Source organism: Silurus meridionalis, chromosome 24 (genome assembly GCF_014805685.1).
Source record: "Silurus meridionalis isolate SWU-2019-XX chromosome 24, ASM1480568v1, whole genome shotgun sequence".
Taxonomy (NCBI): domain Eukaryota; kingdom Metazoa; phylum Chordata; class Actinopteri; order Siluriformes; family Siluridae; genus Silurus; species Silurus meridionalis.
In genome coordinates this window covers 15,613,893-15,685,981 of record NC_060907.1, presented here as the reverse complement: position 1 = coordinate 15,685,981, position 72,089 = coordinate 15,613,893, and the positions used below count along the sequence as shown (strand labels likewise).

At 40.1% G+C, this 72,089-nt stretch overlaps 1 protein-coding gene across 1 annotated transcript; it reads right to left on the bottom strand.

The window, feature by feature from the left end:
* Positions 1-53,878: 53,878 nt before the first annotated feature.
* On the bottom strand, positions 53,879-55,306 carry LOC124378683 (cilia- and flagella-associated protein 251-like). The gene is made up of 3 exons (XM_046838440.1): positions 54,781-55,306; positions 54,378-54,660; positions 53,879-54,241 (listed from the first exon to the last, which is right to left on the bottom strand). Exons 1-2 carry the CDS (start codon positions 55,158-55,160, stop codon positions 54,477-54,479), a joined length of 564 nt encoding a protein of 187 aa, XP_046694396.1. The 5' UTR covers positions 55,161-55,306; the 3' UTR covers positions 53,879-54,241; positions 54,378-54,476.
* Positions 55,307-72,089: the final 16,783 nt, after the last annotated feature.

Genomic DNA, 72,089 nt, shown 5'->3' with positions numbered 1-72,089 from the left:
TATACTCCATTTTGGATATAGTAAAAAAAAGCAGATCAATACAAGTATCTATAAAGATCAAATTAAATAAATGCTGTATATACCGGATAATAACTATAAATATTATGTATTTACCAATATTTATTATTTCTATTATAATTACTAAAATGCAACTGAACTATTAACTATTGACTGTATGCTTTGGATAACAATACATGTGAGCCTCCTATCTGAATTGTTCCTTTATTTGACCTTTTTGGCACCAATGGAAGCTTCAACACTCCAGAGAATTATTTCACGAGCACTCCCTTTATTTTTATAGCCTGGCATACTAATGATTTCTTCCGATTGTTCCTGACAGCATTTGACTCGATTGCTTTTCCACTAGCCTTGCCTCCAAAGGCCATGATCACACAGTGGGGAATGGAAAAAATATTCCACCCTTCAATGGATAGCACTAAAATAAAAGAGGACAAAAAGGGTATTAAATTGGGCATAGAAAATAAAAATATGTGTAAAAACTCACAGAAAGTGTATAAATGATGCTATGGCTGTGTAATGTATATGGTTTACTGGAGACTTTACAAAAATGTCTTATAATTATGGTTTAAACTAAAATGTTCCTTTAATTTGCAATGAACTTTATTATTAAGTGATAGTCATCACTTAGTGCCTACTGTATGCCCCTCTACTGCTCTCCTATGCAGAAGGCCTACATGGAGTTGTTTAACTAAAAGTGTTGAAAATTGGCACACACAGCAAGGTCCTCTGAAATATTTTGAAATAATGGCATTTAGATAATTTGTGCATAAAAACATTTGACATAAAGCAATCTACAGTACAATGACTGTACTGAGGGATTGTAGCATATCACATAGCATGGATTATGAATGGTTAATGGGAATTCCACCAATTTCTCACAATTTTAGCATATTTTATTTGATTGGTTCAAAGAAAATGTCTTTCATGTGAAAACAGTCACTGATATCTCTTTTCCAACCTCCTCTTTTGGCATTTGGTATTCAGGTCACTGAGGACAACACAGTTAAATGTGTTGTCAGGTCCCTTTTAACAATTCACTTCTGATCACTGGTTCTGCGTTCCAGGCATGGCATATCAGCTAATTAAGCTGGACAGGGGGTCAAAAATGAAGGCACATTTCTTGATGCATGCTATATTTTTACAGTATATTATCAGTAAGCTGTAATGATCTGGTTATTGCTTTTGGTTCTTAGCTGGTTATGGCTAAACACACTGAAATAAGTACCTAAACACTTGCTCAACCCCCCTAGCCCCATCAGTAGCTGGTTTACCCATCAGTAACTGAGGAACAGCAGTCTGACTGCACTTCCTGTTCTGAGTGGGTGTGGTTTTTCCACCTTAGACTGTTTTTTACATTATGTTACTCGTTTATTCTACTACAGCAAAACTTTTATTCGTCACCTTTGGTCACCTGGTAATTCTGAAGTGTTCTTGATGAGGCCTGTGCAAATTCATGATATACTGTATGTTTGCTGTGACTTTATAATCTAGTCTCATTTGTAATGCCTAAGATTATCAGGTTTGTATGTTATTCCAGATCCACTTCTTTGTTATTGTACATTATGCATGTGTTTACTTACTATACTGAAGATGTCATTGCTTTTGATCATTTTTTTTCTGAGGTTTAGGCTTTATATCTTTCTTTTCCTTTCTTTCTTTCTTTCTTTCTTTCTTTCTTTCTTTCTTTCTTTCTTTCTTTCTTTCTTTCTTTCTTTCTTTCTTTCTTTCTATCTATCTATCTATCTATCTATCTATCTATCTATCTATCTATCTATCTATCTATCTATCTATCTATCAAACTCAAGGTAAACAACTCTTTCAATTTAGCTTCTGACATTTAAATGCTGTCAGTGGTGAGTTCTGCACTCAATAGGTGAGAAAAACATAAACACACAGGCTGGAAAACAAATAAAATGCATGAGCCAAAAAAAATCATTATAACCTTAGAAAGTCTCAAACAGGCAAATAAAGGGGTATAAAGATGTACCAGGTAATCAATCTTCAGGTAATTGTAGCAAAATTAAAAAAAAAAAAAAGTTTGAGAACAGCATGTGAAAATAAATGGTAAAAAAAACATGTTCCTCAGTTGATGTATCCTTTCCAGTAACAACAGAATGAGATCATAATAGCGAAATACACATTACTTATTTCATTAGTTCTATATGAAACACTGGCACTATGTAGATATAATTTAATGAATTTGAAATCAAATAATATATAACTTATACACACACAAACAAACACACTCATATATACAGTATATACAAATAGAAGAAGACACACACAAAAAAACCCCAGAAAAAGAGTCATAGATTCCACAGTATATGAAGTTGATCAATCTATAGGAGACAGTAAAAGAGAGACAGGGCAGGGAAAAGGCAGACAAAAACATAAACATAAACGTAAAATAAAATAAAATATAGTCTACTTTGTGGCACATGAAGAGATAATGCGCATATTTTGCGCTAGAAAATATAAAGCTAATAATGTAAAAGTTAATAAAATATATGATTTTTCTCCTTACCACGGTACTCTAATGACATTTTAAGTACCATTTGGTGATTAGATTTCAGCATATTTCACAATATAACAATATAAGTAACAACAAAGTAACAATGTAAGCTCATTAAAGTACTTTACATTTCATTCTAGATTATGCATAATGCATATTAAGCAAAACTAGTCATCGACTAAACATTATTACTTACAATGATTGTGTAATGAAAACCTTTGATTGTGTAATTGCACAGTTTCAGCAGTCAGCTTATAAGGCTTGAGGTCCTAAAAATGAGTAAAAAAAAAAATTCTCTAGAAGCCCTACAATGCACATGTGGAGCCTATTCAAACATTTTCCACGTTCATTTTGCCTCCTGGTGGCTGCTTGCACTCTGAAGGTTTCTGGAGTTTTAAACAATGAAATTATCAGACAGTATCTACATTGACCTACAGGGGGCAGTATGTGCTTAACAATAATCACAATTATTTACATTTTGTTTTCAGACGTCTAGACTACAGGTGGCACTGTGGCTTGCAAATATTGTAAAGCTTCAAACAGTAAGTACTTAATTTTTAAATATGTATTTATGGCCCTAAAATTGGTTATATATAGTGAAAGTATTCACACACTTTAGTTTTTTGCTAAATGTACTGTATTTTTTGGTTTTGTTTAAAATGTATAACATTTTAAACAAATAAATTACATAAATATAATCTAATATGAAAAGGATTGACTAAGACACTCTGACTGAAGTTTACAATTCTTCTTCTTCGTTCGGATTCTCCAATTAGGGGTCGCAACAGCGGATCATCCGTCGCCATACCCCCTGTACTCTACATTTGCCTCTTTCAACCCAACTACCTGCATGTAATCCCTCACCACATCCATAAACCGCCACTTTGGCCTTCCTCTTTTCCTCCTTCCTGGTCGCTCCATCCTCAGTATTGTCTTACCGATATACCTCATGTCCCTCAACATCTTTAGCTCTGCTATCCCCAGCTCCACCCCCTGTCTTTTACACAATGCTACTGTCTCTAAAACATATATTGCAGGTCTCACCACAGTCCTATAAACTTTCCCTTTCACTCTTGCAGACACTCTTCTATCACAAATCATTCCTACCACTCTTCTTCATCCACTCCACCCTGCCTGCACTCTTTCTTCACTTCTCTAACACACTCTCCATTACTTTGCACTGTTGACCCCAGGTACCCGAGCTCCTCCAACTTCTCCACCTCTTCTCCCTGCAACCGCACCACTCCACTACCCTCCCTCTCATTCACACACATGTACTCTGTCTTACTCCTACTGACTTTCATTCCCCTTCTCTCCAGCATGTATGTCCACCTCTCCAGGCTCATCACAACCTGCTCCCTACTCTCACCACAAATCACAATATCATCTGCAAACATCATAGTCCATGGAGATCCATGGAGATCATGGACTATGGTCTGACATGTCCATCACCACTGCAAACAGGAAAGGGCTCAGAACCAATCCTTGATGCAGTCCAACCTCCACCTTGAACCAGTCTATCGTTCCTAATGCACACTTTACTGCTGTCACACTGCCCTCATACATGTTCTGCACCACCCTCACATACTTCTCTGACACACCTGACTTTCTCATTATCACAATACCACAACTCCTCTCTCTCCACCCTGTCGTACACTTTCTCTAAATCCACAAACACACAATGCAACTCCTTCTGACCTTCTCTATACTTCTCCATTAACATTCTCTATACTTCTCCATTCTCCATCAACCATGCTCACAGATGGTCACCTCTTGTCTCAGCCTGGCTTCCAGTACTCTTTCCCATAACTTCATGCTGTGACTGATCAATTCATTCCGCTGTGGTTACTGCAGGTCTGCACATCTCCCTTAATCTTAAAGATCGGTACCAGCACACCCCTTCTCCATTCCTCAGGCATCCTCTCACCTTCCAAAATTCTGTTAAACAATCTTGATAAAAACTCCACTGCCATCTCTCCTAAACATCCCCATGCTTCTACCGGTATGTTTCTCCTTACTAATCCTATCCACTTCCTGCTTCACCATCTCCACACCATCCAACCTTCTCTCTCTCATTTTCCTCATTCATCAGCTGCTCAAAATACTCCCTTCATCTTCTCAACACACTCTCCTTACTAGTCAACACATTTCCATCTCCATCCTTTAATAATCTAAGTTGCACATCCTACAAATTCTTTTCTCCCTCCTTAGTGTCCAACTTCTCATACAGCTCCTCATATGCCTTTTCCTTGGCTTTAGCAAAATAGAACATAGTCCACCTGTGTGCACCTTCCTCCACTCTTATACATCACCCTATGATTCTCCTTCTTCTTCTCCAATCTACCACCATCTGCCCTTCCACATTCCTCTCCTTAAAGCCATAGATACCCATCACCTGCTCATCCCCAATCACAAATCTTTCATTCCTAGGTACATCTTCTACCACTTCATCTAACTCACTGCAGAATTTTTTACTTCTCCTCCATCTCACAACCCACTTGTGGAGCATTCCAGCTTCACGTTTGTCACCCTATCCGAAACTCTCTTCACCGCCACTACACTCTTACTGTACTCTTCCTTCAGAATCACCCCTTCACAATTTTTCTTTCTATCCACACCATGAAAGAACAGTTTGAACCACCTCCAATGTTCCTGGCCTTACTCCTTTTCTCCTGAACACACAACATATCTACCTTTCTCCTCGTCATCATGTCAGCTAACTTTCTCCCTTTACCAGTCATAGTACCAACATTTAAAGTACCAATCCTAACCTCCACTCTCCTCCACTTCTTCTTTTCCTGCTGTATCTGTAGACATCTTCCTCCTATCCTTCTCCTCCTTCGACCAACAGTAGCCCAATTTCCACCGGTACCCTGTTGGCTAACGATACCTGTGGCTGCCCTTCCTAATGCAACCCTCTTTATTTATCCAGGCTTGGGACCAGCACTAAAAGTGCACTGGCTTGTGCAACTCTAATGGCTGGGTTTACTGAAGTTTACAATTAAATATCCAAACATCAAGCTGTAAAGTCCAAGAATCTTTCTGTATTCATGTTGACATTATGCTAACACAAAGATCTAGGCAAGGTTATAAAGCTTTTTCTAAAGGTCTTAAGGATTGCTCCCACACACAATAGGCTTATGGAAAAATGCAAGAATTTGGGGAACAACTAGACAATTCCTGGTGCTGGCCGTTTAACCGAACACAATAACTAGGTGGGAAGGGCCTTGGTCTTTGAGGTGGCCAGGAACCCAGGGTATTAACAGACATTCAGATGTTTGCCAAAGAAAGAAGTTGCTGAAAGAACAACCATATCATAAATGCTCTACCAATCAGGCCTTTATGGTAAACTGTCTAGACTAAAAGCACTCATGAGTAAAAGGTATATGACAAACACTTGACTTAAGCAGGGGCCATCTATCTCAGATTTGACCTCAGATTGAGGTAATGGTTCACCTTTCAGCACAACAATCATCCAAGGCATAAAACCAAGACAAAATTTGAGTGGCTTTGGGACATTTCTCTGAATGTCCTTAAGTGGACCAGCAAATGCCAGAACTCAAACACCACAGAACAACTTTGTAAATTAAAGATTTAAAGATCTTGTAGGTCCACAGATGCTCCCCATCCAGTCTGAGTAAGAAAGTGCCATGTTTCCTATATTTCTAATTGCCATCATAAGGAATGTCAAGCATTGTGTGTTTAATTCCCCATAAAAAAATGCAAAAGAAATGCAAAAAAAAAAAAAAAATAAAATATATATATATATATATATATATATATATATATATATATATATATATATATATTTATTTATTTATTTATTTATTTATTTATTTAGTCAGCCACCAATTGTGCAAGTTCTCCCCTTAAAAAGACGAGGGAAGCCTGTAATTTTCATCATAGGTACACTTCAACTATGAGAGACAAAATGAGAAAATCACATTTTTTGATTTTTAAATAATTTGCAAATTATGGTGAAAAATAAGTATTTGCTCACCTACAAAAAAGCAAGATTTCTGGCTCTCACAGACCTGTAACTTCTTTAAGAGGCTCCTCTGTGCTCCACTTACCTGTATTAATGGCACCTGTTTGAAATCGTTATCAGTATAAAAGACATCTGTCCACACCCTCAAACAGTCAGACTCCAAACTTCACTATGGCCAAGACCAAAGAGCTGTCAAAGGGCACCAGAAACAAAATTGTAGGCCTGCACCAGGCTGGGAAGACTGAATCTGCAATAGCAGCTTGGTGTAAAGAAATTAACTGCGGGAGCAATTATTAAAAAAATGAAAGACATACAAGACCACTGATAATCTCCCTCGATCTGGGGCTCCACGCAAGATCTCACCCCGTGGGGTCAAAATAATTGGGGCCCGTCTGAAGTTTTCTAGAGAGCATTTGGATGATCCAGAAGAGGATTGGGAAAATGTCATATGGTCAGATGATAAAAATTCTTGGTTTCGTAAGAAGTATTTCAAGGTCCTGGAGTGGCCTAGCCAGTCTACAGATCTCAACCCCATATATATATTATTTTAGGTGGAAGCTTAGTGTTCAAGGAACTGAAATTAAGATCCAAATGTTCATGCCCCACCAACAACAAGCTGCCGTTCCTAGGTCCCTGAACAAGGCCCTTAACCCCATAGCTTAAGTTGTATGAATAATGTGGATAAGGAACTGTTTTTGCAACTGTAGCTCCATCTGAATGTAAATTGCTTGTTCTATTTTTTACAACGTTTTTTAAAAGCTAATTTCTAACAGTGTATTTACTGTTTTGTGATATGCATTTGAATTTATAATAATCATAGTTATTATTGTAGAGCTGCCAAAAAAAAATATGTCAGCTCAGAAACGTTACTGAACAATTACTGAAGGTTCCATTTGGGCATTATAATAATATGCATATTGTGGTTGTGGTTGTCTTTGTCCTTGCATACTGTTTGCCTGGTAATGAGTTCTGAGTAGGACAAAGCTCCTAATTGTACCTCTGTGTCTGTGAGTGTGTCAGTGTGTACTACCCTGGGTTCCCTTAGACTAAAACATGTTCATATTTTTATTTTTTTTTCTCCATATGGTATGGTCTGGATTGTTTATATATTCCAACAACAGAGGAAAGAAACTGCTGGAAATGAAAGGCCTCAATTGTGAAGTTTAGACGCTTCCTGGGATTTCAACAGTTTTGTTTAGCTTAGTTGTAATGTTTGTATGATATGTCTGTGTGAGATGGAACATAAGAGTATTTTATTTTGCGTATATGTCATTTCTAGATTTGTTTAAACAAGTCAAACAATTGATGCAGTGACTAAAGTAGTCAAAGTAGATTTAAATAAGGATGGAAATTAGTTTATTCAGGAGCAGTTTCGTAACATATAGCGAGTAGGAGGTGTCAAGTGATGGGAAATTAGTAATGTGTTTAAAGAATGGATGCATCCTTGCTCATTTTTCTGGAAGAACTGTGTAATGCACTGTGTTTCTCAGTCCATGACTCTCTTGTACAAGTCATACAAGGACATCTTGGCCGTGCCTCATACTTCAAAACAGGAAACACTGCAGTTAATACGGGCTTTTACTGTTAAATGTTTAACTGAGGTCATTCCTATTCAGCCCAGTCTGAGCCTTCTTTAAGGTGATATGGATATTGTTCTACGGAAAAATAGGCTTTGCATTGGAACTGAGATATAGCATGTGCTGATAGAAGATAAGATAAAAAACATTATTTGTGATATAATCCTGGCAAAAGTCTCTGGTTCAAGAATTGAAAAGACATTATTTTCATATAAAGTTACAAAAGTTTAAGTCATGTTTCAAATTAGTTTGCAATTGTCCAATAGCAATAACAATGCACTATTTGTATACAGATTTGAGCAGAGAGTATGAAAATGTACAGCACAAACTACAAAAGCATGGATGTAGAATGAGCTATAGATTATATTGAAGAGTTGTGTTGAATGACTTCCTCCCACAGAGGGTTGTTTATTGTGTCCCATTGATGGCACCTTAGTCTCAAATCAACAGGACTCATTTCAGAAAAAATGTACCTTCTTGTGTACATTATATCAAGTCTGACAATCATTGTTTATACACACATAAAAATTAAAGACCTGGCAAAGATGATTAGAGTGAACTTTATATTTAATCTCCAACACAGTTTAACTATTCTACTGTCAACCAATACTGTATATAATGCAGTCCGTAACACATGCATAGAAGCAATGGAAAAATACAAGGAAATCTATTACTTACATCCAGTATATTAAACGTCCAAAACCAGCTTTTATACACACCATTTTTTCTCATTGAAACAGCCAGGTACAGTACTTGTGTTAGATATTCAGGCCAGAAAGCTGACATGTTGAGTACTGCCCATTAGACCGGTTTTCCGGTCTATAGGGTTCAAGCGATGGAAACCATAAATCTGTCTGGCCAATATCCCTAATGTGTTTTTAAGGTCATAAAAAGGTTGTATGTGTTAGATGCACAGGACGTCAGACACATTTCTGTACAGTTGCTACTCTTTTTGTTGCCTTTTGTTAGGAATAGCTGTCATTCCATGTGCTGCTTTTTGTTCAGATGTCTGCCACATGTGCAAGGAGGAAATACATCTGTAGGAGGAGCTCTACACAGCACTTCAATTTATCCTGATCATAGTTTCTGGTTGTTGTTTTCTAGTAGATATGATAGAATAAGAAAGGACCTGTAAATCTGTGAAACGCATATGAATCCTATTTCTGGTTGTTTAGACTGGTTTGTTTGGAGTGAAAAATAAAAATAAGAGTGAAAAGAGAAAACCTCTTTTAAAGTAATAATGCAAAGTTTAAAAAAATCAAAGATAATGCTGAACATCAATATGAAATGTTTTAAAATGTTGTATGTATCACCATGAAAGAACCTGAGATAGTTGTTGTTTGAGCAAGAGGTTGACAACTCGACATTCCTTTACTTTGCTTACACTTTAATGTAAAATAAAAAATAGTATGATCATTTATGTAACCTTTACATGATAGATTGTCTTATACATTATATTACACTTTACAAGAATCTAGCCAATTAGCTGTGTTACATCAGCAAACTGCCAATTCCACACTTTTGTCTTATTTGCAGTGTAGCAATAGCAATATCCACAACATTTAGCATTTAAAAATGACTTCTATTATTGGGAATAAAGACACTGATGCAGAGATACTGAACTATAACTCCTAATGCATTAGATCCTAATTTAAGAATATCAATTCAGCTAACATTGTGCAGGATTGGAACGACTGCTATGCAGGTCTGAATCCACCTGAAATAATGTGGATATGGCAAAAATCAGAACTGGTCAAGAAAGAAAACAAGGAATCTTCTGCAGGTTTATAGGTTTATAGTGATCCTAGAGTGTACACATACACATTACAGTGCTAGATATAGGATACAGTGTAACACAAAAACCTAATAGCAACTATGACATGACAGAGCATTGACTGTCCTAAAGAATTGAAAAAAGTATTTCCAAACAAAAAAAATAAATTCATTAAATTTCACATGGATATTTATAATCTTTGTGTGGAAAAACCTCTTGGAGCCTGGAATTTCTTGTATTAATTTGTCTGTAGCGCCTGCCAGAGGGTTGGAGTCTGAACAGAACTGGGTGTGAGGGGTCCCTTCTGATTCTCCCAGCCCTGTTCCTAGTTCTGGAGAGAGGGAAGGTTGGTCCCAGTGATGCGCTCTGCCGACCTTACAACTCTTTGAAATCTGCACTTGTCCAGTTGGGAGGAAGAGATGAACAAGATCATTTGAGAGCACAGTATGGACTTAATAGTAGCCCTGTAGTGCAGTAGCTCATTGAAATAAATAAGTGTAAGCCTTTTCCCAGGTTGCATCAGGTGTGACATGTAATGTGAACCCAGACTTAAGATAGGAAACTCTCACCATCCAGCCCCCCCAACCCCCATCCCATCCACACACAAACACACACACACACACACACACACACATCACAAACAATCTTATAACATACTCAAGCTCACTTACAGATATCCCCTCTTTCACACACATAAACCCTTGGACAGCACACAAGAAAAAAGTCATGTATGTGATGAGTGCCATCTGGCACAGCACTGAAACATCTGGGCATATAGGCAGCTGTGATGTCAGGCCACAGGGGATTGACTGGAGTGTGTGGGAGTTAAGATCTATGATGAGGGACAGAATGGATTTTTGATCTGAGAACATGCAAGATTACATAAACAAACAAAGCAGCACGTAAGCTGTTGCATGTCATCATCACTAAATTAAAACTAATAGAAATAGAAGGATGTGCTTTTTCCACAATGTTTTTGCAATTAATCATGTATTACGCTTTATTTACATCCATGTAATGATTAGATAATTAAGGCAAACATGTGGCAGCAATTTTCAATATATAGAAATAGTATTCTTACAGCTCAGTTGGTTGTGAGCACTTTAAGTTCCACCTTTTTTTTGATGAAGAAATAGAAGAAGAATTTCTGAGTTATAGTATAGTAATATAGAATGAATAGTGTAATTGCAGGAACTAGGGTGTTGGGAAAGCAAAGATGGAAGAATGTTGTCATGCAATGAACCCTCAGGACTGCTGTGTAGGATTTGGCTCATGGTCAGCTGTTAAACACTGCAGGTGCAGAGTTGAATTCCCTCCTTTAGCCCTTTCTTTTACCTCTTAAACCACAGAGGAAAAAATGGTACAAGAAAAACAGCACCTCAGAAGGCTGTCTTGCTGAGAGCGCCAGCTGTAGCTAGACATACCTGCCAATAAACCCTGAATCAAAAACAGAAGAGATGTATGAAGTGAAAAGAGCAGAAAATATGGCTAGGTAAATGTACTTTAATAGTCAGAATTGCCTTTTCTTTTTATTCTTTTGCACTACCTTCTTTTTTTTTTTTGCTTTTTTATAGAGCAATGTGAAGCACAGGGAACATATTTCAGTTCTGAAGGGCAACAGTACTGCAATGTATAATGCACCTAATATAACTCATCCTCTAATTAGCAAGTTGCATTAGAATTAAAAAGGGTTTCTACAAACGAAGCTGCTATAAAGCCTTATTTAAATTCAACACTTTCAGAATGATAAACTATATCTGGAATATTTGGTTTCTCATCTTTAAGTCAACATATTTACAAATGCAAACCAATTTGCAAATTTGCATCAGTAACAGCAGGAAGTGGGGAGGCCATGACATAGTGGTCTGGAGCCACTCCTGGGACCCTAACCAAGGTCCTTTCCCCATAGCTCAGTTGTATAAATGATATAAATAGAATAGCCTTTACAGCAAATTGAAATTATTTATTCGCATATCCCAGCTTGTTCGAAAGCTGGGGTCCAAGCACAGGGTCAGCCATGATACGGCATCCCTGGACGCTGGACAAAGGCCCTTGCTTAAGAGCCCAAGAGAGGCAGCTTGGCAATAATGGGGCTTGAACACCTAATCCTCCAGTCAGTAACCCAACACTGAAAAATAACATACAAAACAATGCCTTGATAATATAAAAAGTTAAAGGATTTAGTGCAATTCAGCTCGAAAATCCAGACAAGAGACTAATCAAGCTGAAGTGGTTACCAATGGCAATTCAAGTTAGTAAAAAGTGACCTTTACTAAGTGTTATTGTGGTTAGTTAGTCAGACTTTTGTCTGCATGAATTCCAGGAACCATAAAAGCTGTTTAAGGCAAAAGGACATTAATGTGAAAAGAGTGACCAATGTTTTCACTCAGTGAATTGGAGTTCCATGGTAAAAAGAAGTATGACGTCCTCTATATACATAAAACAGGGTAGTGCATGTCATTAGAGAAATAAAAGAGTAACTGGAAATGAAAAGTAAGGTTTGTTGTAAAGGATGCTGATTACCGGAAAAGGTTTCCTGTGTTTACACAGAGACTTTTAGAAGATATTTTTGATATAGTGCCTGGTGTATAAGATCTTTATATTACCATATGTTTATGGTATTTCACTTTTTTAAATGCTTACACTAGCACTGAGTGTGGAATTAAAAATGTTAAGGTGACTTTATGCACAAAACATTATATTTTATTGTAATACCCTTTTTTATACTGTTTTAAAAATCTGATCTAAAAAATGAAAATGTGTGTGTGTGTGTGTGTGTGTGTGTGTGTGTGTGTGTGTGTGTGCGTGCGTGCGTGTGTCCTTTTTAGTTCATCGTAGGTCACAAATGCGAACATTGGCTCAATCCATATGGAAGACTTTCTCACCTCTCAGCCTAAGAGGCACTTTACAACCAGGGTAATTTTTTAGTTTAATCTGTCACCATACAGGATAAAAATGAATTGTTATAGCAGTTTACCCTGGGTACGTTGTCTCTGGCTGTAATTACCTATCACAAAATGCAATAAATACAAAAATGGCTGCAACCTACCCGTGTTTCCAATGTCAGTGTGTGGGACCGGTTGCAAAGTATCATAGTGTTATGTCTTATATCTCAGACTTCTTGGTGGACACTGCTTATCAGCTATATCCTAAGGATTTGATTGCTACTGAAAAATGGATTCCATAAATGAAAGTGAAAGCTATTAGTAGTTCTTTACTACCTTGCAAAAAAGATGGCTGCCTGGGATAAACTTTCTCAGTCTGCAGAAAGCAACAAAAATTGCTATTACAACGTGACACCTTCTAAATAAACACAGTGGGAACAAAAGTCATACAAGGGATCCTCCTTAATAAAATTGAAGCTGGAATATCACAAAAAACATACAAACCTGGTGATTTCTTAAACTGTTGACTTTTGTTTAAAACTTTTAAAACTTAAAAAATGTTTACAAATTACACTTACCACATGAAAGTGGAAAACAACATTATATGGCCAAAACATTGCATTTCAGATTTTGCCCCTTTGCCTGCTATTATAATAAAATTCTGCTTATTTAAATCTGCTGTTATAATAATATTTTGGGAAGCCTTTACACTACAATTTGTATTTGTAAATATAGTTTTGGGGATTTAGCCATTCAGCCACAAGAGCAATAGTGACATTGACATAATTGACATTGGGTGAGGAGTCATGGGTTTTCCAGTTCATCCCAAGGATGTTTAGTGGAGCTGAGCTCTAAACTCTGTGCAAGACATTCAAGATCTCTCACACCAACTTTGGCAAACTGAATCCTTAACTTATTGGACCTTGTATTGTGCAGAAGAGCACTGTAATGATAAACATGTCCAGGTTACATATGTAACCATTGTTCCCGTAGGAACGAGATGCTGCGTCAAAAACGCTTTGGGAACGCTTCCGCGTAGTCCATGCTCTGAATCACGTGTATAATCAGTCAAATAGAAAGCGTGGCATCACTGGCGGGGTGACATCACGACCAAGAAGCATAAAAACACATGGAGTGAAACCAGCACTAACATCTGAAAAGGGAAGGAAGCGCTGCAGGGATGCAGGCAGTGTGGCATGGAGACACAGCATCTCACATTTTAGAACGAGAGTTTGATCAAGCCAGGCTAACCAATCTCTGCCTAGTGTGGATGGGCACAGCTAGGGTAAAGAACAGAGGGACCAGGAGTGACAATAAGGTTGAGGCTATAGAATCTGACAAAGGACAGCGGGTTGGAGCAACACGTGATGTAGCAAATGTCTTTGAGGGAAACTACAGAGGACAAAGCCTTAGTGGCAGACACACTTAGATTAAATTGCACCCTGGCCCCGAAAGGAGAGGGGAGACCAGAGGACTCAGAAGAGGAAGAAATAGCATCCACAATCCATCTGCGGAGCGTTTGCCTATTCGCATTGAAACCTCTCCCAGGGAGAATAAAGCCTCAGCGGGTCCATTGCTACTTCCACACACTTTTTGAAGGTGCGGTGTGAGAGGGCAAGACCAAAGGGAAGGACCCAATATTGGTAAGTTTTAGGACCCAAAACCAAACCAACTTCCTGTGAGCTGGAATGATGGATACATAAAAGTATGCATCTTTCAGATCTATGGTCAAAAAACAGTCTTTGGATCTGATTTGGGACATAACCTGCTTCAAGGTCAGCATCTCAAACCTAAGTCTTGAGATCGGGTAAAGCAAGCGCATCGGGTAAAGCAAGCAGTTCAGCTGATGCAGATCCAGTATAGGAAGCAACCCACTGTCCTTTTTGGGAACTATGAAGTTCCCACTGTAGATCCTGACATGTCTGATGAAGGGACCACCTTCATGGCCACCTTCCTCAAGAGACTGTCCACTTCCTGTTTCATGACCAGAGCCTGCTTGGGCCCCACCAGGGTGGGGGATACCCTGTTAAACCTGGGTGGGCGAGACCTGAACTGAATCATATAACCTCTGTCTACAGTGTGCAGGACTCACTGAGACACGTCTGGCAGAGCCTGCCAGGCTGCTAGATAGTCTCTTAAGGGAATCAGACTGACCTTTGGTAAACCTAGAGCTGGAGCAATGCCCTGGTGCAGCTCTCTAGGGGCCTCTTGAGAGGCAGTGAACTCCCCATGTCCGTTATGTTGCCGGGCAGAGAGCGAAAAGGGTGTTGAGAGAGAGTTGCAGAGTTGCAGGGTTAACAAACCAGCTCCCTGAGGGTGCCAGGGCGCGGTGGCCAGCGTATAGTGGAGTACACAACACCCCTTCCTCAGGACCTTTTGGCCTTGAGTGTCACACCGGATTCCTTTGGGGAAGCACGATTTGCGATGTTCTGTCTCTGCACCTCATGATGCAGGGAGATGCTGGGTTGTATTGGGGGCTGCGCCTGTCGAGCAGCCCCATGGGGGTGACATGGAAGGAATCGTTGGAATGCTGCCGACTGCTTTTTTGGCCTCCTGAAACCTGTTGACGACCGGATTAACAGCATCGCTGAACAGGCCGGTCGGCACCAGGCAAAATCACAGCTCTATCTCTTTCGGAAAGATCCAAATAAACCAAATGTGTCTCTTAGTGGAAACGAGGGTGGCCATGGACCGGCCAATCGCCTTAGCATTTTTTTACAACTTTGGAAGGGCTAGGTCTGTAGCACAGTGCAGCTCATGGACTGCTGACCACCCAAGACAGCTCCCATGTCTAGCTTCCGCAGCACAGCCATGGGGTGCAGACAGTCTGCAGCCTGACCCATTAAGGTGGTTCTCAGTGGCTTGGTGGGCAGCACTGGGGCTTTGAGAGATGACGCATCTCCTGGGGAGAGATAGCTAGACAGCGTCTCTTCGATCTGTGGCATTGCCTCATAAACACACGCTCTCATTTGAACTATATTTGAATATAGTGATACCCTAGGACTAAAGAGGCCGGAGCAATAAGGTAAATCTGTTCACGTCTTGAGAGACTTCGCACTGTCCCCTCTGGTTACCCCTTTCTTAATGTTCCAGGCCAGCTGGGGCTGGACGCCATGGCTCAGACGTGGCCGAGGCTGCGTCTGTACGTCTTTCCCCTGTAGCACTGCTTCCGTCTTCTCCTGGTAGCTCCAAGGTGGCGGTGTAAACCATGATTAGCAGACCTGGTAGCTCTTCTCGAGCACCCTCCATGGTAGATTCCTCTGAGAAGGGATCTCCTTTTTCAGTTTGGAGGTGCCATATTTCACCCCCGTCCGGAGCTGTGGAGGCTATGGCTGTGGCCCCTGAGGGTCTCTTCACCGAGGTGGTAGAGACCATTCTCCACTTCAGAGCTCCCTCCACGAGGAGGTTGTATGCTGCCAGGTGGCGTCTGTTATGCTCGTGGTGTGAGCACCACCAGCTGAATCCAGTCCACTGCTCACTTGGTTCAGTGCTGGATTTCCTTTAGGGACAGTTCACCAAGGGGTTTGCTCCATCCATCCTAAAAGTCTACGCGTCCGCCACTTAGGCTTATCACACCCTCTTGGCCGAGCAATCTCTGCACAGAGACCCTATGGTAACGCGAGACCCTGGTATGACCAAGAGTGCCTAGGTGGCTCTGGCTGTTGTTTTGGGGGCTCAGTCTGAGCCCCCCTTCGAGCCTCTAGCCAAAGCATCTTGGAGGCACCTTTTCATCAATACTGTGTTTTTGTTGGCCATCTGCCCTATCAAGAGATTAGGGGACTTGCAGGCCCTTTCTGTGGCCCCCTCCTTGCTGGAATTTACCCCAGGTATGGCTAGTGAATTCCTGTACCCCATACGGGTTACATTCCCAAGGTGATTCCCAAGATTACAGTCATTCTATCCTCCTCCGTTCCAGGCCACAGACCAGGAAAAAATTAACTGGCTCTGTACGGTGCACACACTGGACACCTACATTCACAGGACCTTGGAGTCCTTGGAGAAAGCCCAATCAGCTGCTTGTCTGCTACGGCCCTCCCAAGAGAGGCCTCCTTGCTAATAAGCAGACTCTGAGCAGGTGGATTGTTGATGCTATCACATTATCTTATGAGTCCTCTGGTCCCCCTGCTTCCTTCGGGGTCAGACCTCACTCCACCCGGAGTGCGGCTGCCTCAAAATCTTGGTCCTCTCGAGTTCCCCTCCAAGACATATGTAACGCTGCAGGTTGGTCCACCCCACTGACCTTTGTGCGGTTCTATAACCTGTACCGCAGTGCTACTCCTACCCCCTCAGTCCTCCTCTAGCTGTGTTTGACAGACACACTAGGCAGGGACTGGTCAGTCTGGCGTGATTGGACACTCGTTCCGAAAGCATTTCGACCCAGCTCGAGTTCCTGTAGGGGAACTATTCTAGATTACATATGTAACCTTAGGTCCCTGAGGGAATGAGACGATGTCACACCTATGCCACAACTCCGGCATCCCTGCAGCGCTTCATTCTCCCTTACACAAACTGGTGCTGCCTCACTCCATATGTTTTATATTTTGTGGTCGTGACGTCACCCTGCTGGTGACGGCCAGCGTCCAATTTTCGACTGATTACACACATTATTTCAGAGCGTGAACACTTAGGCGCATTCCCAAACCGTTTCAACACAGCGTCTCATTCCCTCAGGGAACTAGGGTTACATATGTAGAAACGTTCCTGCAGGGTAAAAACGTTTACAGCTCTGAGTTCAACTAATGGGAATCTGTAATGCAATTGTGTGCATCTAACACTTGGGAAAGAACCAGTTAACAAATCGGGGTGTGATGATCAGGTGTACACAAATCTTGGCCAAGTACTGTATGCTGTTGGTGATTGATTCATGTGTTTTTTCAAGAAAACAAATGGATACACATAGACTGTTTAAATGCCAAAAATTCACGGTTTGTCTGCCTTGCGATTTAAAAGAACATTATGAACATTTCGCTACCTTTTAGTCCTAATTACACATGGATCTATGAATTTGCATGGAACTGGTTAGCACAATTTGTAGACAGTGCATAAAAATAAATAACCTTTTAGATGATGTGACTTGATGACTTAGCTGTTAAAAGGAATGAAACCGTCCACATATCCAGTTAGACAGGCCAAAAACAAGGTCATTTTAACTCATCTGGATTTGATCTTTGATTTAATACCTGATTAAATTAGCTTGAAGGAGAAAAAAGACAGTGTTGGTTTTGTTTTGTACAGGTTGGGAAAACTGTGGTATTTTCCACAGCAAGCTCTCCACAATGAATAACTAGTGTTCACAGATCTGGCTTTATATAAATTACATTTAACAAATAAGAACACTAGCACAATTATAGTGAAAATTTTATAAAGTTTGATATTTGAAATTATTATTATCATAATATTAAAATAATGTTAATGTATTTAATGGAATGATGAGTTGTATAAATCTTTTCTTACAGAACAACTGAAAGACTTAAAAAATGCTGCAAAATCACCATGAAAAGAAAATGTACATACAAACTAAAATTTTCAGCAGAACAAAAATGATAAGATAACTATCGTTCACATTTTGCATTTCCTTAATTCTATACACAGTCCAAGGATATGTATATGGCAGTGGTCAGCAAGGCCTTCTCTGTTAGCCTAACACTAATCAGTAGCACTGACCTACATTTACAACCTAAATTCTAATATTTGTTCCATGAAAATGTATTAATTTATTTCCAACAGTCTATTCTTTTCATTTCGTCACGTTTCTCTTGACTGCACTGCTTCGAGTACGTGAATGTGGATGTTAGATTTATTGTCTAATCAGATTTCATCTGATTTCTATGTGTTGCCGTGTCAATCTAATCTGGCTAGGGCCTGCACACTCAGTAGTGCTGGCCCTTGTACCTTAGATTATATTAGCAATGGGCCTGTTTCTTTAAGCCAAGTTAAGTCAAGTCAAGATTATAAGTAATATACTTTTTACAGTCTTATATAGTCATTTCAGATTAAGGAATCAGGAGCTACTAAGCAACTCATAAAAAAAAGACTGTTGACATTAACTACAGTTCAAATCCATCCTCAAAACTTCCGTTCTTACTCCAGAATTTTATGGAACCACCCAAGGTGTTGATGAGAAACCATCCCCAACTGCACAAAGTGGCCTCCAATCGAAGAGGATACTATACAGAGGCAGGCCTGGATGAAGTGGGAAGATCTACGGAGGTAAGAGAGTCAGGAACAGTGGTCACTGGAACCCCTCAGGAGCACGTATAATGAGAGAGAGAGAGAGAGAGAGAGAGAGAGAGAGAGAGAGAGAGAGAAGTGACAAGAAGAGAAGGATATGGATTATTATGTGTCCTTATTGTTGTATTATAGTTAAGGACACTGTGTTTTTGGGGACTCCGCCAAGACTCGCTATAGCAGCATTACTAAAAGGGAGAACCAGAAGGTAACATAGACATGAGGGATCTCTGATCTCATGCCACAAATTCATGAGTAATATTTCTGTACTTGGTGTAAATAAAAACTAGAAAAATTTATTTACTTCACACACTTTTATGTATCCTGCAGTATCTTTCAGTTGATATAATATGTATAATTATAAGGTCTATATTGATGTATTGATAGAGGAAACTTTTACTTAAAAATTTTAAATGGTGGCTAGGTGCCTAGGAATGATGAAAGAACTGAGACCTGTAAGAAAGCTTATAGGTAACATAATTAGTTTTTTTGAGAATCTTATACAGGCCTTGTACTAAGGGCTTAACTCACTGCAGGCAATTGTCCAAGGTTACAGGTGGAAAGCCAGACTTCCGAGGTGGAGAGCAAAGTCCCCAGTTTATATTGGGTGTGTGCATGTTGTTGCTGATTTGAACTTTACTTGTAGACTTAGGCAGTCTGTTCCAAATTCTGTTGTGTGTTCTCCCAGCCCTGCTTGCTTTGTGAAGGAGCTTCAGCCTTGAGCGATAGAGCCTGGGCAATGAGCACTTCCAGTGATGTGCAGTTGTGCCAGGTAAATAGCTTGTGCAAGGAAAGATTATACACTTATTTCTGAGACATCAACCTCCACTATGATGAGCATGTATGAGTGCATGAGAATGGAGGGATGAAGAATGGTAAAGATGATCTTGATCTTACTTCACACAGGAGAAGGTGTCCTGCAGGTCAGGGAACTCGGTGTGGATGGTACGTTCAGCTGAATGCACCACCCTCTGGAGGGCTCACCTGTCCTGCATGGTGCTGTTCCCGAACCAGGAAGTGATGCTACCCGTCAGAACGCTCTCAATGGTGCATGTGTAAAAAGTCTTTAGCACCTGAGGGTTTAAAGTTCCTTAAGCGTCTCAGAGGGTACAGACACTGCCAGGCCTTCTTCACCAGGGTGTTGGTGTGAGAGGACCAAGACAGGTCCTGTGTGATGTGAACACCTAAGTACTGGAAATTGTCCACTCTCTCCACTGGGGTCCCGTTGATGTTTAGCGGTTGGTATGACCGCTCCTGCTTCGTGCTAAAGTCCACTATCAATTCCTTAGTCTTGCTGACGTTCAGGAGAAGTTTGTTCTCCTGGCACCATCTCTCCAAGTTTTTAACCTCCTGTAGGTAGGCCGTCTCGTCGTTGTTGGAGATTAGGCCCACCACAACAGTGTCGTCAGCAAACTTGATGATGGTTGTGGAATTGAAAGTGGCCACACAGTCATATGTGTACAGTGAGTACAGCAGGGGGCTCAAAACACAACCCTGGGGAGCTCCAGTGCTGAGGGTGAAGGTGGATAAGGTGTGTTTTCCCACCCATACGGCTTGTGGTCTGTCTTTCAGGAAGTTGGATAGCACGCTGAGTCTCAGGACCTCCAAATTAGAGGTGAGTGTGGAGGGAATTATTGTTTTAAATGCTGAAATGTAGTCCACAAACAGCATCTTGTATAATTCCCATTTCTGTAGTCCAGGTGGCTCATCATAGTGTGGAGGAGATGAGCAATGGCGTCCTCAGTAAAATGGTTCTGCCAGTACGCGAACTGTAGAGGGTCCAGTGTGTCTGGTAGTGAGGCAGTGATGAAGTCTCTGACCAGTCTCTCAAAGTACTTCATCACTAATGAGGTCAGGGCTACAGGATGGTAGTCATTGAGGCAGGCAGGTTGGGGTTTCTTTGGGACAGGAACAATGGTGGAATGTTTGAAGCACGAGGGGACAACAGACTGTTCCAGTGGGAGGTTGAATATCTTAGTGAACACCTGTGCTAGCTGGTCAGCGCAGGCTTTCAGAACTCGACCTGTGATGCCATCTGGTTCTGCTGCCTTCTTGGTATTCACTCTCTTGAATGCCCTCCTCACGTCATGCTCCGAGATGGTGAACGTGTTTACCTCTCTGTCTCTCTCGGCATGCATGCTGTTTGTGCTGCTAGCACCGCTAGTGTGGTTAGTTGCAGCCTCAAAGCGAGCGTAAAAGATGTTTAGCTCATCTGCCAGAGAAGCAAACGCATTCCCCATTCTAGAAGATGGTGTTCTGTAGTCCGTGATTAGTCCCTGCCACAGGCTCCTAGAGCCACCATGTTGGAACTAGTTTCTTCCCGTAGCGCCGCTTTTCATCCTTCACCGCTCTGCGAACACTGTAAAAAGCAGTCTTGTACTCGTCCATGTCCCCGGTGGCGAACCCCGTGTTGTAGGCAGCGGAGCGGGATCTCGGAGCATCGCGGATGGTTTTTTCCACCAACGGCTTCTGGTTGGGAAACATTCTGATAGCAGATAATTTTCTGCACCGTATCATCCGCTAGTTTCCCGATGAATCCCACAACCGCTTCTGTAAACATGTTGACATCTTCATTTCTGCACCGGAACATGTCCCAGTCTGCATCATCCAAAGCGTCCTGCAGAGCAGCCACTGATTGGTCAGTCCAGCGCACGACCTCCCTCTGAACCGGAGCTTCCTGTTTCAGCCTTTGTTTGTAAACGGGCATGAGGAAGATGGCGGCATGGTCCGATTTTCCTAATAGTGGACGTGATTGTGCCTTGTTGCCGTTCCTTAAATGGTGTGTAACAGTGGTCCAGTGTCCATTCGCCCCTGGTGGGGCAAGTGATGTGCTGTTGAAAGTTCGGTAGTGCGCGTTTGAGGTTGGCACTGTTAAAATCTCCCACCACAATGAGCGCAGTTTCCCGATGCTGTTTGGTGTAGCGTTAGTGTCTCGTGTAAAACCCATACTGCAGTGTCCGTGTCCGCTTGAAGTGAAATATAAACGGCACTGACTGTGACCAAGCTGAATTCCCATGGTAGATAAAAGGGCCAACATTTGATGGTCAGTAGTTCCAGATTTGGTGTTGTTCCAGTTGTTCACCACACTCCACCTCCTCTTGACTTCCCCGTCTCCAGTGTTCTGTCCATGCGATAAACCGAGAAAAACTCAGCCAGCTGGATGGCGTGGTCCGGTACCGCTGGGTTCAGCCATGTCTTGGTGAAGCAGAGAAGGTTGCAGTAATGTCCCGAATGTCCCTCTGGAACTTGACCCTTGCCCTGAGGTCGTCGAGCTTGTTTTCCAGTGACTGGACGTTGGCTAACAGGATACTAGGTAAGGGAGCACGGTGTGCGCCTGACGCCGGCTCGTTTCCCTCTCGGACACCAGTACGGGTCGTGTCATTTGTTCTTCCTCAGGATCTCGTTTGGCCAGCATGGGCCAGGGTTAAAAAATGGCGAAAGGTAAGTGCATTGTACACCAATAGATATGAGTGCCTCTGTCATATCTAATGATGTCCATTTTGTGTAGATGGAACAGAACTAAGTAAATTAAAATATTAAATAAACAAAAAATGAGAAAACGTAGCCGGAGCAGTCATGATGGCAGCCGACCTCACCGGCGCCATATTAAAATATGAGATGCGGAGGACTGGTTGCAGTCTTCATAAAACACCTCCTGAATTTACTTTCTGTGGCTTTTTGTTTAACCACTGATAATGAAACCTGTAAACCTGGCTGTGAGGGGAGATTGTCCTAAGAAGAATTTTAAGTGCACAATCACTTAAATGATGTGGGGGCAGACCACTGCTTAATATAATGTTCAGGTATTGGTACTTGTGAGGGATAGATACCAGCACCTGCTTACTAGTGCTATCAACAGACACAGTAGGCAAGGGATTTTTGTGGGAGGCAGAGACAATGACTGTGATAATATAGATACTTATGCAGGAGCTGTTTTTCTGGTCAGAATTTGAGTGGATTATAATGCTCCAACCATTGGAGACCTAAAAACAGAAATGTGAGATGCTCATAATGAAACATGCTTGTTTAGAAGGAAAGAAACTGTGTGATGTGGTTGATGACTCCATTTTCTGTAACCCTTTTCAACATGTGCACAGGAGGGCCAGGAGTGGCGGATGGTGTGTGGGCTTGTGTGGTTGTGGTGACGGCTCAGGAGAGAAGGTTCATCTTGGCATCAAGCTCAGCCACATGCCAAAGCTGCTCGCCCATGATGTGTTCATGAGCCTTGAGCAGTGCTTGCCACTCCATTTCACCTACTGCATCCATCATTTATCAAAGTATTCCATTGGGAATAAGGCAAAGGCTGATGAATATTCAAGTAACATGGGTTTAATGGAAACCATTTACACAAATCTCAACCAAGAGATAAAGTCAAGTCAGGCGATGTACAAACAGGATAAACAGGGCTAGGTTTAGAGCAAAACACAGAAACAGAACATGAGCCAGAACATGTCAAACCTGGGGCAGCACTGACTTAAAGCAGGTTTGGTATAGACAGATGTCCATTATTGTAGGTTGCTGTCTCTGCTAGGAATTGGAGTTTGTGGTTTGCTGTGACATAGCAGCTTATTACCCTGTAGGGTACAAATAAATATGTAGTTCTTAGAATTTCACTTAACCGGAAATGTCCAAATTGGACATACAGTGAGAAGATTTTAACCTACAAAAAAGGAATGAAGGGTTTCAAATAGTATCATATAGGCCTCATGAGATCATCTTTTGTGTGCGCAATGTACTAAAGAATGTAGGCTATAAAGGAGTGGTAAAGTGGGTCCCTTTACTGTTATTTTCACAAAGATATCTATAAACAGTCTACTCAAAATGTTTTCACTTTAAAAGCATTTCATATTCTTTGTTATATCTCTAAATTGTATTTAATAGAAAGTTTAATTTTGATAGTTATCCTGGTCCTTTTTCTCGTGCACCAACTTGAACCTATTCACTCAATACCTTGCACTTCCTGTTGGCAAAACTGATGAAAACCTCAAGAAGTCCTGGTGGTCTAGCGGAATTAGATGCTGCCACCAAACCCGGTCAAGGGTACCAGCCAAACCTCAGCAATCATCCAAGTCACCAGCCAAGAGTAAGAGTAGAAGAAACCTGAAAGTAAATGGAGAAAAAAAAGAGAGAAAGCCCATCTATGAAATGTGTACTTTTTATATTTTACCAAAATAGGTTTTAATTAATCTCTCAGGAAATGTCTTTATTAATGTTATTGTGATTTTGCTTTTTTTAATAATGTATTGCATTACAGTATTACATTGCATAAAATCGAAAATAACTAAGTCAGTACAAGAAAAAAGAAAATATGTCACTGTCTGATGAGTGTAACACTGCTCATTGCCAAAAACTTTCTGATTCTGGTTTTCTTTCTCCTTTCAATATGTGTGTACATGACTAACTGAGGTTCATATTTTACAGACAGGATCTTGGCAGGGCAGAGAGAAATTTAATGACTGTACAAGATTTTGTGTGTCTTTGTGTGTGTGTGCGTGTCTTGGGTATTGGTGTTTAATCTTTGCTTGTATTCACAAGGAGGTGTTATAAAGTGCCCTCTAGCCTGGACATACATGTAATAAAGATTTGATGCTGTTTCTGTGCTTGTTCCTATGTGTGTGTGTGTGTGTGTGTGTGTGTGTGTGTGTGTGTGTGTGTGTGTGTGTGTGTGTGTGTTTGTGTGTGCACGTGGCTGTGTTTACACATATCCTTCTCTTCCCCAGAGAACTGGTTGCCAAGGTAGTAAGAAAATACACAAAGTGGCACTAGTGCAGGCAATGTAGCTCAGCATTTTGCACACAGGGCAAATGTGTTTTAATTAGAAACTGACGTAACCTGTAGGTAGCTATAGGAAACATTTACAGATGAGTCTCCTACGTACCCAGAGACAGCAACATGCCCTGATATGTACCTTTTTATCCCAAGAGAATGCAGTATGAGAGAATGAACAGACACAAACCGAAACGAGCTTTCTTGTAGACACGCAATACTGACAAAGCGGTTTTTCATTGCTGTTGAAAATTAATTGCTTTTCTTCTTTAAAAAAAAATAATAATAATGTCTCAACATTACACTTTAAACCATGATGTTGCACTGATGATGCAGTTTAGGAAGTAATAAAAAAAAAAAAATCAAAAGTCAAGAAATTATTCAAACAAGTAAAATATGCACAAGTATTGTACCTATGTTATGTCTGGGTGAGTAGAATAGACACAGTCCTGTAGCAGCACTCCAAGTTCATTAATTAACTAGCAATCCTAGTATTTTAAATTGAATGCTCACACCCACAAAAAAGCATTTATGGCTGACACCATTGAAATATCGAAATGAAGAGAAAAAAAATGGCTAGCACAAAAGCAGGACTTAGACATAGTGCCTGTGGAATCCTGCTAAATGTCCAAAGACTCTAAGAGAGATTATCATCAGTCAGTCTCTGTTTGTCCTGCCAATCAACTTGCCGTTCCTGCCATGTAAGTTACGCATTTCCAACAGCATGCTTAGCTCACCACAAAGCTGAAAGAGGAGTGGAAAGGAATAGTCTTTTTTCACTTCATATGAAGAAAGGAAGGGGAAAAAACAAAGAGGAGAAGCAAAGGGAGGAAAGCACCTGATGGCTGAGTCAGGACTATGGGAGAGTGCAGCTGTAATAACATGAAGTAACAATGTCTGGACTAGACACACACACACTGAAGTACGTATTCAATTAAATTCTATTTAATTATTATTTTTATAGCACTTTTAACAATTGGCAATGTCTCAGAGCAGCTTTACAGAGATAGTTGTAGAAGTTAGAATGTATAAGTTTAATACCTATAAGTTTGTTCCTAATAATTTTAAATTTATCCCTAATGAAAAATGAAAACCCTGTGGCAAAGAAACACTCTCTGAGATGGCATTAGGAAAAAACCTTGTGAGGAGCCAAACCAAAAAGGGAACCATCCTCATCAGGGTATACATATGTTTAAGTTTAGTAGGGTCCAAGAGTTAAATTTTTCCATCAGATGCTTTGTTTTAAGGTTCTTGTTCTATGAATTGAAAGTGTATCTGAATCTAGTTGCCTTTCTACTTTGTTTATTTAAAATTGTTTTCATCCCATAGTTAGTTTCATTAAATGCATATTGTTAAGTACTATTAGCTAAAAGCTAAACATACTTCGGAGGTACCAGCGACCAGTGGTCCTGTCTCTTTCCTCTCCTCAGATACCTATACGATTAATAGGATGAGACATAATATTGTAATGGGACGGTGTTGGGGAAAGAATGGTCTGGATCAATGTATATACCATGGTGTTTAACATTTCCTTCTAGGTTTTAAAAGCAGAGAAACAAAAGCAGCCTTTAGCAGTGAAACTTTTGACCCTACTGTTTATACAGAGGGCAAACCAAAAACAACATTCAACTTATTTAGATGCTTTCAGAATGCTGATATATGGTTGCACTGAAAAATTAAAGTAGGACAGAAAATCAACTCCACACACCCGCACATATACAAAGACAGCGAGAGCGAGAGAGAGAGAGAGAGAGAGAGAGAGAGAGAGAGAGAGAGAGAGAGAACGGTCCTGGTTCTTATTTAGCTGACAGTGGTTGTCTGAACCATCCTTCAATCTATGGTGAATGTGGTCAAAATGGCTCTGCAAAAACTGGAGCCTTAAGCCACGTCTCAGTCCTCAGACATCTTCTGTCTACTGTCTCACACCTACACATTTGCACACATACACACACACACACTCACATTTCACACAATCATACAGTGCGTTTAACTGGTTAATGTAAAATCTCTGCAAACGAAAAGAGGTTTGACTACTCCAACACATTTTCAATATACAACAATGAACTCTGTACATGCACATGCTTATCTGTGGACCTCAGGCAGTCATGGCATAGCTGCTTTAATTTTTCAAAGGCTGCCTATTTTCTCAGAACATCTTTGGCAAGCACATGTCCTGCCATATGTAAAATATCAGCGTCTAAGGTCTAAATAAACAGCATTTCTGTTGATTAAAAAATAAATGCTTGCAAAATCCTACTCAAATGTATTGCACTGCTGTCTATACCAAAATTGTTAGAATAATATTTAAAACAATGACATCATATTTTTTCTTGTTGTTTTCAGTTATATACCACCCAACAGAAAAAATCTGTCTCTCCATACCAGCTGTAGAGGAAATATGATAATTTTTTAATTAGCTAGTCTAGAGAAAGACAAAATATACTCACAATCATTGCAGAGACAGTTAGTTGGAGCACCATTTAGAAAACCCCTTGAAGATGTACATACCCTTTATGGGTATGGAATTGTCTTGAATTCAAAGAAGAAACCTTAACCCAATATATATATATATAATTTTTATCATAGGTACACCACAACTATGAAAGACAAAATGAGAAAAATAATAAATAACAATAAAAAATTATAAAATCCAGAAAGTCACATTGTCTGGTAATAAGTAGAGGACAGAGGAGCCTCTTTACAGGTCTGTGAGAGTCTGTGACTTATTTTCCACCATAATTTGCTAATAAATTCTTAAATCAGACAATGTGATTTTCTGGGGTTTTTTTCTTATTTTGTCTCTCATAGTTGAAGTGTACCTATGATGAAAATTACAAGCCTATGGTGGCTGAGTAAATACTTTTTTACCCCGCTGTATATATATATTTATTAATTCTACATTTATAGGAAACAAAAAAAGAACACAAATGGAATTATGTAGCAAACAAAGCAATATATATATATATTTATTAATTCTACATTTATAGGAAACAACAAAAGAACACAATTGGAATTATGTAGCAAACAAAGCAACAAACAAAGCAACAACCCATAGTTAATAGTTGTTGAATCAAGAGTTAGTTTGTGAAATTTCTTGCCTTTTTAATGTGCTTTAGGCCCTCAGTTTTCTTGTGCAGTGGAAAGGTTTGGTACAAAGTCAATAGCCCTGTTAGTACAAATCGATATTATGACAAGAAACACTCAGCTATGTAAAGGGAAAAGATATCATTAGTTTATTTAATTAAAGTCAGACAATCTAAAAAATCTCAATAACTTTCAGTCTTCAAAAACATCAAACACTATTATAAAAGAGGCTTCCAAGAGCTACCTTTGCTGCAGTCGATATGTTTATTAGAATGTCCAGCCTTAGAAAGTACTGATTTGCAGAAATGATATAAGAGTTTAAGTGAAAGGCATTTTTCAACATTCACTGTTCAGAAGACACTATGTGAGTCAGGCCTTCAAGGTTAAATTGTGGCAAATAAATGATTACTTCAGATGAACAAAAGATGGAAGAGACTTGCTTGGGCCAATTAGAATGGACATTATATCAGTGGAAACTGTCCTTTGGTCTGATGAGTAAAAATGTTTGTTCTGACCACCACGTCTTTGTTAGAAGCACAGAGGGTGAACGGACTGTTCCTGAATGTGTGGTTCCCACTGTGAAGGATAGAGGAGGAGGTGTGATAGTGTGGTGCTTTGCTGTTGACACTGTTGGTGATTTAGTCAAAATTGAGGGCACACTTAAGCATGGCTACCACAGCATTTTGCAGCCACATGCCATTCTATCTGGTTTGCATTTGATGGAACCATCATTTAATCTCCAACAAGACAATGACCACAATTACACCCTTGGGTTATATAAGAGCTATTTGTTCAAGAAAGAAAGTGATTGAGTGCTGCATCAAATGATCTGTCTTCCACAATCATTCAATCTAATTACAGATGAGATGGTTAGGGATGAGTTGGACCAAACAGTTGAAGGAAAAAAAGCAGCCAACAAGTACTCAACACCACTGGGAACTCCTCAAAATTGGGATCAAAATTATTATATTAAATGATTACCTCATGAGGCTGACTGAGAAAATGCTATTAGTGTTCAAAGCTGTCATCAATGCAAAAGGTGGCTAATTTTAATAACTTAAAAATATAAAACATATTATGTGTTATTTAGCTCTTTTTTGTGTGGTACATAATTTCATATATGTTCTTTTATAGTTGTTATGTTATTATTATTGATATTGTCATTTGTGGTGAGAGTGGGGAGCAGGTTGTGAAGAGTCTGGAGAGGTGGAGGTACATGCCGGATTAAAGGGGAATGAAAGTCAGCAGGAGTAAAACCGAGTACATGTGTGTGAATGAGATGGGGGGCATTGGAGTGGTGCGGTTGCAGGGAGAAGAGGTGGTGAAGGTGGAGAAGTTTAGGTACCTGGAGTCAACACTGCAAAGTAATGGAAAGTTTGTTAGAGAAGTTAAGAAAACAGTGCAGGCAGGGTGGAGTGGGTGGAGAAGAGTGATAGCAGGAGTGATTTGGGATAGAAGGGTATCTGTAAGAGTAATAGGGTAAAGTTTATAGGACTGTGGTGAGACCTGCTATGTTGTGTGGTTTAGTTGCATTGAGGGAAAGACAGGAGGTGGAGCTGGAGGTAGCAGAGCTGAAGATGCTGAGATTTTCATTAGGAGCAACAAGGATGGACAGAATTAGAAACGAGTTTATTAGTGGGACCACATATGTAGGATGTTTTGGAGACTAAGTGAGGGAGGTGCGATTGAGATGGTTTGGACATGTGCAGAGGAGGGACATGGGGTATATCAGTAGAAGAATGCTGAGGATAGAGCCACCAGGCAGAAGTCAAAAAGGAAGGCCAAAGAGGAGGTTTATGGATGTGGTGAGGGAAGACATGCAGGTAGTTGTTTGAAAGAGGCAGATGTAGAGGACATAGTAGTGTGGAGACAGATGGTCCACTGTGGCAACAATGTACAGTGTACAATGTACAATGTTAAAAATAATACAAATAAAGAAAAAACACTGAAGCAGAAGGTGTGTCCAAACTTTTGACTGGCACTGTATATAGACTCTGATATGGACTACTGCTGTTGTAATCCATCCACCCCAAGGATTGACATTTTCTGCATGCATAGATGCATTTCTGCTCATATTAGTTAAAAATCACCCAATCTTTTGCCAGCAGCTAGAGTTCCTTTCAGCTCGAGCCAGTCTGGCTATTTTCATCTGACCTTTCTAATCAACAGCATGAGTATTTCCTTCTCAAAACAGTCATTTACTCAATTATTTTTCTTTTTCACACTTTTCTGTTTAAAATTTTGAGACTGCTGTGTGTGAAATTCCGTGCGAAGTGAAAGACATTTACTTTAAATTACAAATTGTTGGTTGAGAATTGAATGAGAGTTAAATAAGTACTGTAGATCTCTGGTCCTCCCATTAATCCTGGTTCTATTTATGAGCTTGTTTTCAGGCATTTGTTGATAACCAAATAATGGGAAACCCAAACATGTATTAGTTAATTGTGTGACAATTTTGTATTAAACAGGTAATCATTATAATAAATACACCTTGTTTGTTTTACTGGCTGCTAGTCTCTCACCTGTGGAAAAATATTCACAAATGCAGTCAGTGTCTAATCCACCAGTCTGTAAACAGCCATGATAGGCAATTTTTTTAAGCTCCATTAACCTTGAAGTGTTCTTTTCCTGTGCCTTGGTGCTAAATATATTCTAACAGTCAGAAATGGGCAGCATTTTCTGCACTATTACAAGTAGAATTTACCTACAGAAAAAAAGGAGACCAGGGACCAGTTACTGGAGTAATTCATAAAATATACAGTATGCTGAGTCTTTGTTGACACCTGACGATTATATGAGTCTTCCCAAAACTGTTCCCATGAAGAACAAAGCACATCATTGTTTGGGATTTCTTTACAATGTATGTTTGAGCATTACAATTTCACTTCACTGGAACTAAGCTGTTCCAGCATAATAATGCTCCTGTGCACAAAATGAGCTCAATGATGACATGGTTTGGCATTATTAAAGTATAATTGATTGGATTAAACTGAAATGCTGACTGCACCTCTGACCTCCTCAACCAAAACCAGTCCCTGTTGAAAACAGCCTTTTAAGACGAGTTAGGATTTATTAAAACAGCAAAGTGTGGCTTAATCTGGAATAGAATGTTCAACAAGCACATAAGGGTAAAATGGTCAGGTGTCCACATAATTTTGGGCTATATAATGTATATTCTATAAGTAATAATCTAGTTTCTCGTGGCAAACTACTGTTTACAATTAATCTGTATAATGGTTGTTTCGTGTTAAATATTTTGCCACACTCAATGTTTGAACACACCTTACATAATCAAAGTACATGCTTTAATTTTTTTTTAATCTGCAGTAAAAACCCAGGAAACAACAAGACATACATTGTTGACAGGAAAAGCTTTATAGTGCTCTTAATTATTGATTAAACCATTAAAGCAATGTGTATTACATTCAGAATATTACCCTGCAATTGCAAAAAAAAACAACCTTCTTTAATGTACTCCAATAAAAATGGATGTATTGGTCTTTGTCAGCCTATAGTTGTACTAGCTGTTCCACTATTTACGGGCTATAAGACTTGTGTTATCCAATCTGGTCAGATTTAGTGTCATAGATATGACATGCTCCAGAAATTCCTTTCTCTGTAACAGCTTGAAGTGACAGGTTGGCCCGGAAATGGCCAGAGGCATGCTTTGTATTGAATTACTTGTTTTCTGAGGTTGACACCCCATATAAAATAAGCTCTCAAAAATCAGTAAACAGTAAAATAACAGACAAATGTCACACTTCTGGTTTGATTTAGACCTTGAACGTTTTTCAATAAGATGACAGAGAAATATGTACATGTCAAATGATTTGTGTAAGTTTTATTACTTATGGAACATTCAACTTATAGCTTCAGCTTTCAAAAGCCAAATATATGAAACTAAATGAGAACCACCTATAACACCACTTAAACTCGTAGCAAATAACTGTTCTAAAGACTATTTCAAAGACTTCTGTTTTTTCATGACCCAAAATGAACCATACATCTATATCCCCTTCTTTAGAGACTTTGTGAAGATGATCACTAACAGAAATGGCTTAACAGTGCTGTCTATGTTCCAAATTAAGCCTTTCATTTGTAAAAGGGCATGTTTTCATGCTCATTTGATTCTGTGTTATATTGGGCAATACCGAATGCCAAAGCAGAAAAAAAGAGAAGGAAACATAGTCTATAGGCATAATTCTTGGGGTTGTATGCAGGTTTCTCTGTTGAAATGTATGATATAAAGCTTTTAACTGCAGTTATACTATAGGAATGTATGGCCACATACATTTAGTTCAAATATACAATTGCATACCAATTACCCACCTTTCACCTAAAATTTTTTTATTTTATTTGCATCTGTAATTTTTATAGTGCCTTACGAACATAGTTATAGTACATGGAAACTCTCCAACCACTAGTATGCATCTCTCTCTCTCACTGTGTATATACGTCTGCCAAATACTATAAATGTAAAAATACTAACGAGTTTAAATTATATTATCTGGCACATGATTTCGAATGAATTCAAGTGAACATGTCACATTATCAATAATTGTATTTTACTATAGTTGACCCAGTTAGAATAATTCAAAAGGAAATGGATCTTGCTAGAAGCCAATGTTCGCAAATCCAGAATCACAGTTATGATAAAAATGTCCGTTCAAAGTATATGTAGCATATTGTATTTCAATTTCAAATTAAACTGAATTTTAAACGTAATTTGATTATAATCAATCCCCTCCCTCAGTCTTCGGATGTCACAAGCATTTACCACTCCCATATTTTTCTAGGACCATCATAATATGTGCAATACAGTATACTGAGGTATCGAATATACTGTTTGCCAAGGTTATAATGCAATTAGCATGGTGTAGTTTTTCATAAAATATTTTATATACCTGGCACTGTTCTGAACTGTTCTGTCTAATGAAATGCTTGAATTGCAATACAATATTATTGTATTATGTAGAAAGAACTTTCAGACATCAAATTATGTTCAATAAGTAATAAACATGGTTGATTTAAATCATCCAGCTCTTGAGTCAAAATAGTCTGTATAAATAAACATAGCAAGACAAATCGCTTTCTTAACATCTGCCTATACTTCGAGGGCAGCAAAATATTTCCATAGGTCTGGATTTATGACTTGATTGTTTTACAATACTTTCTCTGACAAAACATCATTACTTGCTGCTTATATCTAGACACATTTGAGTTCACCACACAGTTATATGGTGTGATTTATCCCATTTGGAAACATATCTGATATTATTATAGATGCTTTAGTAGTTGTTCTGCAATAATTCCTATATAAATGCACTAATATGTAATGTTACAGAAGTAATTAATAAGATGCACTTAGAGTCAAAATCAATGATGCTTCTCGATGGGAGTGAATAATCTATACCTCTTCATCAATTCTTCATCAACCCCCTTACACAATTTCATGTATATTTAATAGCATACACATAGAATTTCATGTTATGTACTGGAAAACAGGACATGTCCATTGCTGTAACCCTTTCTGTGCTTAATAATTAGTGCTTAATGTTCAGATTAATTATGACTAAGAGCCATGACTAAATTATTGTTTAAAGCTTGCTTGGAGATAATAAAACACAATGTAAATGTACCTCATCCATTTAGGATGACAAGGGTTTTTTAAATCCTGAACTTGGGTGCATTAGGCTTTGCCCCTTTGTGGGACTTATCCAATAACCATTCCAAAAGCACACAAAAATGTTGAATGTTCTTTATTTAACCACCAGTATCCATTACAGTATTAAAGCTGCTGCCTGAACAGGATGCCTCCATTTTCCCTGCCCAAACACGACTGGCTGTTCACTGCATATTGGGAGAGTGACTCAGGGGAAAGTAAAGGAAGGAGGGGTTTTATAGGGATTTTCCAGGTTCACCTGCCCTTCATTTTGCTTTAAAACCTGTTTCAAACCCTTACACTTTCTCCTTTGCATGTTTCCCACGTTCTTTTGCTTGGACTGGTGTAATAGGGTGGGTGGTGTCCAGCAGGCCCAAGTGCGTGTGAATTGCCCTATTTCCACTCCTTCGCTTTTCCCACAAAATCCCATTAACTTCAAACAATCCATTGGCAGCATTTCCGGAGTGGAGCAGCTTCCTGTCTGGAGGTGTGGAGTCAAGGAATAACATGGGTTTATGAACAGTGTTTCTTGTTCTTAAACTCAAAAAATTACTCCTAAAATTATTATTAAAAATATTCAAAAACACTATATTTAAAATTTTGGCTATGATATTCAATCAATCTTCTAAATCTACACTATTTGGACAATCATCCATCCATACAAGTACTGTATATGGTTCTTTCCCAAACTGTTATCATGAAGCTGAAGGCACACAATTGTACAGGGTGCCTTAGACCCCTGACAAGCACACTCCAAAGTCTAGTGGAACATCTTCTCAGAAGAGTGGAAGTAATTATAAGAGCAATTTGGGACTACAAATGTGATGCTCAAAAAGCTCATACCATACTTACAATAAGGTGTCTGCAAACGTTTGGCAATATAGTGCCAGTAATATTATATGCTTTCAATATTTAGGATAGATTAGCAGAAAATAGTTACATTGATTATATTTATTGTATATCCACATATCAGTGTTCTGTCAGTTTCTAGACAGTGTATAAAAAAAAATATTAAATTTTCAGTAACAAGTAATAGTGTTTTATATTTTTTGCTTTTTGTTTTTTTAATAGTGTATAGTCATAACAGGTCTGAGGAACAAACGAAAAGAAGAAGGAAAGTCTAAATGCTGGCAACAGAATTAAAAAAAAAATTATTTATTTTCACAATTTAGTGACTAAATACTTCTCAACAACAGCTTTAGCCTGGGTATTTGGTGCAAATTATGAGGTTCTTTAAAGTATTTGCCATAGGTCCCCTGGTGGTCTAGTGGTTAAGATGCAGCGCTCTCACTACTGCGACCTGGGTTCGATCCCCGGTCAGGGAACCAACCCCAGCCACTCTCAGTGCCGGTCCCAACCCTGGATAAATTGGGGACGGTTGCGTTAGGAAGGGCATCCAGCGTAAAAACATGTAAAAACATGTTGCCAAATCAAATGTGCGGAGGATCCGCTGTAGCGACCCCTAATGGGAGAAGCCGAAAGAAAGTTTTTAAAGTATTTGCCATCAAATATTTTACCATTAGTAAAAAATTTCACATTACTTAAAATTGCAATAATTTCACAATAAAGCTATTTACGACTAGCCAAAGACAGGGCTGTGACAATTCTTTGATTTTAAGGTCAGCTATATTCTGTCACAAACCATAAATAAAGCTACAATAAACTCTAGGGTATTTTTCTCCCATAGATGAATCCTATTTTTTTACATTACAATGACATAATTTTAAGCTTATGACAATTTTTTGGCTTTTTTCTTTTGGTTCCTTGGCCAAGCTAGGGTTACCAGTCCATCTTTTGCATTTGCCAGCATTTTAAATCTATTCACATTTCTTTAGTCATGTATTCATTTCATTGAATATTGGTTGCTTATTACTTCATGGGTGGACTTACAGAACATTGCATGCCTATATTTTGGTTGAGTTCTGTTAAGTAACTATACAGCTGTTCACAATGAAACAGTAAGTCCCATGAGATGAGAAAGAAAGAGAGGGAGAGGAGGCTAATGTCCAAGCTTCCCCACAGGGGCTTTACTGGTTCACATATGGTTTAATGGTTTGGAGCAAATGGAGGTGGAAAGAAATAACAGAAGCATGGGGAGACCACTGAGTTTCATTGTCCGACCTGAAAGAACTCAAGAATAAGAAGGTGTGCCAAATTTCCCACTGACTTCCTTTGGACTTTTTCCACAGTTTATTCCACATATGTGGAATGTGCAGGCTCAAACTTATTTAAACTTTTAAATTTATTTATCAAGAAGAAAATTCTAATGCTTTCCAATCTTTAGTATAGCTACAGTACATGTATTAGTATAGCTAGATGTGAAGACCTAATACTAACATTAGCCTTCAGTTAACTTCAGTTAACAATAGGTAACCCTTTTTTTCTTTCTTTCTTTCTTTCTTTCTTTCTTTCTTTCTTTCTTTCTTTCTTTCTTTCTTTCTTTCTTTCTTTCTTTCGGCTTCTCCTATTAGGGGTCGCCACAGCAGATCATCCATATTCATGATCCGCATGTTCGATTTGGCACATGTTTTTATGCTGGATGCCCTTCCTAATGCAAACCTCCCCATTTAACCGGGCCTTGGACCAGCACTAAGAGTGCACTGGCTTGTGCAACCCTAATGGCTGGGGTTGGTTCCCTGACCGGGAATCGAATGACATATAAAACACTCAATGGTCTCACACTATAGTACCTGAGTGAACTTTGGTTTATTATGATCTGCACACCTACTTCAATCATAAGGTGAAGGCTATTTGTATAGCCTGCACCTATACCTTGAATAGTGAAGGCTGCAGCAGGGCGAAATCCCAAATCCCTGTCGTTTTCCCATTCTCACTCATACACATTGAAGTCTGTTGACAGTGTGTGGTGGGTCGTCTTTCCTATCTCAAAAATCCCTCATTCCTGTGTCACCATTTGGCTCTCTCTTTCAGTTATGCTGTCATAGTTAGTCTTGCCAGAAATCCTTATTTGCACCCTGATCATACTGTACAGTTTTCGTAATTATTATGTAACAATAAGGATACCTAAAAATGCAATAAAACATTGCCCCATGACCCACACACCCCTATATTCACTATAATGAATAGACATTTTGTGTCACCCAGATGAGGATGAACCTTTTGAGTCTGGTTTATATGAAGGTTTCTTCCTCATACCATCTCAGGGAGTTTTTCCTTGCAAAAGTTTCTCCACTAGCCTGCATGCTAGGTGTAATCTTATAAGGTAACACTTATATTGACTCATTTATAAATTTAAAGTTATATTTATAATCAATTTACTTCTGACACTTTCGGACACTGTCGAGTCGTAAAAGAAATATACCATGCCTTTCTTGGTTGTATAATTTGGTATATGCAAATAAAGGTACATACTCAAACTATAAGCATGTAGAATATCTGGAAAATATCCATATACACATGAATCTTCTATAGACTTTTCCATAAACCAGTAGACAACCTGAATTACAAAAAATATTGGTATGCTATGTAAAATATAAATAAAAACGGAATGCAATAATGTGCTAATCTTATAAACTCACAATAGAACATAGAATACATATACAATTTTTAAACTGAGTAATTTTATAGGTCAACACATCACATACAGCAACACATCTCATGAAAGTTAAGACAGGGCCAAATTCACCAGTGTAGGATGAATATGGCCACCAGTCCCCTTTTTTAACAACAGTCTGTATACATCTGGGAACTGAAGAGACCAGTTGATGGAGTTTTGGTGAGGAATGTTGCCTGATATGTGTCTAATACAGGATTCTAGGAGCTCTACAGTCTTGGGTCTTCTTTGTTTAATTTTTTGAACGATATTGATGAATATATCAATATATTTATACTTATACTTTTATGATATATGATGACATATTTAGCAATTTTATCTTAAGGGACATTATACTGAAACTGCTCCACAATTTGTAGATACAGTTTTTTGCAGATTGGTGAACCTCTACTCATCTTTACTTCTGAGAGATTTTGCGTCTTGATTTTTTTTATGTGCAGTCATGTTACTGATCTGTTGCCAATTAACCTAATTAGATGCAAAATGTTCCTCCAGCTGTTGTTTTTTAGTAACACTTACTTTTCCAGCCTTTTGTTGCCCTAGCCCAAATGTATTGAGATATGTTCTAGACATCAAATTAAAAAAAAAAAAAAAAAAAAAAAATGTTTTTTTACATTTTACACAGCGTCCTAACTTTTTTGGAATTAGTGGTGTAAATTCTGCTATGTCAGTACCAAAGCTAGGCAAACCATAGCCTAAAAAAGTAAAAGGAAATCCTATGTCTCTTAATTGAGTTTACAGATGTGTATCTCAGTAATCTGGGAGCCTGAACTTAAGTTCTATTCTTTAGCACATACATGTAACAAAATACATGAATCTGCATGCTAACTGCAGATTTTTTTTTGTGTTTTACCTCTGAAAATCTTCTTTCACTGGTGCTGTTGGCCTTATAATTACACTCAGCTATATATACGTCTATTTATAAAAGAGTAAACTAACTATTGTTTTAAGTACATCCTTATAAAGTAAAATATGGTTAATTTGCCCAGCAATTTGACAATGAATGCAGGCCTTTAAAGCAGGAAAGACTAAACAACATACAGTACAACACAAGGTCTCATCTTATACAAGCATAACATCAAACATGTGTCCATACAATGTTCTCATTAGTTCTGCTTCTTCTGATTTTACACTCTGACCTTTTAAACAAAGAGGAGTTTGTCCTTCGCATGAGAGATGACCTAAAGTCAAGTACACTTTAAGAGGTCAATATGTCGAAAACAACATGATCCATCAAACTGCATTATGGCAGTGTGTGCATCTTCACTGATAAAACCTAACAGTTCTGACATTTTAAGAAGGTTGTGCCCATTCCCAAATGCACAAAAGTATTTTTGTGCAAACATTGTAATGTCTAATTTTAGCAAATTGATTCTGTATTTGTGAAAGTGTGTAAGGAGAAAAGAAAAAATCGATAGATTCCACAGTTCCACTGCACTGCAATTTTAGCCATGACAACTTTCAGGATGAAGATAACAAAGGTTTTTGAATAAGGTGTGATTAGGTTTGTCAAACATAGAAATTTTTACCATGCTATTGCTGAAAAGTTGGGGCAAGAGGGGCCCTCATAGCAGATTTCTACAGGCAGAGCTGTGGAGGTAAAGGTGGCGGTAAAGGTGGAGGTATATAGATGTAGATGTAGCAACCAAGCTACCATGCAGCACGCAGATGGAGAACCAATTGGGGCATAGTTTCTAACTAAACTTGACATTTATGACAATTTTTTATTATTATTATTCTTAAGCAATGTATAAAAATAAATTATCACTCTTAAATAAAGTTGTAAATAAGGACAGGGATCCCCAGACCTAATTAAAAAAAAAAAACATTTTAATTTTTTGTTACTCCCATGACCAAGCGTTATAAAAAAATATGAAAATCTAATTAAATTACATGGAAGTGGGTTCGATGTCTCTTGCAGTGTACTAAGTGGTATGTTTACCAAGTCCATAGTCATTTTCCACAACACACTGAAGGTAGGCATCATATAAATAAATGTAGCTTCATGGAGCCCCATAATTTTATTTCAAGTTCTTTAACATTAATGTTAACCTCAGAAAGGACCAGACAAAATAGGAAAAGCCTGATATTTGAAAACTGTATTAAATCTAGCATAGTTTGCAGACAGATGAAAATATGAAGGTTTTCAAAAATATATTCTGTGTGCATGTGTCTATGCATGTGTGCACTTGTTGTGTGGATACACCTGTTATTCTGGAGAAAATCCGTTCTAGTACGTCCTGGCCAGGAACACCGGGCCATTTGTGATCTCTCACACACACACACACACACACACACACACACACACACACACACACACACACACACACACACACACACACACACACACACACACACACACACACACACACACACACACACATATACACACACACACACTGACCCCAGTCAAGTCTGGGTAAAAAGCTTGATTTTCTCTGCCAGTCTCTGAGGAATATCTCGTCTAGTTTTTATAACTCTAGAATTCAGGGTCAGCTCTCTTACATCAGAGTTACAAAACCCAGACATCCTGTAAAAAAAAAAGTGTGGTAACAGCGGACACACTCTTCACCCATGTTCGCTTTCAGCGTTTGAAAAGTTTTATATGTAAGTGATTTTCCCAGGCTTTTGCCCAACAGGATCTGCTCATGCACACCATGTAATTTTCTTCCTACTATATATATATATATATATATATATATATATATATATATATATATATATATATATATACACATTAGGACCAAAAATAAAAATAAAAGTAAAATGAAAATAAAAGAAGCCAAATTAAAACCTTCAACGTAACAAAGAACTATTCAAGACATCCTTTCTTGACTCAAATATATATAATTGTAAATAAAGCAATGCACATCACAAAAAAAAATATTCTCTGATTATGTAATCCGTATAAAAAAAGTACACTTTCTCCATTAACCGCCTGTGTGGAAACAACAAAAGTTGCCATCTTTTTTGACAGTGATGGCTGTATATTCAGTTATTTTTAGAAGACAGTAAATCTGTACTGCTATACAAGCTGCACATTGACTACTCTAAAATATATCCAAGTTTCATTTATATAGTATTGTCCCTTGAGAAGATATACTACAATGGTTGCTGAAATGTGCACTTACTTTTGTGAGATACTGTATAAGCATCAGCAGCTTCACCACTTCAACAGATTCACCATTCTACTGTATCAACCCACCAAGAATTAACAGCTAACACATGCTTCCTCCAAGACCTGCTATATCAACATGCTTGCTCATACTATATCACAGAATAATACAGACAGAGGAAAGAACTATCTATCCACATCCTATCAAATGCCCACAGTTGGCATTTGACAGGGGAGAAAAGTCTATGCCAACCCTCTAACATATGGAGCAAAGCTAATTCTGCTTCCTTGAATACACAAGCTTCCTACAGTCTTTCTTTTGCACTTATGTAATTTGTTACTGTGCTTAAGTATCTTTTTTGCATATCTGTATTTTACTAAAGTATTTCCATTTGGGGAGACTTTTACTTTAACTTTAACTTCACTACATTTCAAAGTAAAATATCTCACTTTTTACTCAACTACATTTTGCAGAATCAGTTGTTCCTTTTTATTTGAGTGGATCAAATCTTAACTGGTCAAGCACGCAAGAATCCACCAATCAGGGTGCATGCTCTGTTTTAAACTTGTTTTCATTGCCACTTGGTGGTATCTACTTAACATAAATCAGTTAATTAAGCAAAGGGTCAATAAATCATAGTAATTTGGATACTTAAGTACATTTGAAGGCAAATATTTTTGTACTTTTACTCAAGTGAACGTTCAAAGGGAGCACTTTTACTTTTACTGGAGTAAAATTAAATCTACTGTAACTCTACTTTAACTCGAATACATGGTTTGTATTCTGCAAATTCTACAGGTTAGTGGCGACAAATTGTATTTCTGGACCTGGTATCATTCAAGAAAATTAAATTATAGTTTAGATGAAACTTAAAAGCAAATTCAAGAAACAGTAGTGGGAAATACCACTTGCAAAGGCACTGTCAAACTAATTCCCTGTTAATACCATGTTAATAATGATCTTCCAATTTGTTCTTATGTGTCCAATACTAAATACTAAATGCTTTGTGTATTACAGTTTTTTCTGATTGCTTAAGCACATTTTTTTGTAACTATTGGATATTTTTGCAAAACTCTACACACAAATAAGAAAACCTTTCACCCAATTATCAAAACATTGTAGTTCTCTTGCAAAAGCGAACACAGCTAGATTAACTCTTCACACCTTCGTAAAAATGGTGTTTTCGTATCAAACAGTAAACACAAGCCATCATCTACTAAGCACACAATGTGCCAACTACACACTGATGGTATGAATACAAAACACATCTGGCTTTTGCTTTCTCTGTGTACAGATGTCAATTTGAGGTCATACTTTTGTCATAGTGTCATGTAAACATACAAGGATCCAAACTTCAAGTATTGGTGTTTATTCACACTCATCAAAACCAAGACAAAGTCAGAACACAAAATAGTAATTTCACAAAAAAAGAAAAAAAAGACAATCAGCCTACATCATGTCGTCTTTCTGGGTCCGCCACAAAATTTCGTCCACATCGCATGCAATATCCTCCAGTCCAAGGCACCGGGGAAAATATCTCCTTGAATGCCGTATCCAGGCCTGACATGATGCCTGGTCAATATCTCCACATGCCTCCTACATTGCCTGTAAAAGGGCTACCTGTTGATGAGGCTGACGGTCGTACACTTTCCAGCGCCAGGCAGAGAAGAACTCCTCGATGGGGTTTAAGAATGGAGAGTATGGAGGGAGGTTGAGTGCCATGAAGGATGGGTGGTCTGTAAACCAGTTGGACCAAAGCAGCCCTATGGAAACTAACATTGTCCCATATGATGACATATCGGGTATGCTCTGGTCTCTGAACAGTTAGCATGTCATGTAAGGTGTCCAGGAATGCAATAATGTGTGCAGTGTTGTATGGGCCTATGGTTGCATGATGGTGAACAACACCATTTTGGCTTATAGCTGCACACATGTTTATGTTACCACCACGTTGTCCTGGTACATTGATGATGGCACGGTGTCCAGTAATGTTTCTGCCACGTCTCCTGGTTTTACTGAGGTTAAAACCGGCCTCATCTACAAAAAGTAGCTCATGTCCCATTGCATCTGCTTCTAGTTCCATCACTCTCTGGACAAGACAAAACAAATGCAACACATCAGGCCCATGCACAGCACTACAGTATGCACTTCCAAATTCAGAACCAATGACACTATAGCTTACCTGCACATAATCATATCACAGTTGCTTTACACGTTCTGTGTTTCTCTCGAAAGGAACTCTGTAAATTTGCTTCATTCTTATTCTGTGGTGCGCAAGTACACGACTTAGTGCAGAAATGCTTACACTGTGTATATTTTGAAAGATGGTGTCATTATCAATTATGCGCTGCTGTATTTCGCGCAGTCTTATTGCATTATTGGCAATCACCATGTTCACTATATGGGTCTCTTGCTCTGGAGTGAACATTCTTCCTCTGCCCCCAACATCTGGACGTCTAGCAATTCTGTAAAGTAACAATTTCAGTATTTTTGCATGTATGGTACTGTTGTGTTTCTCATTAGAGTATGGCAGTGCTACAAAGTACTTACCGATTCTCATTTCGAAATGTCCTAATGATGCTGGCCACAGTGTAGCGGCTCAAATTAGGCTGAACCCGTTGGCCAGCTTCCCTCAGGGTCATCCCATGGTTGATGACATGGTCCACTATTGTAGCTCTGATGTCATCAGTTATCAGTGTGCCAGACAGTTGGCAAAATAGTGTTAATGATAGCCATACATGTGTATAATTTTGCTAGGAGTGTGTTGGAAATTTGGTAATTGAGTGTAAGCAGTGAGTTGTGTTTAAAGTTCTGCAAAAAGAGTGTTGTGCAGTGAATTGTGCCTACAGTTTTGCAAAGTGTGTGTTACAAAATTGCAAACTGAGTGCAAAGCAGTGTTTGTGCTTTTAGTTTTGCAAACTCAGTAAGTGGTTTTGCTATACGTATTAATAGTTTTAGAAATTGTGCTACAAGAATCACGATTAGCGCTTAAGCATTCAGAAAAAACTGTAATTTACAACAAACTTCTCCTTTCATTGGTCAGGACCACGCAAGCCTGATGATACCTAAGTTTTACAAGTACAGAACACCAGTCTGTTCTCTGACTGCTCTCACAGTAAAATTATCTGCTCCTGTACTCTCTCATAGTTTGCACTGGGTTTATTTGGGGTGTACCATCAAATTTTTTAAACTTACATAATTCAGTTATTTAATATTAATGAAGACTTGCAAAAAAGAATTTGAGTGAAGCATCTAAAGCACTGTAGTCAGATGATGACAAGTTACACCACCATCCAATGCTCAACACTCTCCTGAAACCCATGTGACATAATTGAGTTGAGCGAACAGTGCCAGAACCGCTGTCTGCACAACCTACTCCAACCACGATCGGCCCTAATTTTCCTAGCATCGACACAAATGGAAAGTCTAGAGACACACAAGAAAGTGGAGGTCCCCCTCTGAGTACCGGCCTTTCCTGGATGTATTCAGCAAGCAGGCTGAATACATTCACTTCCTGCTTCACCATCTTCACACCATCCAACCTTCTCTCTCTCTCATTTTCCTTGTTCATCAGCTGCACAAAATACTCCCTACACCTTCTCAACACACTCTCCTCCCTAGTCAACACATTTCCATCTCCATCCTTTATTGCTCTAACTTGTAGCACATCCTTCAGAGCTCAGTCCATCTGCCTGGCCAATCAGTATAAATAAATTTCTCCTTCCACATCTCCTTGTACTCCTGCCTGCTTTTCTCATCAAAACCTCTTTCTCCTTATGCTTTTCTGCACTTTCATATTCCACCACCACGTCTCTTTTCTTCCTTTCTATTTCCAGATGTCACACCAAGTACCTATCTGTCTGATTCCCTTATCACTTCTGCAGTAGTTGCCCAATAATCCAGCACATTTTCACCACAACCGAGCCCCTGTCTGACCTCTTCCCTGAATCTCACACTACAGTCTTCCTCCTTCAGCTTCCACTACCTTACTCTTCTTTCAGTCCTCACTTGCCACCTCTTCTTCTTCACCTTCAAAACCATCCTACAGACCACCATCCGATGTTGTCTAGCTACACTGTCCCCCACCAACACCTTACAGTCTTCAATATCCTTCAGGTTGCATCTCCAACATAGAACATACTCCACCTGTGTGCACTTTCCTTCACTCTTATGTCACCCTATGATCCTCCTTCTTAAAATAAGTATTTACCACTGCAATTTCCATCCTTTTAGCAAATTCTACCACCATCTGCCCTTCCACATTTCTCTTCCACATTCCTCTCCTTAAGGTTATACCTACCCATCACCTCCTCATCACCTCTGCTCCCTTCATCAACATGCCCATTGAAATCTGCCCCATTCACCAATCTTTCATTCCTAGGTACACCTTCTACCACTTCATTTAACTCACTCCAGAATTTTTCCTTCTCCTTCATCTCACAACCCACTTGTGGAGCATAGGCACTGATGACATTTATCATCACCCCTTTAACTTCCAGCTTCATGTTCATCACCCTATCAGAAACTCTTTTTACCTCCACTGCACTCTTTCTAAACTCTTCCTTCAGAATCACCCCTACACCATTTCTCTTTCCAAGGACCTGCCATCAACCCCTGTTGAGATCAGTCCATGAGGCTCCAGGCTTGGGCCACCCGGGTAGGAGGCAGACCCTCCTTATACTTCGATCCTACCTAGTAAGGTCGGAGACGTTGCAAGGTACGTCCAAGGCTGCTCTGTCTGTGTCATTTCAAAGACGCCCGCCACTTACCAGTGAGAAAACTGATTCCCCTACCGATTCCACAACGACCTTGGTCCCACCTAGAAATTTACTTTGTCACTGATCTGCCGAACTCTGATGGCAACACCTGCTTCCCTGGTAGCTGTAGATCGCTTCTCCAACGCCTGCTGATTGGTTACCCTCTGAGGTCTGCCTACAGCTCTAGAAACAACTGAGTTACTTTTCCAACACGTGTTTTGTAATTTTGGCCTTACAGAAGAAATTGTGTCAGATCGGGCTCCTCAGTTCATGTCCCACATTTGAAAGTCATTCTTTAAGCTACTCTGTGTTACTGTTAACTTGTCCTCTGGTTATCCTCCACAGACTAACGGCCAGACAGAGCAGAAAATACAGGAGCTTGGACACTACCTTCAATCCTACTGCCACCACGATCAAAACAGTTGGCACAGGTTCCTCCAGTGGGCCAAGTGTGATTGTGTCGAAGCACAGATTTGGGGAATATCACAAAACATTTTTGGTTCCCAAAAGTACATTGAAATCCATATCCATAATTTGTAAATGGAATAAAATGTAATCATTATAGATTCCACTATAGTTTTTCCACTCTAAAAATTTTTACACTCTGGTAAAGCTCGATGGAGATCATTTGTGGAGATCTGCATACCATATTGGGTAGAATGGCTAGACTAAAACCCCTAAGTGCAGACACATAAAAGCCCACTTGAAATTATTTCTTTCCAAATTCCATGTAGGCTTTCATGCATCTTTACCTGAGAAGTGGCTTTTACCTGAAGAGTCCTGGTTGGTCAAAAAAGCTTCCATTCAAGAATTATAAAGGCCACTGTGTTCTTTTAACCTTGTGATTCTTTGCTCTAAAATTGTTTATATAGTTTTAGCTGTTACACCTTATATAAAAAAATATGTGCTTTTCCTATAAAGTTCATGTCCATTTCAAGGATTTTGAAATTGGACTCCATCCAAGGTGGTTCAGTCATGTATCTTCTCACAGGAACTATTACAGCAGACAAAAGTTGATGTCTAAGTAAAAACTTTACAAGTTTGACATTTTATGGAAATCACATGTTAAAAATGTTACTGAAGTCATAGTCAAAGTTCAATGGAATTAATACATATGTCAATATTTTCAATAAATAATATTAATTAAAATAATTTTTTTTAACTGTCTTTAAAACTGTAGTTTATGAACAAGTGGATGTAAAATGTTCAAAACCAATATAAAGTTTATATGGTAAAATAACCATAAACCATAAAACATACATTTAACAGGAACTAAATTTGCCGCATTCCAAAGTAGTGAAACATAGTCAGCTTCCAAACCTTGCCCAATTGCAACAGCAAGACCTTTCTGCTAATTTAGTTTGACACATATGTGAGTGCTGTCATCACTTAGGCCTTGTCAGCATTGGCAAGCAAATAAGAGAACTGAATTGTGCAGTCACTGAACAGATAAGTGTTCTGACAATGAACAGATTGATGCCCACATACTGATGCACATGTGAGGTTAAAGAATGACGTTGGGGTCCAACAAGGACTTCAATTCATACTGATTTGGTTATTCACAGAAAGCAAGATTGTTACGTCTGAAGGATATGTGTGTCTTTTTAGTCATCTATAACACTAGACTTTTTTTCTTGTAAATTTTCTGATAGGGAATTTAAGCATTTGCACTGGAAACTGAAGACCAATTTAAAGTATGACGTTCATTCAGTGCAAAATTGTTTTTGCACTACCACTTTACCACTTGTGCCAGAACGGTATTTTCTGAATTTTAACTGCTGTTCCATTTCTTACAAATAATTGGCTTTGTGAATCCACACTATCTATGATAGTAACTAGTAACCGGTACCTAACAAATTAGGCAACATATGGATTTGTGAACATCTGGATTTGAGAAATCTAAATAGCATGAAACATCATATGATCTAAAAAATGAAAAGTTAATTAACACCAAACTTGTCAAATAATAAATATCTTCTTAGCCAGACTAACAGCTTAGGCTAACTAGACTCAAAGAGAGGCTCTGACAGGGCCTCCAAAACAATGGCCAAGTCCCATGCAGGCACTGTAGGTCACGCCAGAGCCCTCAGCCTCCGTGTGCCGCAGAGAAAGTCACCAACAGACACATCTGTCATAAGCATTTTGTGACACCCAGGAACTCCCAGCACAGGGCCCTGAGTCAAGAACCCAGGCTCTCTCCACACATCTAAGGCTCGTTGGGCTCGCCACGTGTCGTACAGATTGCCGCTCCAGGAAAACCCCTGGGTCTTGAAATCAGACCCAGCAGTCTCTGAAACTGATTTACAGTGAGTGACTGCCCTTCACACAGAGTGACTGCCACAATCAGGCGACAGATGAGCCCGCATAAGGGTCGAATCCCATACTATGCCTAAGTAAGTGGTTCTTTGTGATGGAGAAAGCACACTCTTTTTGGTGTTCTCGATGCCGGACCAGCAGTTGCTCTGACTGAGACAAAATCAACCAACCGTCAAAATAATTTAGAACGCAAATGCCCCGAAGCCTTAGCGGGACCAGTGTCGCATCCACACACTTTGTGATGGTGCGTTGTGATAGGGCCAATGGAAGGACCCGGTATTGGTAAGCTTCGGCCCTGAAAGCAAACTACAGGAACTACCTGTGAACTGGAAGGATGGATACAAGAAAGTATCCATCCTTCAGATCTATGGTCACAAACCAGTCCTCGGACTTGATTGGGACACGACCTGCTTCAGGGTCAGCATCTCGAACCTGAGTTCCAAGAGCGAGCGGTTCGGCTGATGCAGGTCCAGTATAGGATGCAACCCACCATCCTTTTTGGGAACTTTGAAGAACCGGCTGTAGAACCTGGCCTCTCTATCTGATGGAGGGACCACCTCAATGGCCACCTTCCTCAAAAAAAGAGTGTTTACTTCCTAGGGGACACCTAGTTAAACCGGGGCAAGCAAGACCCGAACTGAATTGTATAGCCTCTGTCTACAGTGCGCAGGACCTACTTAGACACAGAGCCTGCTAGGCCACCAGATAGTCACATAAGGAAATCAGTCTCTTTAGACTGACCTCTGGCATACCTAGAGCCAGAGCAACACCCTGAAGCAGCTCTAGGGGCCTCCTGAAAAGCAGCAAACTATGGTGCTTGGCCGAAGAGTGAGGAGAGTGTTTCCTGGAGTTGGCCGTGCCCTGAAGCACTGAGAGTAGCAGGGTTAACACTCCAACTCCCTGAGGGCGCCAGGGCGAGGCGGGCACCACATAGTGCGGTGCACAGCTCCCCTTCCCAGCCGAGTCCCCAGGTGGTCCGAGGTCCGTACCTTTTGGCCGAAGCGACAAGCGTCGATGGTTGCACCGTGTCCCATTTGGGGGAGTGCGCATTGTGATGCTCTCTCTTTGCACCTTGCGATGCCAGGAGTGCCAGGAGTGGTGGCCTTCTGAAACTCGTCGATGTCCGCATTCACAGCGTCGCTGAACAGGCTGATTGGCACCAGCGGGGCATCCAGCAGGACAGCCCTATCCCTGTTGGATAGATTGCATCACCTAGGGAGAGATAGCTACATAGCCACACTTCCTCAGTCCTACTATATTTAAATATAGCAACACCCTGGAAGTGAAGAGGTGGGAGGAATAAGGCCTAGCCAACAACCTGGACACCTCGGTGTGCAGGTCTGGGAAAAAAAACCGGTGTGCAGGCAGTGATGCGGGTTTGCAGGAAGGGCTTGTGCAGCTTGTTAGGTGGACATGCCTTTGGCTGATCGGCTGGCCACTCTATATCAACTCTACTCTATTTTGGCCACTGCACGGGTCACTACCTCTAAGAGCTCCTCAAAAAGAACTGCCTGAGGGGTAGTCTCAGGGGGCTTAACGACCTCCATCACAAAGGGAAGAAACTGCCATAAGGCGTGATTCCAGACCTTGCGATTGGGCACTGGACCAGGCAGGTGAGGGAGGTGAAAGGGACGAGCCCTTCTCCAACCCCTCTTCGGAGTCCATTTACGAGCCCTAGGTCCTTGAACGCCACTTTGCTTCAGCTAAAGTGGGGCCAGAAATACGAGAGGAAAGCAGAATAACGGAGCATTGCATTACAGACAGGTTTCTTGTACAGTGTAATTGAATGCCATCACTGAAACAAGAACTATAGCTATAGCTACAGCGCACCACTCGCAAAGATCATCTCTAGCAGAACATCACTATTAACCTCATAAAATGACCTCAGGGTTTTTGTGCATTTTTATGCATTTTTTCCGTGCATTACGTTTTTCCTGTGTATTTTAAATGAACGCAAATTGTGTGTTTTTGTAAAAATTTTACAGGAAAGAAAATGAAAAAGTATAAATGGTTCATGAAAAAGCTTAATAACTGTTTTGGCAGACCTTTCCTTATGATGTGCAGCTGTTCTTGAAAAGTCTGTCTTGTAAATGTGCTTGTGAGTGTATCTGCGATTATATCAATTTCTTCTCATCTTTCTGTCATTGTAAAAAGAAAAACAGCTATTAAATCCACATGAATATATTTGAGATTGTGCAGTTTGCTGCAGATGGGGTTTGCCAGCTCTGACTAGTGCACTCTCTGACCAGCCAATCGAAGGACATTAAAATGCAAACATTTTTGGATGCCTTCCAGGGGACTGGAGTAAGCAAGTCACAATCTGATTGGTTAAAGCAACAGCTTTAAGCTACATGGATGTGAATCTACTGGATGCTGCACTGTTCAAAGTGATGGCCTTACAGCAATTTCCTTTGACTCTTGCAATGTGTGAAATCTGATTGAAAAGAAACTCAAACCAAAGCTTACATTTGGATACACTGTGACATGGAGAGAGATGCTATGTAAGAGAATAGACTATCGGGAAAAATGTTATATAAAAAAATATATTAAAACCTATATCATTAATTCTGAAAATGTTTAGGCCAGCAGAGAAATATTTGCTGGCTCTGACAGCCTCCCACTGATTTAAATAAATAAAAAAAATACTCTTTAAGATATTAGCTTTTGCTGTGATTAAGTAAGTAGATACCCATCCCTAATTTTGCCTATTGTACTTTTCTAACTTGCTTAAGAAAGTACACTCTATATACTGTAGGTATTGAGTTTGAAAACAGTTTTGTATCGTTGAGAATAAGCTGGGGTTAGCAAGAAAAAAAACAGGGGTATGTGGGACGCAAACAGTGTCAGATGAGGTCAGGGGATTGTTCCAGTTAAGCAATGATGTTGCATGCAGCTGTTCATATAGTACAATGATCTGGCAATAATTTAGATGGCCCCAAAATGAGTGGAAAAAAACACATTTGTTATGGATACAAAACCACTGGGCCATGCTATGACGTTTTGATTTGCAGCATCAATATAGGCCATGTATATAACGAGAAATAGAGGGATGGGGAGAGAGATAATTACTATGATGGCCATCAAACCCACCTTCCGCCTCTTCATAAACTCCATGACTCATGCTGCAGTAAGTAAACTTGAGCGGTCAGCAGTTTGATAAGCACCCACCAACACACAAACAAAAACCTGCTGTATAGGCAGCATTTATGCCAAAAACATGGTAAATGTATTTAATATTGTTCATGTTAAAGTTGCCAAATATCATGTTTAATAGCCTCAATAGACCAACTACATAAATGCCAATGTAGTGACATAGATTAACTGGGTCAGATGTCATGTTTACACCCATGTCTGTGTCCAGAATTTTCCACAGTACAAGAAAATTCTGGCAGTCACAAAGCCTGAATGGCAGAGTAAAACATACACACACACAGACACACACACAAAACACACAGACACACTCATAATACTCGTCTGTCCATTGAATGTATTAGAATGGTAAGAATGGCCTTGTTTTTATTTTTATTTTTATTTTTCTAAGGGTTTTGCTTTGAGATCAAAACATGAATATTAGACAAGAATTAAAAAGTTAAGAATATCAGCTTTCATTTCCTAAATATTTGCAATAAGTTACAGTTTTTACCAATTGCTTACACACGTTTTCAAAACCAAGTCTCCTTTTTTCAAAACTCTACACACAATTCTCAAAACTGTACACACAAAATGCAAAATAGCTCACATCTCCTTCAAAATGCAACACTGCATTCAAAATGCCATAAACACGTCAGAATAAAGCTTTTGCATCAAATGGCAAACACCGCTTTCATAATAATACATTTCTGGATATACCATGTAAACACTGCTGTTCTAAATCTAAAGCTCTTTGGTCTTTCATAGGCTTATATCTACATTTCAATACAATGTTCTACAGTAAAAGTAAAGGGGGGGTGCAATCCCCAGTGCTAAGCTTCATCTCTTCTCCGAGCTGGGTCTGGCCACAATACTTCATCCACATCACAAGCTACGTTTTCTCTTGCCAAATATCGAGGGAAGTATCTTCTAGCATGGCGTATCCAACCTTTGCCTGAAGAAGTGGCATGCGGGCCAAGGGTTGGCGATCATACACTTTCAAGTGCCAGGCTGAGAAGAATTCCTCTATGGGATTTAGAAAAGGTGAATATGGGGGTAGGTACAAAACTACAAATTGTGGATGGGTGGTAAATTGTGGATGGGTTCTCATTTCTGAAGGTTCGAATTATGGACGGCACTGTATATCGACTCAAGTTGGGCTGGACTCCAGCCTCTCTTACGGTCAAACCATGGTTGATTACATGATCAAAAAGTGTTGCCCTAATCTCATCAGAGATGGCTCTCTATCCTTCTCTTATTTGCCCTTGTCCTCTTCTTCCTCTTCCCCTTCCCCTTCCTCCTCCTCCTACTCCTCCTCTTGCTCTCTGTTCATTGTTAGCATCCATTGTTCAAAACAGGTCATCTGATCTTTGACCTATTTATAGGCCTATCTATACTTCTGTAAAGTAAAGCAGTGATTGATTAGTGCTTAATTGATTAGATCAATTAAGCAATTAGTGTTTGCAGATGTGTCTGTGTGACCTGGTGACTAAGTGTAGCATTTTGATTGGTTGTGTTTGGAAAAGGAAAGCAAGTCACTTCCTGATAGATATTTGTGTTTTAGGTAGATAATTGTGTGTAGTGTTTTGAAAAAAGTGTTTTATGCAATTGAAAGGCTGAGAAATAGCTTATGGTTTTGAAGATTGGTCATGTAGTTTTGCACTTTGAGTGTGAGGTTTTAAAACTTGTGTGACATGAAAAGATTTTGTGTGTAAGCAATTTGTAAAAACTGTAAGCTAAGAAATTATTACAATAAAATACTCAAAATTAAAGTAAAGATTAAAGTAAATTACGCTTAATGGTTGGTTGGCTATCCCATGCTTGCAGTAACTGCATCAAACCAGAAAACCACTGACATCAACTGTTGCATTTTTTTAATGATGCATTTCCACAGCTTTTCAGTCACTCTTGCTGATTCTTTTGGAAGTCACTGACTTCTTTTGGATTCTCAGTTAAGTTCAAGTATAATAATGGACTTGGACACTCTTAAACCTTCCACTTACAACTAATGAAGCAAATTGCTTTTTAGGTTATTGTCTTGCTGTATGATGAAGTTCCCCCCAATAAGTTTGGACGCATTTCTCAGAATATTCCTCATCTCTCTGTATTTCTTTAAACATCCCAGTGATTCTTTCTGATTTTTACTGCTGATATGTGGTTTGCATTTTGTGGTATGGTGTCTGCTTTTAAACGCTTATTCAAAAGGTGGATTGTGATACCTTCGTTCCTGCTCTTGAAGTAGTTGCTGATGTCATTGACTGTAGTTTTTTTTTCTTTTACAGCCACAATGTCATCAACTGTTGTGTTTTCCTTGGCAGACCTGTTTCATATCTGGTTCTTAGTACACTGGTGCTTAGATAATGGCTCTTGACCCCATAAAAATTGCCATAAAATGTTGGTGTGTGTGTGTGTGTGTGTGTGTGTGTGTGTGTGTGTGTGTGTGTGTGTGTGTGTGTCTGTGTGTGTGTGTGTGCACGTGCCCCTGTGTGTGTGTGTGTGTGTGTGTGTGTGTGTGTGTGTGTGTGTGTGTGTGTGTGTGTGTGTGTGTGTGTGTGTGTACGCGCGTGTGCGTGTGTTTATTTGAGTGTCTGTCCGTCCTTGCTGGGGGTTTTGCAGGCCATGATACATGATAGCACCTATATTATGATAATTTCATAGTTAAGTATAAGAATTTCTGCAAATAGTCATTAATACTTCTGGTGGTATTGTATTTATATTTATGTATTAATTGCATTTATGAACTTATTTTTGTAATTGGTACCAAACAGGACAAATAAATTACAGTTTTTCTCAAATGCTAAAACACATTTCACAAACGTTTCCTCCATGTTCCCCAATGTCTAAACACAACACCCTTTTCTAAAGCTACATAAACACAACCACACCTTCTTACTTCAAAACTCAAACTTTCACACCAAAAGAGCAGCTCGAAGCTTTCAAAAATGTAAACACTATACACATCATTACACACTACAGCAAAACAATTGAAAACACAATGCTCAATTTGTGAGAAGGGTCTTTGTTTCATAACTGCCAATGCATATTTTTGAAACTTTACAGTAATGGATGTTCTTAGATCTCTGCAGAGGATTAGGCATTTAGATTTGAGAGTTTCATATAAAGAGTATAAATCTATAGTAAATTCTGCATGTACACTACTGTAATACAACTTAATGCAAAAACAGAATCTATTGCACACAACAGTACTCTTGAAAACATGATCAGGGTGTGAAGTTTTTTTATTTACTTTATTTACACCACACACACACACCACAATCACTGTGCGGCATCATGTCACTGAGCTGCATCTGGCCACATCACCTCATCCACATCGCAGGCTATATTGTCTCTTGCCAGGCACCGCGGGAAAAACACCCTGGAATGGTGAATCCATCCTTGGAAGGCACTGGGATGTCAACACAGGCCAGCTCCATTGCCCTTAGGAGGTCCTCTCTAGTGTATGGTTGTCTGTCATAAACCTGTCATCTCCATGATGAGAAGAACTCCTCTATAGGGTTCAGGAAAGGGGAGTAGGGTGGCAGACAGACGTTTAAAAAGTGGTTACTGTTGGTGGTGAACCACTCTCTGATTTGGTTTGTTTTGTGGAAGCGAACATTGTCCCAAATGTTGGGTGTTGTAAGACCCAAGGACAGCATGCCGGTGGACAAGCCCCTCCAAACTCATGGCCGCACAAAGAGTAATATTACCCCCCCATTGGCCAGGAACCTCAGTGATGGCTCTTTGGCCAATGATGTTACGGCCTCTTTGCCTTCGTTTCTGCAGGTTGAAGCCAGCCTCATCCAGGAAGAGGTACTCATGAGGTCTGGCCATCGTGTCCAACTGTAATATCCTCTGTGAAAATGTGAAAGTCCACAGGTGTTCAGAACAACAGTCAATCAGGTAGCACAGTATTGTCCAGAAGTAATGTAGGACACTGAGCAACACAGTATGTCCACTAACTGTACTGTGAACATGGATGTATACTTACTTGCACATACTCGTAACGTAGGTCTTTGTGTCGCGCAGAGTTGCGCTCAAAGGGAACCTTATAGACCTGTTTCATCCGCATCTTTTGGCACCGGAGAACTCAGTCTATTGTGGCCAAGCTGACATCATCAATGCTCTCAAAGTTGACATTATCGACAATGACTTCGTCTCTGATCTCCCGGAGTCTGATGAGGTTGTTCTCACGAACCATATCCACAATGAGGGTTTCTTGTCCCGCTGTAAATATGGCAACCCTCCCACCTCTATGTGGCATTCTTTCAACTCTAAAGAAAGAAACATGTGTTGTCAGTTTTACAATACAGTAACAACTGATTTGAAACCAATAGACTACTTTCACAGGCTTGTATTTGTATTGTGACAAAGAAAGCAATAGAGTACAATACCTGTTGTGTTGTCTGAATGCCCTGATAATGGTGGCCATGGTGAACCTACTCAGGTTTGGACGGACTCGTAGTCCTGCTTCAGCCATAGTCAATGACTCGCATCTCGTCCGTAATGATGGTGCGAGGTTGTCTTGCTCTCCCTCCTGGACCTTCTCCTCTCCCTTGTTGGCCTGCTCCTCTTCCTCCTCTGATTTGAACTCCTCTTCCTCGTTGGCCTGCTCCTCTTCCTCCTCTGATTTGAACTCCTCTTCCTCGTTGGCCTGCTCCTCTTCCTCCACTGATTTGAACTCCTCTTCCTCGTTGGCCTGCTCCTCTTCTTCCATGGCCAGCTCTTCTCCCTCCTCTGACTCGAATTCCTCTTCCCCTGACTCTGCCTTCATCCATTGTGTTTGTTTGGAATCTTCAGCAAACTGTGCACTCTGAACTTGCTTTTGTACATGTGGTCACAGCATTAGCAACAAGTGTCTTTAATTTTGAGTCGTTGTGTGTAATGAATGACGCCAGGTGTGTTCATTGTGTTCAAATATTGCTGACTGTGGCAAGCATTTTGCATTACATGAGCTTTTATTCGAGAATATGAGCAGAGTTCTTTTGAAACTTGTGTTTTAGCAAAAAAAAATGTGTTAAGATTTATGAGAACGGAGGATTGTGTTTTGTAAATTGTGTCTTCATGTGAAATGTATTTATGATATTGGAAAATGATGGCTAGATTTAGTAAATGTGTTTAGATAACTGGTCATTTGGTTTAGAGGATTGGCTTTTGTGTTTTAGCATTTGAGAAAAACTGTAATTAATTCTTAGATAATTTGTCTTGCTACAGAAGTATGCGGACTCATTTGTCTTGTGTGCATTACTGTGAACTATTTTAGTTCAAGAAAAAGAAAGACATACGATTCAGGTTTCATGTTTTTGAAACACATAGCCTTCAGTGTAAACAAGTACACTTATAATACGTGTGGTTTTATTTTTTTTCTTCTATTTTGATTAGAAGTTACAAAATGGGTCAATAGTGCATGTTTAAAGAAACGCATTAAAAGCTTGCTTTAGTTTATGTATTTCCAGTAACCCCTTAATATTTTTTTTTTGTTGTTGTGCTGTATATGTTTGTATGTAGAGTGATTACATGAATACTGTTTGAATAGTAAAATGTATACATTTAGAGCTGCATTTAAAGACCTAACGAGAACATCTGGACAAATTAAGGAAAGTAAAGAACTTGTTTTGGTGAATTAAATACATGTGAATATTGTCTAAAATTTGTTGTCATTACAGCACATTGACATATTTCATTCCAATCTGATGCAATGAAAAGCCCTGGGAATAGAACTGACTACATACTTGTCTTTAAAAACATGTCTGAACTGTGAGACACTATACACTAGTTTAATTAAGCAGTCTGCACAAAACCCTGAAATGTTCATAAAATGTAGTAAGACCAAAACTATCAAAAAAAAGTATATAATAAAATACTTCCAAAATATATCCAGGATATTAATTTTGATTAGGTGAAAAAGCAATCTAGTAGGGAAATTTCCATTTTAGTACTGATACAGTACATTTTAGATTACTGCATTTAAGTAGGTTAAAAAATCAAATGAAATACAAGGCTAACCACAACATTTCTGACCTCTTCCTTCCTAGACATAGTACCCTGGGATGGGCAGCGTTTCCTGGGAAGGTCTTAGTTCCTCTTCCGTGGTCCACCCAACCATTTTCCACCTACTTACTTACAAAAAGAGGAAGTTATGACAAGAGCTCCAATAGCTTCACCCTTCCAATAATTTTCCTAACTTAAGTTAACCAGTTGAATCAAGTCATAACCATACATGCCAAGAGTGTCAATTATTGTTTATTTAGAGTTTTGTATATAAAGATTCTATGTATTTTAATAACTTAAAAAGTTAAAATAATTCCAGTTCTTATTAGTGGCAAACAATTTCAATCAGCCTTGTAAATCTCAAACAACATAAGGACAGCATTGCGCATACATCAAAGCAGTACCAGCTTTTAAAAGTAAAGATGTTAAAGTTGCACAATGATTCACCATAAAGTATGAAATCACAAATCACAAATCAGTGACTCTCCCTATTTGACCCCTTTACACATGTTTACAGTGAGAATGTCTGTACTCACCCACATACACCCTCTATACACTTTGTCTCTGGAATAGGTTAAACTCACTTGTCAGGTTAGGCTTACATACCAGTGAATGGGTCTCTCATCTAACACATGCAGAGAGCTGTGGGAGAACTGACCACTAGGCCCTCTAAGAAAAACATTGGTTGCCCTGTTTAAGTTGACTTTGATGGAAAATTCTTTCAATGATGAAACTTTACATTTTAAAACTTAAATTTTTTTCCTCACCAAGAATTTGCTTGTTTTTAAGGGCATTGAAGGCAAATGAAAGGCTTTCAGCACAACCTCCTTTCAGAACTTTCCAGACCAACTTTCCTGGTCACAGTCGTTTAGTTGGCATACTGATTAATTCTTTGGAATGGAGTGCTGATACAGAATGTTAGTGTTAGAGGAGAAAAGAGGTTAAAACTGGTGGTTTTGGTCATCTAAAAAATATCTACAGTAGATGTCATATTATATCAGCAAGGGTTTAAAGCCTAATGATATTTTTGTGAAGGTTTTATAGAGAAAACAACTGATTACTTTTCAGAAAGACCAAGACAGTTCAGTGGGTCAGACATGGTTCACTCTTACTATGGATATAGCAAGCAGGATCATGGAACTGCAGTTGGACCGGCTATGATCCAAAGGTAGCAAACCATCAGCCAAAATACATAGGAGTACTGAGAGAGAAGACACTCCTGTGTGTGTATGTGTGAGTGTGTGAGTAAGGGGGGGCTTCAGAATCACACGCAAAGGCCATAAGAGTAGGTCATGAATCTGTGTGTGGGCCGTTTTCTCATATTCAAGGCTGAATTTTTTTAATATAGTACATGCTTGATGTGGTGAAACAGGCATTGGGATATGGTCATCTCAATTGCTTAGCTGCTTTTCAATGGGAAAGCTCTCACCACCAGTGATGCACATCTCTACCCCTTTCTATTCACTCACTGCTATATATAATCATTATTTCATAACACCTTCAGCTTTGCCAAAAATGCTATATTCAAATTACTTACCTGTGAAGGAAGGCTCATATTTTAAATGATTTATATGGAAACTTTTTGGACATTTCTTCCATTTGGGGGTACTTCAGTGAGCTGGTCAGGCTACAGCAGTGGACAAAAGAGGGACTGGCTTATAAATGGCATGATGTTAGTCTGGTGCCGGAAATTCCCAGGCTGGTTTTGCAACCCTGCGGACAAATCCACTTCCTCTGCAGAGAGAGAGCCAGGAGTTCTTCCATCAACACAACTTCACCACAGCGAGGCCATCACCTTTTACGTCATCAGACAGGGCGAGGAACTTTCATAAAATGTACTTACTAAACACAAATGTTTCTCAATGTTATTTTAGAGGGTGTATTATTCATATGGTGAACACTGTTTAGAGCAAAGGTGTTAAAATAATTCCCTACTAAATAACTGGGATAAGGGCCTTTTACAAAGTGTGTCAAGGATGTTACCAGTATACAAAACATACAATGTATGCTACGGGTGACTTTTTTTTCTGCTTTTCACATATTGAACAGCTATGTACTTCTACAAATGCCTGTAGTATAACAAAGCACCTGTAGAAATGATCAGCTATTACTTGTGTTGCCTGGTCTATTAAAACCATAGCTCGTGGGTTTGGCACTGAGGCTGGCTGGGGGATGGGGAGCAGGGGTGTGGGTTAGGCAGAGGAGACACTGCGGCTCTTCTCATGCCTTGACACATGCAGCATTCCAGACAGATCTCATTTCATCCAGATTTTTACAAGCTCTGTTTTTTTCCTAAAAGTAGCCAAATTCTTGACTACTAACTGAAGCTGAAGAGTGCACACAGAAAACATGAGTTATGTCCAACAACTGCCACCAAGCATATTGTTTCACCAAACATAAAGATGAAAAGCACCATCAAATGACTCCCACAGACTACATTGTGCCCCAAATATCTACATTAGTTAATCAACATTGTTGGTAGATAACTAATGTGATTTTGGTATGTTGACTTAAATATGTACTTCAAATGAATTACTTCTAGGATGCCACTGAATGCAATAAATAATTGCATTCACACACAGTAAAAAAGAAAAAGACTAATCTTTAAACCAACAATACATTTGAAATTAGATTTACCAGGAACACAATATCAATAAGTTGCTAATAAATTAACTAAATATAATTGAATAGCTGATATAATGTGAACAAAAGGAAAAGGGATATATATGTCTAAGATTTTTTTATATCCTTTCCTATGAGGAACAATTACACCATTTCTTAAATTGTTAATTAATAATGTTATTAATTAAGAAAAAGCCATTTCCCTTTTTAGTAAACGCATAATGCTAAGTAAGTCACAATCTGACACTTAAACAGGCCTCTTTTATTACAGGTTTTACCTTTCAACATTAGGAGGATCCATTTATGTCCATGCAGAAAGACCACTCAGATCATTGTTCAGTAAATCATCCTTGCAGACTTTTGCCTGCATTCCATCCGACCACTTTCACTGATTCAGAATGCTGCAGCACACAAATGCATCAGGAAAATTGTGAGATTGTGCTGTACTTGCTTTTTTGAAAGAGCACAGAGCCCTCTACTTGCTGTACCACATAGGACAACAGGGCCACTAGCTTTCTGTCTGTAGCAAACATCTGGGAAATCGGAGTGATGATTCGTGAGAATGTAACAGTAGTCCAACTTTAAATCAAGTTAAAGCTGCATTGAGACAATGTTCATTGTTAAAAGTGCTATACAAATTAAAATGCAACATTTTGACAAATAAAGTCCTGTTTACTTTATGATGCTCCAATTAAAGTTAGTGCTTGTGAAATCAAAATAATTAAGCACAAACCTTTAATAATAAACAGCAAACACCTGACACTCCCACATCTCCTTCAATTTTTTTTTAATAGTGAGTTGTGATAATTTCACCCCTGCCCTGGAGTAGAGGTTGTTGGTGATGTCATGACTGTTGTGTTTGGGTTTTTCTTTACAGCTGTTTCTGTCACTAACTGCTGTTGTTCTTCTTGGCTGACCCGTAACATTTTTTAGGACATTCCAAATTTTATTGAGTATGCCCAGTGCTTGTGCAATGGCTCTTATTGCACTGAATTTTCCCCTTTTTACAACATCATCTTCATGTCAGATGATGTGAAAATCTGTTTTTCATCTCTAGTGGGAATGCAATTTAGGCAAAACTGTCCAGTGATGATCAATACTTAAATAAATATTCCAAATGCATTTTTTAGCTGTTGGGTTATGTGTCATATAGTTCAATTCAATTCATATTTGTTATGAATATGAGTTTGTTTTTAATAACTGTAAGCTAATCCCTAATAAGCAGGCAAGGAAAAACTCCCTGAGATGGCATGAGGAAGAAACCTTGAAAGGAACCAGACTTAAAAGGGAACCCATCCCAATCGAGATGGCACAGAATGTCCATTCATTACAGATCCATCTTTGTTGACGTGTATTCTTCAGGGATATGTGCAAAACTTTTCATGCAACCTGTGGTCCTGAGCCGTTGTAGTAAACTGTTGATATTGCCATATAGTTCTAGATTAGTGGTAGCATGTGTTTGTACACCAATCAGGCATATGTTTATGGCCACCGATAAGGCATAATATTAAAACCACCTGGCTAATATTGTGTTAGTCCCTTTTTGCTGCCAAAACAGTCCGTCAATCATTAACGTATTCATTTCTTCAGCAATTTTAGGTACAGTAGCTTGTCTATTAGATGGGTCCACATGGACCAGCCTCCAATGGCATCATTGAGCTTGTCCTTGGACCACTTTTGATAGATATTGACCACTGCAGCCCAGAGTTACCCCACAAGAGCTGTAGTTTTAGAGATGCTCTAATCCAATCATCTTCTTCTTCTTCTTCTTTTGGCTCCCTCCATTAGGGGTTGCCACAGTGGATCATCCTTCTCCATACCCCCTGTCCTGTACATCTGCCTCTTTCACCCCAACCACCTGCATGTCTTCTCTTACCACATCCATAAACCTCATCTTTGGCCTTCCTCTTTTCCTCTCTCCTGGTGGCTCCATCCTCAGCATTCTCCTACAGATATACACCATATCCCTTCTCTGCATTTGTCCAAACCATCTCAATCATGCCTCCCTCAACGTGTCCCTCTAATAAACTTGTTTCTAATTCTGTCCATCCTTGTCACTCCCAATGAAAACCTCAAATTCTTCAACTCTGCTACGTCCACCTCCTGTCTTTTACTCAATGCCACTGTCTCTAAACCATACAACATAGCAGGGCTCACCACAGTCCTATAAACATTCCCTTTCACTCTTGCAGATACTCTTCTGTCACAAATCACTCCTGCCACTCTTCTCCACCCACTCCACTCTGCCTGCACTCTTTTCTTTACTTTTCCAACACACTCTCCATTACTTTGCACTGTTGATCCCAGGTAACTGAATTCCTTAACCTTCTCCACCTCTTTTCCCTGCAACCCCACCACTCCACTGCCCTCCCTCTCATTCACAAACATGTACTCTGTCTTACTCCTACTGACTTCCATTCCCCTTCTCTCTAGCGCATACCTCCACCTCACCAGGCTCTTCTCAACCTGCTTCCTATTCTCACCACGAATAAAATTATAATCCACAAGCATCATGGTCCAAAAAGACTGTCTGACCTCGTCCATCAACCTGTCCATTACCACTGCAAACAGGAAAGGGCTTAGAGCCGATCCTTGATGCAATCCACCCTCCACCAGTCTGTCGTTCCTACTGCACGCTTCACTGCTGTTACACTGTCCTCATACATGTCCTGCACCACCCTTACATACTTATCTGACACACCTGACTTCCTCATACAATACCACAACTCCACCCTGTTGTACGCTTTCTCTAAATCCACAAACACATGATGCAACTCCTTTTGACCTTCTCTATACATCTCCATCAACATTCTAAAAGCAAATAATGCGTCTGTGGTGCTCTTCCTCAGCATGAAACCATACTACTGCACAGCTCCCTTATGTGCAAGATCCTACTTATGGATGGCGGCACGGCAGTAGCTCGCAGCGGCCTCTCCAGATCCAAAAATGGTGCTTTCACCATATTTAGCCCAACCTTCCACAATACATGGACACCCAAGTCAGCTGTGTTCATGCGTACGACCACCAGACACTGCTACAGTACAGGCATCATGCAACCAATATTCTGCATGATGATATTATCAACAACCTTCTCGACCTCGGCTTGCTGCGACCTCGGCCACAAAGACCAGGCCCCCAGCCCTTCGGTGTTACCTGATGCCGGTGGCCGGGAGAGGAGACGTCGAAAGCGCTGTTCGAGGAAGCGGAAGCGCGGCAAGCGGGCGGGTGTCCGTGCTAGGCTAAATGCTAACCCTAGCCGGCCGGCTCTCTCGTCCATTCTTCTTTCCAATGTCTGCTCCCTGGATAATAAACTGGACTACATCCGACTTCAGCGAACCACACGGCGAGAGTTTAGAGACTGTTGCATCTTTGTTTTCACGGAAACGTGGCTCAGCGACAGAGTTCCGGAAGCCTGTGTGAACTCTACGGCGCTATTAGCGACCTGCAGTATGCTCACCCCTACAGATTGTTTATTATCGCCGGAGATTTCAACCATGCGAATCTCAGGACTGTGCTTCCTAAACTCCATCAGCATGTGGACTTTGCAACGAGAGGAGCGAACACGCTGGATCTTATTTACACAAACATCCCCAGCGCGTATCGTGCGGAGCCCCGCCCCATCTCGGATACTCAGACCACTGCTCTGTTATGTTAATTCCAGCATACAGACCGCTTGTCAGACGCTTTAAACCGGTTCTGAAACAGGTGAACAGAGCTACTTCTGCTCTTCAGGACTGTTTTGAGTGCACTGACTGGGACATGTTTAGAGAGGCTGCAACCAACGGCGATTCCATCAACTTGGAGGAGTACACGTCATCAGTGACCTGCTACATCAGCAAGTGTGTTGATGATGTGACCATCTCCAAGACTATCACTACACGCTTCAACCAGAAGCCGTGGATGACTGCAAATGTGCGTGCGCTGTTGAAACAAAGAGACTCTGCCTTCAGAACAGGGGACAAGACGGCCTTAAAAACAGCAAGGGCCAAACTGTCTCGTGCCATCAGAGAGGCGAAGCGTGCACAAGCGAAGAAAATCCACAACCACTTCCAGGACAGTGGAGACACTCGGCGCATGTGGCAGGGCATCCAGGCGATCACGAATTACAAGACCACATCACCTGCTTGTGACCGTGACGCCTCCCTCCCAGATGCGCTGAACGACTTCTACGCCCGGTTTGAGGTACAGAACAAAGTGGTGGCGAGGAAGACCATCCCTCCTCCCACTGACCAGGTGCTCTGTCTAACCACAGCTGAAGTGAGGAAAACTTTATACAGAGTTAACCCACGGAAGTCTGCTGGACCTGACAACATTCCTGGCAGAGTGCTCAGGGAATGTGCAGAACAACTAGCAGATGTCTTCACTGACATCTTCAACATCTCCCTGAGCAGCAACATTGTTCCCACATGCCTCAAGACAACGACCATTGTTCCTGTGCCAAAGAAATCGACTGTCTCCTGCCTCAATGACTATCGTCCCATCACGCTCACTCCCATCATGATGAAGTGCTTCGAGAGGCTCGTCATGAGGCACATCAAGACACAGCTTCCACCCTCCCTGAACACCATGCAGTTTGCGTATCGTCCAGACCGTTCCACGGACGATGCCATCCCCACAACCCTCCATCTGGCCCTCACCCACCTGGATAACAAGGACTCATATGTACGAATGCTGTTCATTGATTTCAGTTCAGCATTCAACACAATCATTCCTCAGCACCTGATCGAGAAGTTGAACCTTCTGGGCCTGAACACCTCTCTCTGCAACTGGATCCTGGACTTCCTGAATGGGAGACCTCAGTCAGTCCGGATCGAGAACAGCATCTCCAGCACCACCACACTGAGCACTGGAGCCCCTCAGGGCTGTGTGCTCAGTCCATTGCTGTTCACTCTGCTGATTCACGACTGTGCACCAACGCACAGCTCAAATCATATCATCAAGTTTGCCGATGACACAACCATGGTGGTTCTAATCAGCAAGAACGATGAGTCAGCATATAGAGAGGAGGTGCAACAGTTAACTGCCTGGTGCGGAGCAAACAACCTTTCTCTGAACGTGGACAAAACAAAAGAGATGGTTGTGGACTTCAGGCGAGCACAGAGCGACAAATCTCCACTGATTATTGATGGATCCTCTGTGGAGATCGTCAAGAGCACCAAATTCCTTGGTGTTCATCTGGCAGACAACCTCACCTGGTCACTTAACACCAGCTCCATCACCAAGAAAGCCCAGCAGCGTCTCTACTTCCTGAGAAGGCTGAGGAAAGCCCACCTACCTCCCCCCATCCTGACCATGTTCTACAGAGGGACCATTGAGAGCATCCTAACCAGCTGCATCACTGCCTGGTTTGGGAATTGCACCATCTCGGCTCGCAAGACCCTACAGAAGATAGTGAGGACAGCTGGGAAGATCATCAGAGTCTCTCTCCCCTCTATCATGGAAATTTACACTACACGCTGCATCCGCAAAGCACACAGCATTGTGGACGATTACACACACCTGTCACACACACTTTTCACACTTCTACCATCAGGAAAATGGTTCCGAAGCATTCAGGCCGTCACAACAAGACTGTGCAACAGTTTCTTTCCACAAGCCATCAGGCTTCTCAGTACACAGAACTGAAACACACACTCACACACACACACACACACACACACACACACACACACACACACACTCACTCAAATGTGTGTTACCGAACTGTACAACCTGGACTGAACACAATCATCACTCATCTCGATCCACTCCACCACGATTTATCTATTTATTATTATTTATACTCGCACCTTGTATTAGAGTAGAATGTTTACATGCTGTCTTTGCACCTTTGTATTCAGTATAATGTTTACATGCTGTCTTTGCACCTTTGTATAACAGTAGAATGTTTACATGCTGTCTTAGCACCTTTGTATTACAGTAGAATGTTTACATGCTGTCTTTGCACCTCCTTGCTGCTGTTTTTTTTGCACTACATTGTTCTGTTCTGTTCTGTTTGTATTCTCTCCTGGGTATAGTTTTTACATTTCTCCTTACACAGTACTGTATAATCAAGTATACAGCAGGTTTATTAGTCGGCGCTATACTTGGTTTTTTGTCTTTTGTCTTGTCTTGTGTTGTCTTTTGTTGTCTGTCTGCACTGTCTGTCTGTACTGTTTTTTTTGTTTGCACTGTTTGCACCAGGTTGCACTCGATGCACTTTATGTTTGTGTTTTAGCTCTATGCTGTTGTTGTTTAGTGTAACACCAGGGTTCCGGAGGAACGTTGTTTAATTTTTACTGTATACTGTGTACCACTGTGTATAGTAAAAATGACAATAAAAGCCTCTTGACTTGACTTGACTTGACTTATTCTTAAAGATCGGTACCAGCACACTCCATTCCTCAGGTATCCTCTCACCTTACAAAATCTTGTTAAACAATCTTTTTAAAAACTTCACTGCCATCTCTCCTAAACTTCTCCATGCCTCTCTGTCATCTGGTCCAACCAACTTTCTACTCTTTAGACTCTTAATCACTGCTCTGACTTTCTCCTTACTAATACTATTCACTTCCTGCTTCACAATCTCCACATCATCCAACCTTCTCTTTCTCTCATTTTCCCTCCATCATCTTAACACACTCTTCTCACTAGTCAACACATTTTCATCTCCATCCTTTATTGCTCTAGCTTGCAACACATCCTTTCCAGCTCGGTCCCTCTGCCTGGCCAATCGGTACAAATCCTTTTCTCCTTCCTTAGTGTCCAACTTCTCATAAAGCTTCTCATATACATTTTCCTTGGCTTTTGCCACATCCCTCTTTATCTGCTTGTACTCCTGCCTACTTTTCTCATAAATCTGTTGATCCCAATTTTGTTTTGCAAACCCCTTTCTTCTTATGCTCTCCTGCACTTCCTCATTCTACCACCATGTCTTTTTGTTTTCCTTTCTATTTCCAGATGTCACACCAAGTACTTTTCCCCAATCATCCAGAACCTCTTCCCCACCACTGAGCCCTGTCTGACCTCTTCCCTGAATCTCATACTACAGTCGTCCTCCTTTAGTTTCCACCATCTTATTCTTCTTTCAGCCCTCACTCTCCACCTCCTCTTCTTCTTCACCTTCAAAACCATCCCACAGACCACCATCTGATGCTGTCTAGCTCCAATGTCCCATGCCAACACCTTACAGTCTCCAATCTCTTTCAGGTTGCATCTTCTACCTAGAACATAGTCCACCTGTGTGCACCTTCCTCCACTCTTATACGTCACCCTGTGCTTCTCGTTCTTCTTAAAATAAGTGTTCACCACTGCCATTTTCATCCTTTTAGCAAAATCTACCACCATCTGCCCTTCCACATTACTCTCCTTAAGACCATACCTACCCATCACCTCCTCATCACCTCCGTTCCCTTCATCTACGTGCCCATTAAAGTCTGCCCCAATCACCAATCGTTCATTCCTAGGTACCTTCTACCACTCCATCTAACACTCCAGAATTTTTCCTTATCCTCCATTTCACAACCCACTTGTGGAGCATAAGCATTCATGTCATTTATCATCACCCCTTCAACTTCCAGTTTCACTTTCATCACTCTTTTAGAAACTCCCTTCCACCTCCACTACACTGTTATTGTACTCTTCCTTCAGAATCACCCCTACATTATTTCTCTTTCTATTTACACCATGGTAGAACAGTTTAAACCCCCCTAAAATGTTCTTGGCCTTACTCCCTTTCCACCTAGTCCCCTGAACACACAACATATCTACCTTTCTCCTCTCTATCATATCAGCTACCTCTCTCCCTTTACCAGTCATAGTACCAACATTTAATGTACCAACCCTAACCTCCACTCTCCTACAGTTCTACATTTTATGCTGTCTCTAAAGACATCTTACTTCTTTCCTTCTCCTCCTTCGGCTAACAGTAGCCCGATTTCCACTGGTACCCTTTTGGCTAACAATACCTGTGGCGGTTAATGGTAACCTGGGCCTCGACCGATCCGGTATGAATTTATTATTCGTGATCCGCATATTTGATTTAGCGCATGTTTTACGCTGGATGCCCATCTTAACGCAACCCTCCCCATCCGGGCGTGGGACCGGCACTAAGAGTGCACTAGCTCATGCAACCCTAATGGCTGGGTTCTCTGATCCAGTCATCCGGCCATCACAATTTGGCCCTTGGTAAACTCACAAAAACCTTAAGCTTGCCCATTTTTCCTGCTTCTAACACATCAAGCTTTTGGACAAAATGTTCACTTGCTGCCTAATATATCCCACCCAACAATAGCTGCAATGATTAAGAGATAATCAGACATTCACTTCATTACTCATAATATTATAATGTCAATGTAATGCCTGATCTGTGTCTATTGATGCCTATTAAAACCGCAATGGTAAAACTTTTATGAATATCAAAAGGTCTGCATTTCAGTATAGTACTGTAAAGAGGTGTGGTGCCCACAGGAAATGTACACACTAACAGAGACTCTTATTTTGGTACGGGAAGTATGGGAACACCATTCCACCAGCACCTCTGCACCAGACTGAACGACCACCACTGGCAGCTCACAACAGTATATTCCCGAAGATAGGACTCCAGTGTATCCAACCCTGCGAGTTTAAGATACACAGGGGCCAGATTGGGGACCACTCGTCAGACATCTCATACAACAATACTGTATATGCAGTTAAATAGACGCTGGCCTGTTAGAGAACTTTAGTGATATAAGGGGTGTGATAAGAATCATCAAACCCGGCCTTTTCAAGGACATGCTGATAAATAAGGATGACATGACGGTAGATGAATTAAAGAGGTTCTTGCAGTCACACCTGGGAGATCGAAGCAGCACAGAACTATTTCAAGAATTGATGTGCACTAAACAAAACTAAGCGGCCATGAGACCCCTCAACAGTTCTTATACCGGGTAATGGGGCTGAAACAGAAAATACTTTTTGCAGTGAAGCAAACTGATTCAGACCGTAAGTAAAATGCAGCCACAGTGCAAGATGTGTTTTTACACGCAGTGTACCAGGGACTGAGTCACTGAATTAAAGCCATCCGCAGTGAATTAAGGCTGCAAAACAGTCCACAGCAAGTAGTGCTCAAGTCCAAATCAACCAGACAGTGAGGCTGGAAGGACAGAGGCTACAGTAATAAAAAGCCAAAATGACCCAATTAAACAATTGTCAGTGAGAATTGATGCTCTTACCCACATAGTTGATGCACTACAATGATCCATGTGTCAGGGATCCCCCTGCCACGCCTCCCTCAGCCGCTGTCAGGGATCCCCCTGCCACGCCTCCCGCAGCCGCTGTCAGGGATTCACCCTGCCACGCCCCCCTCGGTAGCAGTCACGCTGCCTCATTATCCCGTGCCTGCCTTGCCGACCGACAGCTGTGGCTCATCTAGGTTTAGACTACATAAACTCACGTTCTTAAGTCACGGGCTGTCAGTTCTTGAATGTCTTGCTGATCATTCCGCGACTACCAGCCTTCCCGCTGGTTCTGGCTCCAGGCTCTGTTTCCGCGTCGGACTACTCTTTGCAGTTGGAGGTTTACTTTTGTTTTGCTTTCCATTGGACATTGACTTTTATAGTGGATTACTCGTCTCAAGCAGATATACTTTCAGTTCGTGATTCTTCATTTTCTGTTGAGTGCTTTGGTTAGAGTTTTTTGAATAAAGGACTATGATTGAGTTATTTCCGCTTCCGCGTCATCGGCCTGACACCATGGCCACACAGGTGGAAAGGAGTTGCTAATGTTCTTCCAGGCAACCAGTTTCACACAGACCTATCAGTGTCAGACCTCAGCGGCAGGGAAACGGGAACCGGCCACTGTAAAGGGACAACCAGTGACCACAGAGCAAATGTCCTAAATTGGTCCTACCTACTCGACGCTGAACAGACCAGGTTTAAGTAAAGCCATAGACAGAGATGCACCAACCAAAGACAAAAGGACAAATCAACAGACTCGAAAGTGGAATACAGGACTCAAGGAAAAAAACAGTCTTGATCCTTACCAAACTAAAACTGACACCATAATTAAACTGATTAGTTATGCTGATAATTAAAGCATAAGCCCAGTGCAACTTGAACGGACTCACAGTGAGGGCGCTGCTTGACACAGGGGCACAGGTCAGCATAGTTGATAGGGTGTGGAAAGAGAAATATCTACCTGATATAAAGATGAGGCCACTACAAGACCTAATGGGATGCGGGGATGATCTGAAGATATGTGCAGTTAATGGAGAATCTATTCCATTTGACAGATGGACAGTAATTACAGTCAACCTGCTAGGATAAGAGGACCCCAGCCTGTCCATCAATAAACCGTTCCTGTTAAGCAAAATGCCCAATGAAAGACCACTCCTGGGCTTCAAATGTGATTGAGAAACTGATTCAGGTTGCTTGGGCGCAAAGTCGGATCACTACAAATTTGTTGCAGTTGGATTCAGTAATCTTGTTTGAGCCACAAGGGGCTCTTGGAGGTACCCAACAAAGGTGGTTCACACATATCTGTACCTATAGGGAATTACACAGGATGTGATGTTGCTCTCCCACAGGGCATGGTTCTCGGGACACTACCACAAATAGGAAGAATAGTGGGTCCAGGACAATCAAGTATAGCGAAGCAGATGGTGAGAGTCCAGATAGCAGAGAAACAACAGACAGACACTAGTGGGATTGTGGCATCCTCCAGTTGACTTGGGACATCTTAGTGACAATCAATGTGAAACTGTACAGAAGATTTTATACCAGGAGTCTAGCATCTTTAGTAAAAGTGACGATGACATCAGGAACATCCCCAGTCTGCTAATGTCTATCACCCTTCAAGATGCTATTCCAGTTCAGAGAACATACTCTGTTGTGCTGAAACCTCTGTTCAGTGAAGTAAAATGTTATAACATCTGTTTAATCACGATGCATAGTTAGATTCGTTTTGATCTCGTGAAAATCTTACACTTTATTTTATTCATGTACTGTGAAGGCTGTGCAGTGGTGAAAATGCTGCATATACCATGTTAAGTTGTCTATTGAAGTTTAACATATTATTTTGTAAATGTCTCTTTATGTTGAAAAGTAAAAAAGGTTAAGTTAATTGTTAAATTTAAGGCTCATTCTGGACTCACGCTTGGCGCCTTTATTGATCACGTGATCAGGTTGTGCAGAAAGGTCGGTAATGGCTGTTAAATAAATTATGTTAAAACTATTTATTGTTCATTTATGGGAAACTGAATGTGATTGAAGTGCCACAAATGTTTAAAATGTTTCAAATTGTGAACAGAGTTAAAGTTTGTATATATATATATATATATATATATATATATATATATATATATATATATATATATATATATATATATAATCTGAGTAGACTACTACTGAATATAACTGTGTTCGTGCAGGAAAGAACATGGATGAGGGATTGTTCAAATGTTAGAGATAGACTACATGCAAAATATACATGGATGAAAAGATGAAAGAGAGAGACAATTGTTTGTGAATATTGAATATATGTCAATAAACATTCATACAGATGAGCTGGCAGAGAATACACGTGATTCCCGACTCTTTTGTTTGTTTCCTGTATTCACAGTATTCACAGTAATCTGGCTGTCAGGTCTCCGGAGCTGGGACTTGCAACAGATGCATGCATATTGTATGTACATTTAAAGTCCTTTATCCTGCCACTGTGAAAATATACTTTGCTTTACTTGATAGCTGGAACAGGGATAAAGGAGTATAGCCAGTTAAAATCAGGGAGCATGAGGCTTGTCTATTGTTCCTTTCAAGAAAATTCAGACTCCATTATGTTAGGCTTAATAAGAATCTTTCTCAATAGCATGGGTATGTGCAGCGAACTTTGTAATCTCTCCCACTTGTCCTGCATTTATATTAGTTTTTTTCCTGCTTGAGTGGGGACTGTACTTTGTGCTGGCAATATCTGTAGGCTGTGTATCTGGGAAATTGGAGGCAATTGACTGCTGTGAGCCGACAAAATCGGCCCGTTACAGATTTGGTCCAATCTTTGCTGTAATAATAACCTTCTTATGGAAAGGATTTGCCCATTAAGCCTCAAAAGTATTAAGGTCAGGCAATGATGTCAGGGAAGAAGGCCTGTTGCACAGTCAGTATTCTAGTTTATTCCAATGGTGGTGGTATTTTGTGGTTTTTGAGCTCAGAACTATATGCAGGTCAATCGATTTTCAGGTCACTTTCCTACCTTGGAAAGCCACATGTTCTTGCTTCTACCTGCTGTTCAAGTTTATGTGACAGTAAATTGAAATGTGCTACGGTACACAATGGCTTTCAAGGAAAATGTGCTTCCTATTTGGCAATATTTTAAAGAACTATTTTCATACTTTTAGACTTCAATCAATTTTGCTAGGAAACTGACAAGGTCTGTATGAAGTGGATGGAAAATCCTACTTGGGTCTGGTGGCATGGATGAGACAATTTTGCCATGGTCAAGTTTATTTAGACAGGTTAACTAGTATCTATTCTAAAAACAAAGCTTGGGCCTTCAGTCATTGGCAGTAAAATTATTTTTGGAGGCTGGGTCATTGGCCTTTGAGAGGAACAAGACTTCTAAAACTGGCTGCTAGTGTGATACGTTTGTGAGATGCCACAAGGCTTGGGAGGTTAGACTATTAACTTCTGGTATGAGGATATCTTGAGAGGTTGTGCAGTCAGCCCCTGACTGAAGATTTTTGTAAAGACTGCCTTGTCAGTCTTTGTAATAGGCAGTCTAGGAAAGCTCAGTAGCCCATTAGTGTTTGGGAGGAGCTTGGCGGTGCTCTTCAAAGAATGCCACCGAATTGTCCCTAGTTCTACTTGGGGAGCTGCCACATCAGCCTCTGCGGTGAGCTCTGCATATAAAGTCATACATACTGGTGGAGAATATATTTCTCCTGCATGTCAGACTGGCCCTCTACAACTACCTTGTATGTGAGTTCAACCCATTGACAGACTAGGTTATTGAGCTGGGACAGCAAGAAGCTTAGACATTATTATCAGGTTTGGAGTCCACAAGACTCTCAAAATAAAACCTGGTCTCTAACAGGTAGCTCTCTAGATAATGTGAGAAGCAATCAAAAAATCCTGGT

Bases quoted from the DNA above. Each gene is read 5' to 3' on its own strand.
- LOC124378683 (XM_046838440.1), bottom strand. From the start codon at position 55,160: ATGAAGGCAGAGTCAGGGGAAGAGGAATTCGAGTCAGAGGAGGGAGAA. The intron at 54,661-54,780 runs GTATTGTACTCT...TTCTTTCTTTAG, and splicing joins GCATTCAGACAACACAACAG to AGTTGAAAGAATGCCACATA.